At 52.5% G+C, this 70,289-nt stretch overlaps 1 protein-coding gene across 4 annotated transcripts; it reads right to left on the minus strand.

Annotated features, from left to right (window-relative positions):
• Positions 1 to 754: 754 nt before the first annotated feature.
• On the minus strand, positions 755 to 52,841 carry LZTS3 (leucine zipper tumor suppressor family member 3). Of its 4 annotated transcripts, XM_071557069.1 has the most exons (5): positions 24,904 to 27,129; positions 18,010 to 18,082; positions 12,733 to 13,221; positions 10,383 to 11,213; positions 755 to 8,825 (listed from the first exon to the last, which is right to left on the minus strand). In XM_071557069.1, exons 3-5 carry the CDS (start codon positions 13,180 to 13,182, stop codon positions 8,115 to 8,117), a joined length of 1,992 nt encoding a protein of 663 aa, XP_071413170.1. In that variant the 5' UTR covers positions 13,183 to 13,221; positions 18,010 to 18,082; positions 24,904 to 27,129; the 3' UTR covers positions 755 to 8,114. The 4 variants fall into 4 exon arrangements, with proteins under 4 accessions (XP_071413170.1, XP_071413169.1, XP_071413168.1 ...); XM_071557068.1 differs by lacking the exons at positions 18,010 to 18,082; positions 24,904 to 27,129 and adding an exon at positions 52,615 to 52,841; XM_071557067.1 differs by lacking the exon at positions 18,010 to 18,082.
• Positions 52,842 to 70,289: the final 17,448 nt, after the last annotated feature.

Below are 70,289 nucleotides of genomic sequence, written 5' to 3' on the forward strand. Positions count from 1 at the left end.
CCTCCAGGGATGGGGAATCCACCCCCTCTCTGGGCAGCCCATTCCAATGCCTGAGCACTCTCTCTGCAAAGAAGTTTTTTCTGCTCTCCAACTTCAACTTCCCCTGGCAGAGCTTGAGCCCATCGTGCCCCCTTGTCCTATTGCTGAGTGCCTGGGAGAAGAGACCAACCCCCACCTGGCCAGAACTTCCCTTCAGGGAGTTCTAGACAGTGCTGAGGTCACCTCTGAGCCTCCTCTTCTCCAGTCAGTCCCTCAAGGTCCTCACCTGACTTGGGAGCAATTTAGGCCCTGAATATTGGGAGATTTTGGATGTGGGCTGTGGGACTGGTGGGAAACCTGTGTCTGTGTCAGCCCTGGGACCTCCCCAGGGGATCCAGACACATCCCTGGTGGTCTGGGCTGAGGGGAGACCACCAGCACTGATGTATGTGCAGCCCTGTGGCCACCACCAGGGCCTTGGGGCTTGAAGAGACCCTTTCCTTATGCCCTGGGAGAGCAGGACTGTGGAACATCCCACCTGGACATGGACACACACAACATCCTGCTCTGCTCCCACCTCCACCTTTCCCTTCCCACTCCAAACACCATCTCTCCATCCTCCAGGACGGGAACTACAAGGAACCTGTGGACTGGGAGGTGCTGGTATGTCCAGGGTGAGGTTCTCCCCAGCCCAGCTGTGGCTCCATCCCCAAATCCCCCATTTCCCAGCCCTTCTCCCACCCACGACACAATCACACAAACCACACAGTCCTGTTTTTAAAAGGGGGCCTTTCTCCATTTTATTTTGCCCAATAAAAATCCTTCACAGTCAGGTAGAGAGAGGAGAGCTTGGAGATACGTATACATATAGATCTGCGTGTCTATTTATATATATACATACCTCTGTACAGATATATTTATATATTCACCGTAGAAAATGGCAAAGGCAGTAGCTCTTCACATCTGGATAACCCAATGGAGACATACAACAGACCAGCAGGAACTTGGGAAGTGTGGTAGAGTTTTAACAAGAATTTCCCAAACAGATACACCTTTGCTGTACAGAAATCCCAGAATTCTGCTTGTTACCTCTTTTTTCAACCTCTTATGTTTAAACACACTTATAAACCAGAGGCAAAGTCAAGACAACAGTGTTTTGGAAGTGACCAGTGGACAGGAGAGACACCCAACTTTATGGAGTTCTTTTTTAAATATTTTTTATTTTTTTTTAAAGTATATATATATATATAATTTTTAAATTTTTTTTAGATTTATTTAATTTTTTTGCAAAGTTTCATTAAACGCAGTTCGGAGAACCAGCAACAGTCAACGCAGAAACAGAACAGTGACAGAGTCGAGTTCAGAACACTTCTGGTTTGAATTCACAGTCAGAGCAGAGAGAGAACCAACAGGAGGGAAGAAAGCAGGAGGCAGGGATTGAATTTACAGTCGGGAATATCCGGATTGGGACGAGGGGTCTGGTGCAGAAGGTCCTGCACGGACACAGCCCAGTGGGGCTGGAGAGCCCTGGCTGTTATTGCTGGTGAAGTGGGACAGCAGGCTCGCTCAGGCCCCACCTGGGAGCTGGGAATTGGGAATTTGGGAATATGGGGGGGGACAGCTATGGGTCTGCTGGAGGACAGACGCGACTCGGCGACGTGTTTGGGACGAGGGGACCCTCGGAAGGCCGAGAGGGGCTGCCCTCGGCTCACAGCAATTACCAGGTCCCAGGGAGTGCAAACAAAGACACCTCGGGGGAACCCCTGCCCCTGGGGGGGCTCGGGAGGACCCCCTGCCTGGAAAGGGACTGCATAGACACGGTGTGTGTGCAGCATTGTGTGGCACCAGCGCAGGGATGCTCCTGTGCCAGGGCTCTGCCCGCCGGTGTTCGGCTCCTTCCAGTCACCTGCGGAGGGAAAGGGGTTTCTCCTCCAGGAGGGCAGCCTGGCTCGCAGGAATGGCAGAGCCCAGGTCTCCCACTGGTGCCTGGTTGCCACCAGCTCCGTGAGCTCAGACACCCCAGTGGCTCCCACCTGGAGAACACCTGCAGGGACACATGGGATGGGACCAGGAGGGGATGGGTCACACCTCCTGGGGACCCACACTGGTGGCCTGCTGGGTAAGGGCAGCTCTGGGTGAACAGGACCACCAAGCTCGGACTGGTGATTGTTTGGAGCCAGACTGGACCTCACATCCGTTTCCAAAGGAGGAGAGCCCAGGGCCAGAGCTATGAAGGTATTCAAGGGAGTATTGGCTTCCCTGAAGGTCTCAGAGTTGGGAAGAGTCCCTTTGAAAGCTCCCTAGAAAAACCTATTGCTTTGGGACAGAAAGCAGAGACTTCCTGCCAGAGAAAACAGATCTGTGAAAGAGCTGTGAGAACACCTTGTCCCAGGCTCCAGACCTGACACAATCCCCTTCAGTGGGAGAACCAGGGAGGAGGATTATCCTGAAAATATTCTGGTGGAACATCCTATTGGGAAACCAACATCTGCAAACAGCTGGATGAGATCACAACCCCTCGATAGACCGGGGGGGCCCTGTGTGCCCCTACAGACCTCACAGACCCCTCACACCCCTGTTTTTCTGGAGGTGCCCCAGAGCTGTTGTGATGGTGTGAAGCCCTGGGCAATGATCTCATGGGAATGTCTTTCATCAGGAAGCCAGAATGCTCTTGGAGGTAAAGCTGGGCTGGTGGAACTGCAACGGGAATGATGGAGAGGTGAGGATCAGCAGTCTGGAAAGCTCCTCTGAGGGCAGGGTTGGGAGGTGGCACTCTCAATGGGGGCTGTGGTCTTCAGCTCCGTGCTCAGATGTGTCTGGGAGAGTTCTGGGAGAGTCACTGGTAGCTCCAGTGGGATGGGGAAGATCTAAAAGGAGGTGGGAGAGTCTGGAGAGCTGGGGCAGAGGAGCAGGGCACAGGCAGCACATGAGCAGATCTTCAGCAAGGGGTTTTGGTGAACAGTAACTCTCTCAAGGGGCTTCAAGGCATAGGATGAAGGGTTGGGTTAAATTAACAGCGAGTTGGACCCTCTCCCATCACAGGAATGGAGTGGAGAAGACTGAGCACAGCTGGGGAGCAGAGGCACGGTGAAGAGCCACATGCCCAATGCCCAGACCCACCTGAACACCATCCACAGGAGCCCTGACCTCCCACTGGCCTGTGTCTGGCTTGCCAAGGCTGGGACCAGGTCCTGGAGCCTCTGTGAAGCCAAGCTGGGCAGAGGTGTCTTCAGCACCCCAAGCAGGAGAAGCAAAGACTGCCTTAACCTTGGAATTTCATTCCCTGGTAAGGAGGGTGCTGAGGATGCCCTGGGGTGACCTGGGGAGAGGACACTAAGGGGGCAGCCAGCAGGGCTCCCAGCTCTCAGGATACACATTTTCCTGGACAATTCCCACTGAGTCAGAATCAGTCCTTGACTGGACCCTGCAGCAGTGTCTGCTGCTAAACTGGAGGAGACCTGTCACCCTAAAGAGAAGAGAAATGGCTGGGCATGCATCCTTCCTTCTTCCCAAGTAAAAAGGGGAATTGCATCCATCCTCCTCCAGGGAACTGTCCCTGGTCCACACTCTCCCTGGGCAATGCATGGAACTACGTGGTGTGGCCACGGAGGACACTGGTGTGACCAGCTGGGGACAATCAGCTCACCCAGGAACTCCTTTCTCTCCTGTCCTGTCTAGGACAGGAAAGGCCCCTCATGGACCTGCAGACATTCCCAGGTGGGACACAGGGAAATCCACACCCTCTCCTGTCCCCTGCCAGCTCTCATTTGCCTCCTCCAGCCCACACCAGCCTCGTGTCTCCTGAGGAAAGCCAGGACAGAGCTCCAAGCATGCAGTCCAACACCCTCTGGAGATCTTTGGTCATGTTGCTCATGAGCTCACCACCCTGAGCTCTAAAGTGCCACTGAAAGGGGCAGGAGTGGGGCAGGATGGTCCTTTCCATGGGCAGAACTCCAGGGGGACACCACTGGGAGCCACTGTCTGTGTGACACAAGATGGGCAGAGGGGACTTCAGCCTTAATCAGGGGACAGCAGCCAATCCTGGTGCAGGGCGACAGCAACAATCAAAGCAGAACAGAGTGGTGGAGTCAATCCTGATGGGATTGCTCTCCAAGGAGGTGCTGAGCCCCTGATTCTGCTGCCACAGCCTGGGGGTGCTGAGCACCCTCCATGTCAACACAGTGTTGGTGTTGCCAATCCCACTCACCACAAGGGAAACCACAGAGCCTTCTTGTCTCCATTTAATAACTGCACATACAGAGCTGGGCTCTTCTTTACACACAGGTACCCTTCCCTCTATAACTCAGCACCAGTGGGATTCCTCTGTGGAGAGTGGCAATGTGGAGGTGAGGGCTGTGCCCCCAGCACGGTGCCAGCGACAGCAGCAACGGTGTCGTGAGACAGTGGCACAAGCTCAGTGGGACTGTGTGAGGCACAACAACGTGCCATGGCTGTGGGTTCACCCTCGCGGTGAGACAGGAGTGCTGGAAGTGCTGGAGTGAGCCCAACAGGGTCAGTGTCTGGCAGAGACAGCAGCCAACCTGGGAGTGATGGTGGGGCAAAGCAGCTCACCAGGTAAGACCTTCCCTGGCACCAGGACAGCCTGCTCAGCCCATACCCTCAGGGATGGAAGGCTCTGGAGCTGATCACTGTCCTCTATTTGCCATGTCTGGAGCGTGACTCGGCTGTATGTGTGTGGGTGGTGTGACACCACAGCTGCTCCAGGACTCCCCACCATTGACCTGGCTCTCCCAAAGACCTTGAATCATATTGCCCAGCCCCACGTGTCAGGTATTGCAGAGCATCTCTAATGTCTGTAGACCCCACGTGTGGGCAAGTGACCTGAGACCTTCATGGCCACAGCTTGTGGTGGTGGCCAGTGGCAAGTTAGAGGCAATTTTAGGGACAGGACTTACAGGTCCCAGGATGTCCCACTGAATTCCATTAGCTCCAAGGTGGAGGAGACAGCTGGGTTGTTGGTCAAGACCAAACTGTGTGGAGTTTCATGGGAAAGAAACATTTTATCAGCCCTGCCTGAGCCTCCAAGAGACGATGCCAATCTCCTTGGCCACTCACCAAAATGCCACTCTGGCACCCGTTGGCTGTTTTACCCCAAGGCTGAGACCCCAGAGCCCCAACACAGGCCTGGTTTGTGATGGGAGACTTCATTCAGTCACTGTGTGACAGTGTTAGGATGTGGAAGGAGTCAGGTGAGCTCCTCCCTGGGCACAAACCACAGGAATCCAGGTGTCCCACCATCATTTTGCTCCATCTCTGCTGAGCAAAGGGCTGGGAGAGGACGTGATGGGCAGCAGTGCATCCAGCTGTGCATCCAGCTGTTTATCCAGCTGTGGGCAGGAATCCTGACACCCAGGAATACTTTGTGGCAGTTTGGATGGGAAACTTGCCAAAACCAGCTGGATTTTATGTCACTAGAGCACAGGAGTGTGGTTTCTGCAGGACAGCTGAGTGCTTGGGGGGTCTTGGGTGAGTCCCAAGAGAGGGAAAACCACCAGAAGCAGCACAGTGTCTTAAAGGGTGTCTGCAAGGCTCTGCCATCCAGGGAATGTCCACGGCTGAGGTCGCTCAGATCTGGATCAAAACTCTTGATCAAAGTGATGCAGCGAAGAAGAATGTGAAGTGAGCGAACCTTTCCTCCTCCAGGGTGAAAACCTCTCCTTGCCACTCCTGCTCCATGCCAAGCAGTCCCTGATGGATGCACTGTGAGGCTATCAGGCCCGTGGGCAGTCCAGCACCCCCATGTGCCTCCAGGTTTCACTGGATGCACCAAGACACTCATTCCTGATACCACAGCAAAAAAGATCGAGGAAAAGGATGATGGATCAAACCTGACTGCTGCTGGCTGGGCCCAGGAGTGTGGGGAGGCCACACAAGCCCCTGCTTGTCCTGCCCACAGATTGGGAAGCAGCTCTGGTGAGAAGGTGTCCCACAGGGTGATGCCAGTGTTGGTTGCTCCTGAGTGTTAACGCAATAAGGAATTGTCTGCACCTCCCCAACAGCAGATCATGGAAGCTCAGTCACTCAGGGACTCTTCTCCACACCCATCAGGGTTCAGACCTGACCTAATCCACCTTTTATGGCTGGTCCTGGGATAGGGGCTTAGCCTGAGCTGGTGTTTTTCAGACAGATGAATTATGTCTTCCTCCAGCTCCAAAGACATGGGCAGGAGTGGTGGGAAAAGACAGGAACCATCAAGTGGGGTCTTGAAACGCCCTGGTGTTGTTGCACATCCCCATTTTCCACAGCTCCAGGGACCTCTGCCAGCCATCAACAGCTCCTGGCCAGCAGCACTGTGTGATGACCATGGTTGGTGGGACTAACTGCAGTCTTCTCTCTCTTTGCTCAGTCTGGAGCTCACCACAACAATGTTTGTTCCCAAAGTGGAGGTCAGACCTGGTGATCAAGAGGGGAGCTTTTGGGAAAGAGAGCATGGAAAATGTGCAGGTTCAGGGCTTTTGCTTGGAAGGTCTTCAGCCCCTCAACACCCTGAGGTTCTTCTTTCTTATGCACATGGAATGTGAGGGGACCAAACTCTCCCCAGAGTCACCTCTCAGACATTCCAAGATGTCCCAGTGCTAATTCTACCTTTGTTCTCCTTTCTTCTCCCTAGGACAAAGAGCCAAAATTCCCACTCATGTTGATCCTTTGGCCACTGCCCAGCTTGTGCAAACTCCACTTGGCAACATTTTTCTTCCCTTTACTGTGAATCATGGTAAAAAAACTGTCCAGGAAAGGGAGAACTGAGCCCACTTTGCCCATGTTTTCAAGCTGAGAGTTGGGTTTTGCCACCTCAGTGACTGTGCATGTAGGATTTGGTTATTATTCTGCCAGGGCATAAGCACTAGCGTGATCTTAAGCATTTTCCCTTCTAATGACTGCATTCATGCTCAGAATTAGTAGCTGAGTGTTTTCTGAAGCTAGGCCTGTGTTATCTCCATCCCTGGAATATGTGATGCCACGTGGGATGGCTGTGGGTGCTGTTTGGAATGGCTGTACTGAAGGCTGATGTTTGTCCCGTTGGAATCCAGCTGGGATGTGCCCCCTGTGACTCCTGAGTGAGGCTTGGATCCCGTTTTTAAGTAGACCCTGGGCCAAGAGAGTGCCCCAAAGCGTCACTCGTTTGGGGACAGGGTGGCACAACTGCCCAATGTTGGGGCAAATTCCTAAAGCTTCAGGTTGCATAAACATCCCACGGGTTTGGAGGCTTCCCCAAACCTTGATCCCACTGACTTTGGGAAGGAAGAGGGCTCTGGGGAAGGGAAACTAGCTTGGATTTCCAAGCTTTTTTCTTGCTGCAGCCAGCTTGGGTATTGGTAAGACTAAGGGGACCAAGGCAGAGGTGGGAGAGTATTTCTGCTCCCAGGGTTGGTCACAACCCAGGAGAGGAGTGGAACTACAGAAGGAGACCACAAGGAAATGAAAACGCAGCTCTGCTGAGCCTCCAAAGAGGCTCCTGCTGGAAGATCATTCCTTGTTGCCTTCTGTTACCAGGACAGGCTCATCCTGCTCCTCAAGGATGTCCTACCCTCTTGCAACCATGGTAGCCATGGGCTGGCAAGAGGGAGTCGTCTGGTAGAGATATGTCTGGTTTCACTGAGATCAGTGGCCAACCTCACACTGACTTCACTAAGACCATCGTCTAGACAGGATACTTTGATGCAGAACAGTGAGTTTGCTCCTCATCCTGAGAGCTTTGCTCCATTAGCCAATGTGGCTAAAAAGGTCCTGGAAAAAAACCAAAAAACCCACCAACAAACCTGCCACTTTGAACCGTTTTGCTGCACATAAATGCTTGGAAAACCAAAGAAACCGAATACAACCCTCCAAACCAACCAGCCGAGGAGGGGTGAATTGTAGGAGAGGGGGTGGCAGCCTCTAGCCAAGTAACAGTCATGGCAGATTATAGGAGAGCCAACTGACCCTCATCAGCTGTACTGGGAAAAAACCCCAAAGGAGATGTCGCATTATCGAGAGAAAACCAACGCGCATCCACAGTTATTTTACCTACGGAGCACAGAATTAGTGGGAGCGCGTTATCCTTCGGAAGATCACTGGCTGGAGTAGGTAGTACATGCACAGCAATAAAAAATCACGTTGTGTTGTAGTGGTCCCTCCTCAGATCTCAGTGGACTCTATTCTCTCCAGCCTGGAGGGAGTCCATGTTTTCTTCTCCTCAGTGTGCGGGGGGCTGGTGGCCTTGGTGTTCATCTCGTTCACCTTGTGCTCCAGCAGCTGGTTCTTCTGGTACATCTCCACGTAGTTCAGCTGCAGCTGCTTCTGGTACTTGATGACCTTCTCCTTCTCCTCCTGCCACGTGCGCCGCTCCTCCTCGAAGTCCATCACCTGCTGCTCCCGCTGCTGCCGCTCCAGCTTCAGCTCCGTCTGCAGCCGCTCCACCTCCTTCCGCAGGGCGTTCACGCTGTCCTCACTCTGCCGCTGCATCTTGGCCTCGTCGCTCTCGCACGCCAGCGGGTCCCGCAGCTTCTCGCCGAGGTCGCCCCCGAACGGCGCCGGCGGCCCCATGCTGGCAAGTGTCCGCTTCAGGCCGGAGACCTCCAGCTCACAGTGGTTCAGTTTTTCCCTCAGCACCTGTACTTCGCTCATCTTGCGCTGCAGTTCGCCCTCGCAGATCTCCAGGTTGACGCTCTTGGAGCTGTAGGAGTCCTTCAGGGTGAGGATCTGCTCCTCCTTCTCCCGTAGGAAGTTCTTGCCTTCCTTGAGCTGCGAGCGCAGCCCCACGATTTCGTTGAGCTTCTGGGAGACGTCTGCCTGGGAGTCCTTCAGCTGCTGCTTGAGCAGGGAGATCTCACCTGCCTTCTGGCACACCTGTGGGAAGAGCATCCGTGAGGCTGGGGGATGGCAGCAGCAGGGAGCCACCACCCCTGCCAGTGACAAACACCCTGCTCAGGGACTGAGTGCCAGCCTTCACCAGGACCCAGACCGTGCCAAAGACCTAAAGGTTGTCCCCATGTCTGTGGAGGAGATGTGTTTTTTCCTGGCTCTCAGGACCTGATGCTGTTCCCAGCTGGAGTTGTCCAAACAGCTAAGCCAAGTGCTGTGGTTCTCCCCAGCATCGAGACAGCGACACTTCCCTCCTTGGATCTGCCTTACTCACCCAACCACAAGCCTGTGGTGCTCAACCCCAAACCCTCTGCTCTCCGCTGGAGTTTTCCCACTGATCTCAGTGGCATCTGAACCTTGAACAAGCCTGAGACAGAAACAACTCAGACCTAACGACCACCCAGGCTCTCCCTGAGCACTGGGAGAGTAGGACAGGATGATGATGTTACTTAATCACCATATGATGCCTTCCTTCCCAAAGACTCCTAAAAAACCCTGGAAGTGTTCAAGGCTTCAAGGAGGGGGCTTGGAGCAACCTGGTCTACTGGAAAGGTGTCCCTGCCCACAGCAGGAGGCTGGAATGAGATGGTCTTTCAGGTCCCTTAACAGAGCTGGGCAGAGCAGGTGGCCACAGGAGGGACAATGCAGCCTCCCTGTTCTGGGTTGTATTTCAGAGACTTTGCAACAAGCCTCTAATAAGCTCTGCTGAACATCTGCAAATAGCACATTTCAGAGCCCAATTAATCCCAGCTTCATCGACTTCCCATCAGGATTAGCAGAATAGGGTCTTCTTGATTCTAGAGCTACATTTTCCCTCTGCACTCTTAATAAAGTTTCTAGCCAGTCTCATGGAAGGATTAAAATTCTTCACATGATCAAGCTGAAAAAAAGGGTAAGTTAGCACTGGCTATACAAACAGACTTTGATAAAATGTTCTAAAAATAGAAACAGTGGGGAAAAATTATGTAGGACTCAACAGGAGAACTAGAAAGAGGAATTTGCCTTTCAGCCTTTTAAGAGAGATAAACATATTAACAACTGAGAACAGTGTGTTGCAATGGAAAGCATGAGGTAGACTTGGCTATCAATATAGTTTTTAGCTCAGTTGCTTTTTATCTTCAGTGGAAAAAAAAAATCAAATATTTGAAAAGCAGTTTCAAGGTTTCCCCAAACACAGACCTTACAAGAATTTAATTAAAATGGACTTAAACTTGGTTTTGGTAGGCACAAATACCTGTATGGAAAGAGTTGTGTTCCCTGAGACTGCATTTAAGAGTCACAACTTGGAGTGAGAAGACTGTGAAGTCAAATTATTAACCAGCACTGGAGGTGTGCACAGCAAGTTGTGCTTATTTTAGTTTAGTGGAAAACAACAGGTTTGGGACTCAGATAAATGAAGTGACAAATGTCATCTCTTACCTGGAGGCCACCAACCCATAGCCATTATCTGTGGGGCCCACTTAGGGCACGTGGGAGGAACTTTGGGCTACCAGAACCCTTGATGAAAACCTCACCCAAGGTCTGCTACAACAAGGCTCTTACCTCCCACTTGGTCTCTTCAATCTTTGGGAGAAACTCAGCCTGCTCCTTCTTGAAAGCCACAAATTTCCTCTCCAGCTCCTCTCGCTGCTGGAGGAGTTGTCCTATGTCATCTTGGAGTTTTTTTTTCTCCTGCTGGAGCTTGAAAATTTGGAGCTGCAAAGACTGCTGAGCCCGCTGCGCCTTTTTGGAGACCTGCTGCAACTTGTTGGCATAGTTCTGCCTCAGGTCCTCCATCTCCCTCTCCCAGATCTTCTGCTTCTCCTCGAACACCTGGAAGATGGCTGCCTCGCTCTTGTCCAAGTTCCTCCGCATCTGGAGCACCTCCTGCTCCTTCTCCCACAGCCTGTCCTCCAGGTCCTGGATGATGTCGTCCGTGGAAGGCGAGTGGAAAGGCATCGTTTCGTTGAGATGGTTCAGCCTGCTGAAGGAGGAGGTGCTCTTGCTCGAGGACCGCCCGCTGTCTGAGGTAGATATCCCGTTGTATCCCACGATGTTCTTCTCCACGTAGGTGGTGCCGATGCGGTTGATGTGGCTGGTGGAGGCGCTCATGGGCCCCACGTGCTGGCTGTAGCCCGTCCCATAGGTGGGCAGGCTGGTCAGGGAGTTCCGCCCCGAATCCGAGAGCCCCCCACCTTGGTTTGTAGTCCTGTTAAGGCTGCCCTTGTCGAGCCCGCTCTTGGGTGCGGACGGGCTATTGCTGTTGGCGTGGGTCAAGCTCTTCCTGTTCTCTGTCATCCCGTTGCTCTGCGGCGGGCAGAGGTTCTGCATGGAATGGAAGTTTTTAGGAACTACTGGTTTAAAGGCTGAGGGTCTAACTAAGGGCTCATTGCTCTGCAAAAGGAAAAAGGACCACGCATCAAACACAGCAGGAGGCTCGGTAACGACACAACAAAAAAGAGACACAGCGACGCAGGGTGGGGCTGCTGGGGTTATGTCACCTCGGGCTGGCTCCCTATGACATCTCCTCACACTCTGGGCCTTTTGGGGTTGTGCATGAGGGGCCTGTGCTCACTGGTAGGACAACACTTTTGTCTTCCCTTGCACCAAATGAAAAAGAGATACTCTTGACTGACCCCAAATCTGCATGATTTGCCCCCTAGAATGCTCCTTGGGCTGCCACTTGCCTACTCAACCTGATCAAAACAACTCTGACTTCAGCTGATTATATTTTGGAGGACTCTTGGCCTTGAAGGTGCATCACCCTGTTGCTGAATGCTGAATTCAACCCTTGGATAAGCAGCTGTTTTGGCCCAGGAGCATCACGTTTCCCTCCTGCTGGGAGTGATCTCTTCCTGTGTGGACCTCATGCTCTGATAGGAGCAGGAAGGAGCTGCAACCCCAGCAATGACTCCAGGCAAGCAACATGCTGAGGCTGCTCTTCACTTGAATATTTGTGTTTTCTATGGGTCTAAGTGATGCAGGGGGGCAGAATGGACCACAGGAGTTTAAAAAAGGATTTTAAAACCTTGCACGTTCCTGGCCCTGTGAAAGCACCTACAGAAACAAAATTTCCTCAAAATGGGATTGAGTCTCCCCTGCTGCACATTGGATTTTAGGTGAAAATTAAACCAGAGGAATCAAAGATGTTTTGGAAATGTCTTCTGGGAGAAACAGAAGGAGCCCTGGGAGGAAACCAAAACCTTGATGTCTGGCATGTGAGACTGAGATGGACTGTGGGGGCCGGTGGATTAACAATCCAGGAGAAAAGGCCACCAAATGCTGCAGAAATAACAGTGGACACAAATTATGGAAGTCACTGGAGCAGAGCACCAGGTGACATAAAACAACACTGGCTCTGGGGCTCTGGGAGATTTGATCCCTGAAGGAATGTGAGCCACAAGGACTGGGCTGGGCTGGGTGACAACATTTACAGGGGAAGTTTCAAGCCTTGTCAGCTTGTTCCTCACAAGGGATTCAGAGCAGATGCTCAGAGCTGCTTTCAAGCCACAGCTTTAGGTGGCAGTGGGTGGTTGGAGATTGTCTATAAATGGTACAAAACATGAGTGGGACTCACATGCTGGACCTAATGAAACAAAAGCCAACTCCAGCTCCTCCCCATCCCTCAGGGAGGTAGGCACAGCATCATGGAGAGGTTGGAGTAGCCAGTGACTTAAACATTGGTTTGAATGAGCTGGAAACCATTGTGGAATACCTGTGATCCTGATCTTGGCTTCCTCAAGAACTAACAATCCCCCTGAAAACGGTGAGAATTATATTATCTGTACATAAAACATACAAAGTAAGAACTGGACTATCTGCCAGGATGGCCTGTTTGCCCAAGGCTTCCTGGCCTGTGTTTTCAGGGCCGTGCCGTGGTCATCAAGCAGCTCCAGGAGGTGGAGGGTCTCACCTGGTCGAGTTTGCCAGAGATTGGCAATATCTTTGGTGGGTTACCGGACTCTCGGTACTGGGGAGGAGGCGGCAGGTTCTTCTCGTTGTTGGTGGTCACGTTGCCACAGATGTCCATCTTCACCTTCTCGCTCTTGCGCAGGTCGCCGTTGATGTAGAGCGAGTTGGAGACTTTCTCCGACTTGTAGGTCTTCTCCTCGCCGGAGTAGCGGGCAGAGATCTCCCGGGTGGAGTAGCCGTTGCGGGAGCCCTCGGGCTGGCGGCCGCTGCCCTGTGTCCGGGTGCCCACGCTCTTCATGGCAAACTCCTGGTCGTTCGCCACTCCGCTGCCCACGCTCCCCATGGTGCTCTGGGGGGTGCTTCGGGATGGCCGGGGAGCAAAGCCGGGGAGGTTCTCCGGGCTGGGGTAGGTCGGGTCACTCAGGACGGGCAGTGTCTCTAGCGTGGCCATGGCAGCGTAGAGGTGAGGTGGAGGCACAGGTCAGTGGCACTGGGAGGAGGAGGGAGAGGAAAGGGATGTTAAAGAGGTGCCTTTTACCCACCATCCCCTTTGCCCATCGGAATCACGTCCCGGTGTACGGTATGGAGCAGATCTCAGAATCACAGAACATCCTGAGGTGGAAGGGACCCACCAGGGTCAACCAGTCCAACCCCTGGCCATGCCCAGAACACCCCAACAATTCCACCCTGTCCCTGAGAGCCTTGTCCCTCTTTGTAGCATCTTGTGCTGTCCTGGAGCTCTGGCAGCCTTGGGGCCGTGCCCACTGCCCTGGAGGATGGGGTTGTCCTCCCCTCTGGGAACGCCAGACCCCCTTGGAGACCCTGATCCCCCAAATCCCACTCACAATGCTCCAAAAAGCTGCTCCTAAGCCTCTCAGCCCAAGGGTTGGGTGCTCCCAGGGGAGGGGTTTGTGTGGGTTTTGTCTGGCACAGCTTTACAGCATTGGTCAGACATGACCATTTGCAGTTCCCAAGGCTGAATGATTTCGGTCCCTTTTGCCAGGTTTGAACAAGTTTGTGTTACCATGGGGATCTAATTTCTCCATCCCTGGTCCATCAGTAGGCTCAGCCAATTCCTCTCTCCAGCCCATCTTTTAGGGATGACTCAACAAGGCTTAGCAACACATTCCCCATCTCTTCTTTTGGGAATGTTGGTCCCATGGACTTGAGCTTTCAGAAAGATGCTTTTGCCCAGGTGTCATCCTAAATTTTCTTTTAAACCTTTATTCCCCTCCTCCATTGTATTCTTTCTTAGGCTCTGCCTTGGATTGGGCAAAACTAGGCCATGGGAAGTGGGTAACATGCAAATAATGGTTTAACAAGTTGTCTTTTACCAGGTCAAAGGACCTGGTTTGTCCTGGGGTCAACTGTTCTTGGGATCAATCGTGTCATGTCTGGATGCTCATCCTCAGCTATTGCACAAATATGTAAAATCTTACTTAAGGAATAAAAAGACCCACGACAATTTTTTTTTGGTTGCCTCACTGAATAATGAAGAATTTGAACCTGTGGCAGCTCAGGATCTCATTACCTGAGGGAAAGGAGAAGGTGCATTCCAAATTTTGGGTAAGTGAAGTGAATCCTGTGTCTCTGTATTTGGGGAAAGACACTCGTCTCAATTCAGTCACTGGTGGACAAGTGTCCAGTCCCTTGGGGGGTTTCTATGTCCTCCCAGTGATGCTCCAGAAAGGCTGGGTCTCCCTGGAATCCTGCCCCACACCTGCCAGTCTGTGCAGATGTCTGATCCCTTCGGATGGACACAGCTGAACCAATCCCAGAGGAGCAAGTTCAGTGGCACATGGGACGGCTGTGGACACTCAGCTGACCAGTGTTCACCCAACCCTACTGAGTTCATTGGCTTGGGCCACATGGGCCAGAAAGAATGCCTTGTTTTTGGTCACAGTTCCAGGTTTTCCAGGATAAACCATCCTGGCAGTGTGGAGACTAGTGCAGGACTTAAGGGAAGTGGGAGATGCAGGTTTCCCCCTGGATGGGATAACAAAAGTGATGCCCTTCAGAGAGAAGTTCAAGGATGGAGAGGCTCAGGCAGGACCATCCCCATTTCAGTGGGGTTTTCCCTCTCCTTGGGGTAGGGATGTTCATTCAGCAAAGAAGGAGAGCTGGACTGATTTCCCTGGAGAGCAAGCTCAGATCTAGAGCTCAGCTCCCATGAGGTGTCTCAGGGCGTCTTGCTATTTGCACTACTAATGGAATGGAGAAAGAATTGAAAAGGTTAAAGCAGGGTCTGAGCTGCTCAACTTTGCTTTTATTGAACTTGCATTTCTGGAGGCTTCTCCTCCTTCTTTGCAGCATCTTGTGCTGTCCAAAGTACAGCTCCAGTGTCACATCATGGGCAGATGTGCTGTGCCAGAGGGAGAGGACACAGAGCTGATACCTACAGTGAGCTGGCAGAGCTCCTGTGGATGTGGATGTGGTCAGAGGGAAAAGTGGTTTAAGAAGGTGCTGTGGTAAAAGACACTATCCTGTGTGAACCTGCCCCATCGTGGACAGGGGACAAGGCAGTGATGAGGCACAGGAGACTGTGCCCAGTGGTGTAACCTCCATCCCACATCACCCCATCCAAGGAGGTCCTCAGGGCACTTGTCTCGCTGAACCTCCAGCAATATGAGTCTAGTGAGGAACCTGGGATAGTGGAAGGTGTCCCTGCCCATGGCAGGGGGTTGGAACAGGATGATCTCTGAGGTCCCTTCCAACCCAAACCATTCAGGGGTTCTGTGGAGCAATTAGTGAACATTTTGAAGTCCTTGCTAAGGACTTTCCTGCAGTTTGCTCCCCTGTCCCCTCACACAGACGTTTCATGACCCCTGTCCCCCCCCCCCAGACATTTCATGACCCCTGTCCCCCCCCCCCAGACATTTCATGACCCCTGTTCCCCCACACAAATGTTTTATGACACCCTCTGGTTGAGGTCTGAAGTCCAAACAGCAAACAAATGTCACACAGTGCAGTGTGGGGACCCCCTGCAGTCAAACCACAAGTGTTTATTAGTCATGAGTGATAAACCCTCCACCTGCAGTGAGAAGTGTCTGGGTCTGGTCACCCATCCCTGTGTGACACGTCTCTCTCCAATACACTGAGCAGGACTCAAAGGCTAACGACCCCATCACACCCTAAAGGCACTTCCCAAAGATCACCATGACAGTTCATGAGTGCCCAGGGGTTAATCCAGGTGCCTGCTGGGCACCTGGAGACTTGTTTGGGCTACGGAGGGATGGGGAGGGTGTGGACAACACCCACCTGGGGACACACTCAACCCACGGTGCCTTTGGATTTTATTAGTCAAGGGAAGACTTTTTGTTCTGCTAATTTAGGAATAACCTGCTTTTCAGTGACTTTGGGATCTTTGTAGGCTGGGACTTCTTTTTATGGGACACAAGCCACCACGGGAGGGATGTGCTGGAAGGTCTCAACTCCAGACAAGGGGAAGGCAGAGGCTGCATTGTCTCTCCATGCAGAGCTCCCCAGCCAGCAGAGGAGAAATCCAGGTTACCTTTCCCTCACTGGGTAAATTTCACGGTGACATTTGCACATTTACATTGACTCTCTGAGGATAGGATGAGGTCACTGGAAAGTTTGATCCTTAAAAAAAAATAAAAGGCCAACACAACAACGAGAGGTTTCTTGTAACTGGGAATCATCCAAGAAAATAGTCTGAAATAACTTGTTACTAGCTTATGTTTACTGCAAACCCGGGGCCTGATAAACAGACCACATGGACAAGCCTCACAAATGTGTTATTAAGGAGGTGCCAGAAGTGCCAACAGATCCCCAACAGCACAGCTTTGTTTGCCAAAAAGGGCCATTTGTTTGAGAACAACAGCTCTTGGGTTTGTATCCTCTGGCCATCTCCAGCTCCCAGGCAGGTTTTACACCAGTGGTTCCTCAGCTGAGCTGTGGCATCAGGTTTTGAGCACAGGAATAATTCTGCAGAGCATTTTTATTCCTTCCAAGTCTGGAGGAATGCATGATTAAAAACTTCCCAAGGACATTTCTTCTCCTTGAATCTCTTAATCTCAGTAGTCATAGGACAAGGGGAAATGATTTTAAACTGGCAAAGGCAGGGTTAGATTAGATATGAGGAAGAAATTCTTCCCTGTGAGGGTGGGCAGGCCCTGGCACAGGTTGGGCAGAGAAGCTGTAGCTGCCCCATCCCTGGAAGTGTCCAAGGCCAGGCTGGATGAGCTTGGAGCACCCTGGGCTGGTGGGAGGTGTCCCTGCCCATGGCAGGGGGTGGAAATGAGATGAATTGAATGTCCCTTCCAATCAAAACCATTCTGTGATTCTCTGATTCCATGATATCTACCTCCCTCCCATGGGAACATAATCCAAAACTGGGTGATTCCCAGGGAAACTACCAGTCCATGAGCACAGGGAGGCTGAGCAAGCCAAATGGCTTGTCTTCACCAGCACTTCACTCCTAAGTCCATCCTTTATAAGGAGAAAGGAACAATCCTCACCATGGCTGGGCTTGGAAGAAACCCCCAAGCAATGTCACAGTGGCAAAAGTGTCTCCCCCTGCCCCGGGGTGGGGTGGGGAGGCTCCAGACAGGTAGAAAACCAAAACACGAGTTTTAAGCCACCTGCCAGCCACTGCCCTTTCCAGATGTCTTATCTTTCCAGATGTTTTATCTTTCCAGATGTTACATCCCATCTGCGAAAAGGCACCAGGACCACCTTAGTCTTCACCCCCACCAGGCTCTCAGAAGACATCAGGTCCATCTCACCTCCCCCAAGGAGGACTATCCAAATCACTCCCAAGTGACATCAGTCCATCCATCCCTCCATCCATCCATCCATCCCTCCATCCATCCATCCATCCCTCCATCCTTCCCAGCAGCCACTGAGCCACAGAGCCCTTACTGAGCTCTGCCCTCACTCCAGCTCCCCAGAGCCTCGTGGTTACAGCAGGAACCCAAGTGAAGGGACTTTCTGCAGACACAAAAGGAGAGGAAAACCCCTCCACAACACTGACCTGAGTTCACATTTCCCAGAATGACTGTGTTACTAAAAGCTGAAAAGAGTTCCTTTGTCCTCCTGGATTGATTCAAGGCTCCCTTCCTGGTGGACATCTCCATGCCAGCACCTCACCAAGGTGCAGCCAGGGACCCTGGGACTTCACACACTCCATGCTGTCCCACCTCCCCATCCCATCCAACTGCAGTGGCCTCGGCCTCTCCTGCAGCAGCCCTGCCTTAGAGACAGCAATATTTTAATGCCTGATGCTGAAAATTTGAGGTGAAATGTCCTTTTCCCTCACCTGTGGTGGTTAAATCCTTCATGGCCACCTCTTACCAAGGTTTCCCCACCGTGCCTGCAGCTCCAGGGCACTCCTATTGTAAATACAATAAATTGTAAAACAACAACAGTGCCTTCATCCAAACGAGATAAGAAATTACTTCCAGTTAAACGGCAGAAAAATTGCTTTCAGATAAGCAGCTGAATGGTTAACTAAGAGTAAATTATGGGGGCCTGGCTCTGTTTCTGCCTGAGCAGGTTAATTGTTAACACTCTCATAACAAAGGCCTTTGGGAGACAGACATACCTGGGCGCTGTGCCACGGGAGAGGGAGATCAATCACCGCTCCTGGGCACCGAGAGCTCCAGCAAACAGCCCCAGAGCAAGGCAGTGCCTTGGCACACGCACCATCCCAGGCATGTGGTACTGCCAGGACGGGCAACAAAGGCATCTGGAGGTCAAAAATTCCCCCTGCTCACCAACTGTGGTAACAGGTGTGCCCGTGACCTCCATAAGGCAGGTTGTTTGCCTGGGATTTAACGAACAGGCAATTACCGGCACCATAAAAACATGCTTTGTTTTGTTGGGTGGTTTTGGGGTAGGACCTACACCTGCCCTGTGTCTAAGGACTCTGGGCTCTGCCAGTTTGTTGGCAGCAGTGCCAAGGAGCTGGTTTGGCTGGAGCAAAGAAGTCACCATGTCCTGGGGTGGTGGAACAGGTTAGAAATGGAGTAAAAAGCTGGAAAAGAAAAATTGCTGTGATAATTTCAGTTTTTATCAGGAAGATACATGGGGAGGGAAGGGTAGTAATGGAGTAGCAATGAGGAGACAGCAGATCCTGCAGGGAGCAGAACCACCTGTGTCCAGTGAAGCATTGCCAAGCCCTGGAGAAAAACCACCACTGAAACACCAGACCCGTGACTGCACTCGGCCAATATATTGTAGAATCACTGAATTATTCGGGTTGGAAAAGCCCTCTGAGATCATTGAGTTCAACCGCTAACCCAGCACTGCCAAGGCCACCATTAACCCATGTCCCCAAGTGTCACATCCACATGCCTTTGAAATCCCTCCAGGGATGGGGATCCACCCCTGCCCTGGGCAGCTGTGCCAGGGCTGGACAAGCCTTTCCATGAAGAAATTTTCCCTAATATCCAATCTAAACCTCCCTGGTGCCAACTTGAGGCCATTTCTTCTTGTCCTCTTAGTTGCAGTGCAGCTTGAAGTCCCATCCCTCTTCTTCTCTGGGCTGAGAAAACAGCCCTCAGCTGATTCTTGAACATCACAACCTCCAAAAAGACCATTCAGCTACTCCTGTGCCTCCTGTGTGTCCCAGGCCACCACATGTCACCTCCTTATGGCCATGCTGGGCCCAAACCTGGCTCAGAGCACCTGCACTGGGGTTGATTCCAGAGGCAGGGACACCACAGCTCCCCTCCCACCTGGCTCTGGAGCACCAGCACCTCCTTTCCTCCTACACCCATCTCAAGTTGCTCAGTCTCAAGAGGGGAACAGAATGAGCTTTTCTTGTCTCTCACAGGCATTTTTTCCATCTCTCAAGTAATTCTTGTGGCTCTTTTCTGCACCTCCTCCAACTCCTTTCCCCCCACTGCAGCACCCTGGGCTCAGTGGCTGCCAGGTTTTCCTCCACCACTGGAATACAGCACAAACACACAAACCTGCCTCCCAAAAACATGCAAATCTCAGGCTCCTCAACCACAAGCTTCTTCCGCAACCAAAAGCCAAATGGAGCCAGATGAACAACTCCTGCTGCCTCCCTGGGACACAAATCCCTCTTTTCCCATTTATCCTTGCTGGAGGGCACAGGAGCATTGCTATTGGGGATATTTTCCCCCCATTCAGGGCAAAAAGGCAAACTCAGGAAGGCAGGTTGGGGGGTCAAGGAGTGGCAAGTTCTTGTAGCCACTTTCAGACACCTCTTGGGCCATGGGGTTGCTGCGTGTCTGCACATCTTCCAATCCTCTGTGCAAAGGGTTTATGGTTGGATTTACTTTTGGACACAATCCTGAGTAAAGCACTCCCTGCATGAGCAGGGAGGTTGGAGTAGGTGACTTCCAGCGGTCTCTCCAGTCTGAACCACTCAGTGATTCTGTGATTGCTGCTGGGCTACAGATACTGCAGCTCTGGGGTTGCATTTTTGTTGTGAGATTGCTTGTAAAAAGTTAATTTCTGAGCAATCCAAACTGCTTTAGCTCCGTGAGAATCATGCTGATATTTCAGCCTGTAAGGACACACACCTGCTGTTTGTCCGGTAGGCGACGGTCACTCCTTGCAAGTGTTTTCATGAGAACGTCTCAGCTGCCTTCCTGATCTCCGGACATGGACCTCAAAACATCGGGATGAGATAATACAAACACCGGACTTGTGAGAGATAGGCTTTTAACCAATTAGAAGTTCTAGGGTGTTGGGGTGAGACTCTTTTAGCCAATAAGATGTACCTCTAACCCTATATAAACCGTGTGCTGTGTGAAATAAAAGGTCTTCACTATAAACTTTATAAGCTTGTTGGTGAAGTCCTTTCTCTCCGCAAAAGTTTGTTTACTTTACATTTTCAGGTAAAAGCAAGTGGGAAGTTGTTTTCTCATCCCAAGATCCCATGGTCTGGGAGATCCTGCAGGTCTTGCACCTGGGTGGGGGCAAGCCCAAGCACAGGACAGGCTGGGTGGAGAATGGATCGAGATGAGCCCTGGAGAGAAGGGCTTGGGAATGTTTCTGGATTAAATCATCCTGTGCCATGATCAGGGGGAGGAACAGAGCGTGGGCAGAAGCAAAACCCTCCAGAAAAAGGGGTTTTGGAGACCTCAGCAAGCACCAGCTCCTGCCTGCAGCCCGGGGCGCTTTGCAGGGACCTTTGTAGCTCTATTTAGCTGGAAGCAAGGAATGCCTGAGTTCAGAAAGCAAGGCAACACCAAAGCCATCCTACATGCCTTCTCCTGGGAGCAACCTCCATGTATCCTAAGGCTATTTCCATCACACTCTGCTGCAGGCATGCAGCCACGGAAATCCCCCTGAAGCTCTGTGCTGCCATCCCAGCTTGGGAATCCTGCTGAGGAACATCCAATTTGGGAAGCTGAGGAACCATCCTGTCCACTCCTGACCCACCCTCCCTTTACCAGAACACTTGTCCCAGCATCTGAGAGCACTGAGGGATCCTCATCCCAGGGACTTGCAGCATCCTCAGGATAACTGGGTCCAGTTCAAAGCTGTCTGCCCTGCCAGTACAAGCCTATTTCTCGGTCATGAGGACCACCCTCTGCTCTTCCCTCCTAAGAATGTGGCAGCATCAGGTGGGGGTGGCGGTGGCAGGGTTGGGGGCAGGCAGGTCCCGCTTCGGGGGCTGCTCTTCTTCGGGCTGCTGTGGGAAATAAAAGCGAGTGGCTTAGAAACATTTCCTTTTCCTTTCCGCCTGCTAATGAGATAATTACAGCTTTTTGTATTCTGGGAAACTACTTTCTCATTATGGGGGCCGCAGCAGCTATTTACATAATGAGCCTGAAACAAAAGAGATGAGATGAAAAGCCCCAGGCGGCTCTTCGGGGGAGCTCTGGTTGAGCTGCCGAGGGACAGCCCGCGGGATGACAGATTCTTCCATCCCCCAAGTCCCTCTGCCAGGGTCTGGAGTAGGTGGCAGCACTTAGTCCAGGATGTTCCTAGCATGGGATGCTCCTCACTCTCATCTGTGAGGGTCGCTGGGGTCTTCAGAATCAGCCAATGTGCTCCCATAAACCACCTGCTGCGATTCCCGTTGCCAAAGGATTTGGGAGGGGTGGCCGTGAATCGACACCCACCTCAAGGAGTCACGTCAGTGTTTGTGGGGCTTGTGGTGACTCCCTGAGACGAGTCCCAGCACCTCAGAATATGTCTGGTACCAAACTGGCCCATCCCCTGTCCCAGCTCCCATGTCCCAGTTTCCCATAGATGTGGATAAGGAACATTCTGGGTACCAACCTGTCCCATCCCATGTCCCCATTCCTTGTCCCACCTGCTGACCAAGGGACATTCTGGGTATGAAACTGTCCCATCCCATGTCCCATGTCCCCATTCCTTGTCCCACCTGCTGACCAAGGGACATTCTGGGTACCAACCTGTCCCATCCCATGTCCCATGTCCCCATTCCTTGTCCCACCTGCTGGCCAAGGGACATTCTGAGTACCAACCTGTCCCATCCCACATCCCACGACCCACTTTCCTGTTCCCCCATCTGGCCAAGGGACACATTGGATACCAAACTATCCCACCCCATATCCCATGTCCCACTTTCCTGTTCCCCCAGCTGGCCAAGGGACACACTGAATACCAAACTGTCCCACCCCATGCTCCAGTTCCTTGCCCCCACAGCTGACTGGGGGACACTGGGTACCAAACTGCCCCATCCCACATGGCAGTGCCCTGTCCCCCTGCCTGGCCAAGGGACACTCTGTGTACCAAACTGTCCCTGCCAGCAGCCACCTCCTTTCCCCAATAAAGGCCCCATTGTTCTCCCCGACAAAGCCTGAACAGTGCCGCCTGCTCCACCTTCCCTGGCCAATCCTCCCTCTTTGCTATCAGTTTTCCTCCTCAGTTGCTCGCTGTGTTGAAGGGACACAGTCCACTGCCACTCCTCCCTGTTCCCCAGGAAATGGCACGAGGGGAATCATGGCAAAGCACAGCCACAATCTGCACATGGCCTTGGCTCCACATCCTGCTTGTCCTCCTTCCCTCCTTCCCTCCTGGAATAAACACCCCCACCCCAGCTGCTGGAAACCACTCTGTGGACAGCAAAATAACCAGTCAATCAATCTGGGCATTGCCATTGCTCACCCAGAACAAGCTGCTCTGCCTATCCCAAGTCCACCTCCACTGCAGCTCCTCTCAGGGTGCTCCCAGTTTTAACCCAGAGGATTTTCTGGACCCAAAAAAAGCAGGCAAAGGTGTGGAATTAAAAGTTAAGCACTTGGCATGTTGCACTGATCTCAAGCTGCCCCAGTAAGGAAAGAAATAAAAAATCATTCTGGAGGCTGAAGAGAGAAACCTCAGCAGGTGACATGGAGATGTGACAAGATGCTCTGAGGTTTGCACACAGGTGCAGGGACTTTTTAGTCTCCATCCTTGGAATATTTCAGGCCCTGAATGGACCAAGCAGGGTCTGGTGTCACAGCTCAGTCTGCCTTCAGTGGGGAGGTGATCTGGAGACCCCTCAAGGTCCCTTCCACCAGGAATTATCCTGCCATGGAGGTTCTGGCAAGCCACACTGGGGCTGTGGGGCTGTCCACCTGTGTTACCCTGACAAGAGTCCTCATTCTCAGGGGAATTTCCCCCCCTTTTACCTGTCCTCTATCAGAGCCCTGGATTTGGATCCAGTCTGGCATCCCCCAGGATGCACCTGAGGGCGGATAGGAGGGATTTTCCATGCCATGCCATGTCTGTCCCCACCATCCCAAGGACCAGAGTGTCAGTGGGACAGGATGGTTTCAAGCTCAGCCCAAACTGCCATCCCAAATCACAGGTGTCCATCAGGAAGGGTTAGGCCATGGTCTCACCTGTGCCCAACAGCCCTTGTGACTGCCCCCAGGACATGCTCAGAGCTGGTTGTGTCACTGTCCCCAGGGAGGTCCCAATGGCAACCACTGCCCAGAAAACACCAGCTTGGGTGGATGAGGAAAACTCCCTGAACTCACTCAGTCTAGGAAAGGGGAGTTTGTTGGAGCAGCCTCAGTGCTGCCTGGGGAGCTGAGGGTCTGGGATGCTCCATGCCATGGGTTGGACACCTTGAGGTCATCCCAGCCCCGTGTTCCTCAGTTTCCCCTTGTAAAGGGGATTCCACTGGATCCAGGGTGAGCTTTCCCCACCCTGAGCACCTGTCTCTGCTCCAACCCCCCGGCACAAACGCAGCCCAGGGGGTGCATCCCATCCCCGAAATCCACCTGCAAAGTGTCCCACCAGCTCAGCCCTGCACTAATCCATGAAAAACACTTTGGCTGGAGACGAGCTGTTCCCAGCCCATCCCGAGCTGTTCCCAGCCCATCCCGTGGTGCTCCCTGATGCTGGTGAGTGTGGGGCAGCTCCTGCTTCATTGCACGGAGCTGCTGGCCCTGAAGTCCCTCAGCACGGAGCTGCATCCCTTGCCTGAGCATCCCCACATCCCAGATCTCAGGGATCCCGATGGGACCCGCTGCTCCAGACTCACTCCTTGGCCCTGAACGCCTCGGACCCTCCTTGTCACCAGATCCTCTCCCCTGCAGTTTCAGACCCCTGCCCTGGTCGTGGTGTCGCATGGGAAGGGCTGATCCTGCCCTTTGGGATGAGCCATCACCCCCTGAAGGATTCCAAGCAGCCCTTTCCTGCCACTCCCAGAGCTTGCCCAAAGCTCTTTCCCCGCAGGAAGGACCACGAGGGGACCCGGCAGCGCCTCCCACCCGCCAGCCGGGCGGGGATTTATCATTAACTCGCCCTGAGGAATTCGAAGGGCGCGGAGCCAGCCCGGGAAGTGCTCGCTCCTCCCCGGCCGCCACGCGTGAAGCGAGTCCCCGTGGTGGCTTGTCCCCGTGGTGCCTTGTCCCCACGGTGCCTTGTCCCCACCGCCAGCTGAACCGGAGTGGTGCCCCAAAACCCGCTTGTAGCGCAAGGTCCCGGTGCTGGGAGGTGCCAGCTGGATCCAGGGGCACTTAGAGGGGGGGAAACAGCAGCTCGAGCAACCCAGCTCCGTGCCCCCCATCCCTGCTCCGAGCCCAGCCCGGTGGGCACATCCCACCCCAAAAAAACCACCTGGGAAGGGTCCCACCAGCTCAGCCCGCACTTCATCCCCCAAACCCCCTTCGTTCCCCTGCCTGGCCCCAAACAAAGACACGCAGCGAGAGGGGGAAGGAGAGGAAGAATAAAATCCCCGCAAAAAGAGCCGGCACGCACCGGGATTTACCTGGGCAGCCCGCGGGGCGTCCCGCAGCTCCCCATCCTCCTCTGAGCTCCAGATTCATTGTTTCCCTGCATGGTATCCCGGGAAAAACTCCACGGTAATACCTGCCGGGAGCAACCTGCTGCTGGGCCGGGGCCAAGCGCTGCCCTTTGCTCGGTGGGATTGGCCACGGAGCCCGCGGATTTAACTCTTTGTGCCCACCTAGCACGGGGATTTGGGGGAGCGATGGCTCCGTCTCGCTGAATTTTTGGGGATTTGGGGGGACTCATGGCTTGTTTTTTTTGCTCCAATATGGTTTTGGGGGTCTCACAGCTGGGTTTTCCTGAAATAGGGATTGGGGGTGTGACTGCCTTTCTTATTTTCAGGTGGGGATTTGGGGGGTCTGAGTTTTGCACAGAAAGATTTCAGGTCAGACACCTTGTTTTGCTCAAATAGGATTTTGAGGTTGTGACTGCTGGGTGGGTTTGCTTTGGGTTTTCTTCTGTTTTTTGGTTTTTTGTTTGGTTTGGTTTTGTTTTTTGTTTTGTTTTGCTTTGTTTTTGTTTGTTTGTTGTTTTATTTTGTTTTGTTTTTGTTTTGTTTTGTCCTGCTTTTTTTTCCAAATAGGGAATTGTGAGGTCTGAAGGCTTTTAGTTTTGCCCCAATGAGGAATTCGGGGTCCAATTCCTTGGACTTGGTTTTGCTAAAATAGAGACTTGGAGTCTGGCTGCCTTTCTTATTTTCAAACAGGGAATTTGGGGTTTCATGGCTTGTTTTTGCACAGAGAGGAATTTGGGGATCTGAAATCTTGACTTTGCTCCAACAGGGATTTTGGGGTTTGATTGCTTGGTGTTGCTTCAAGGGGGATTTGGAGATCTCTTGACTGCTTGTTCTTCTGTAAATGGGAATTTTGGGATCTCATGGCTTGATTTTGCTCCAATAAAGATTTGAGGGTCCAACAGCTTGTTTGGCTCAACTGGAATTTTGGGCTCTGATTGCTGGTTTCATTATTTTTATTTTCTAATAGGGATTTTTAGGGTCTGAAAATTTAGTTTCGCTCAATTAAGGAATTTGGGGTCCAATGGCTTTGTTTTGTTTAAATGGGGTTTGGGAGTCAGATGACTTGATTTTGCTTAAATGTGGATTTGGGGGCCTCACAGCTGTGTTTTCCTGAAATAGGGATTGGGGGTCTGGCTGCCTTTGTTATTTTCAGGTGGGGATTTTGGGGGTCTGAGTTTTGCACAGATAAAGATTTCAGGTCGGACACCTTGTTTTCCTCAAATAGGATTTTGAGGCTGTGACTGCTGGGTGGGTTTGCTTTTGGTTTTCTTTTTTTTTTTTGTTTCTTTTGGTTTTGTTTGGTTTCTTTTTTTTTTGTTTGTTTGTTTTTGGTTTGTTGGTTTTTTTTGTTTGTTTTATTTTGTTTTGTTTTTGGTTTTGCACAAACAGAGATTTGGGGACCTGAAAGTTTGGGTTTGCTCAAACAGGGATTTTGGGGTTGGACTGCTTGTTTTTTTTTAATGGAAATTTTGGAGTCTGAATTATTGTTTTTGCTCAAATGAGGAATTTAGGAGCTCAAGGCATCCAACATCTAAATTTTGGGGTTTTTTTCAAGTAAGGATTTTTGGGGTCTGGTGACTTCTTATGGCTCAAATGGGTAGTTTTGCATCCAAACATTGGGTTTTCTCAAACAGGGGTCTGGAGTCTCACAGGTTGCTTTTATTCAAACAGGGATTTTGGGGTCTAATGCCTTGATTTTACACAAATTGACAGCTTGTTTTTGCTCTAAAGGGGATTTGGGGGGTCTGGTACCTGGGTTGGTTTTGGTTTGTTTTTCAAATAGGACATTTTGGGGTCTTTTTTGGCCTTTTTTTACACAGATGGAGATTTTGGGGTCTGGTTTATTTTTGCTAAAGGAGGATTTTGGGCTCTGACAATTGAGTTTTCCTCACAGAGGCATTTGGAGTCTGACTGCCTGTTTTGGGAGTTTTTGTGGGTTGTTATTTATTTTTAGTTGGTTGGTTTGGGGTGGTTTATTTTTGTTTTGTTTTGTTTATTTGCTTTCAGAGGGGAATTTTAGGGTCTGGAGGCTTTTTTTTTTGCACAAACAGGGATTTGGGAATCCAACAGCTGGATTTTTTTCAGATGGGAATTTTAGGGTCTGACAGCTTGTTTTTTCCTCAAATTGGAAGTTTGAGGTTGGACAACTTGGCTTTTTCCAAGTGAGGATCACTCAAAACATCCTCTTTCTGCTCAAATAGTTATTTTGGGGTCTTCCTAATGGGAAAAGAGGAGCAGAGAATTGGATGAATAGGATGATGTGTCCATAGAACCCCAGAATGGTTTGGGATTGGAAGGGACCTTAAAGATCATGGAGCTCCATCCAAGCCCTGCCATGGGCAGGGACACCTTCCACCAACCCAGATCACTCCAAGCCCCATCCAGCTGCATCCTGCCCTCCCTGCTTTGCCATCCAGACCCTCCCACCATCCAGAGCACAGCTGGTGATTCAGAAGGATCCAGAGCTCCTTTTCCTACTTTTCCAGTTGCCGGCACCGGGGCAGGAGAGCAACCAGGATTCCCATGGGGGGCTGTCTGGCCTCAGCATTTACAGTGGATTATTTGCAGAGGTGAAGGGAGGGAAATGAAGCTCCACAAAGCTGCCACTAATTTAGACTTATTTGCTCCAGAGACGTTTTCCATGTCTGGATGTCTGTGGATCGAAGGAGCTCCATAAACAGTGTTGGCATCGGAGGGCAAAGAGCAGCAAGAGCAGCAAAACAGCAATAATGCTAAAATAATCAACTATGGGTTATGGAGCATTGAAAGCAGGGCCAAACACACTGCTGGGCTGTGTGGGGAAGGTGTGAGTTGTACCAGGAGCGGTCCCTGGGGAGACTTGAGCTCTGAATTGTGCCCTCCTGAAGCAAAGAATTCCAAGGAACAGGCTGGTTTCTGCACTGCCAGAGGATTCCCAGCAGCAGGATGCATGTGCACCTTGGAAGTAGCCAAGAACTGCTCCAGAGCTGGCCCAGGAGCTTCAGCAGGACGTGGACCCTCCTCACCAGTGGGATTTGGGGAAGCTGCCCAAGCCCAGGAGCCCTTGGATGCACGGCATGGAGCGGAAGCAGGCCCAGGCTGGGAGACAGGGCAGCTTCCTGACACTGCAGCTGGTCTGGGCTGTGCTTGTTCTCCCTTTGGGAGCTGAGTTATGTCTTAGCTCTTCCCACAGATGAATAAATCATGATAGGAGAGGCTCTGGAGAACGCTGGAAGCCCCAGGATAACCCGTGCTCTTGGCGCTCTCGGGCAAGTCATAAACTTTTGAACCTGAACTCCCCTTTCTAACCCAACTCTGTGGTCTCTGAGACATAAAACCTCTCCACCCACCAAAGTCACCTCCCCCAGAGCCTCTCCACCACCCCTGAAAGCCAGCAGAGACCCCCCCCAGGTCTCATCCAGCACCACTTGCTGACACATCCAGACCACCATGTTTCCTTGTCCCCATGGGCAGAACCACCAAGACTTGGTCTCATCCCTTTTTGGGGGGTTAATCCATCTCTGTGCTGCCCTTTTTAGGTGGCCATGGTCAGACTGTGCACCCAGACCCAAGCCCACAAGGTGATCTCCAGCCTAGTGTCACAGGGTTGGGGTTGTCCACCAAAAAAGCCATGATGGACCACCCTCCTTCTGCTTTGAACATCCACCCAAAGCCTTTTTCTTTCCTCTTGAGGAAAGAAATAACAGACTCTACCAAACCCCAACTCTTTGTTCCTCATATCCTTCTGTTTTCCTTTTCCTTGCAGAAGTGGCACACTTTGAGCAGCTCTGCTCAGCAGGTGAGTTCCTTTCTCTTGCAGCCATTTCATTGCATTTCAAGATCCCAAAGATCCCTGAGGTCCCTGGACTTGTATCTGCAGAGCTGGTTAAATATTTTCTCCAGTGGTCACAGAATCACAGGGTCACTGAGGTTGGAAAAAACCTCCAAGACCATCAAGTCCCCCCTGTGCCCAATGCCCACCTCATCAACTAAGCCAGACCACTGAGTGCCACGTCCAGTATTTCCTTAAACACCTCCAGGGGTGGGGACTCCACCACCTCCCTGGGCAGCCCCTTCCATCCAGTGCCTGACCACCCTTTCTGTGAAGAATTTCTGTGAAAAATTTCTTCTTGAGGTCCAGCCTGAACCTCCCCTACTGCAGCATAAGACTCTGAATCAGAGAAAGGAGAAACACCAACTGCAGTGAGGTCTGAAGGAGCATCACTGGCCCAGGACTTTCCCAAGGGAACATGAGCAGAAACCATCAAACTACTCAGGCATGTGGTGAGGTGGAGGAGGAGATGGAAATGGGAGCAGAGACATCGACTCCCTGCGTTGGGATTTCTGCCTTAAAAGCTCTGGGGAGAAAATTCTCAGTGCAAAACATCCTGATGTGAGCAAGAGCCTTATTCCTCTCTCCCTCCAGATTTTCCTTTATTTAGAGGGAAGATCATTTTCAAAGCCTTGAGGAATGGAAAAAATTCCTCAATAAGGGCCATCTGGCTACTGAACAGACTTTGAGGTCGTGAGTGAGGTGGAGGCATCTCCATCCCAGGATGCCTCGGCTGGGAAATGTCAAGGCCAGCCTGGTCTAGTGATGATGACAATCCTGCATGGGCTGTGAAGGTGGGCTGGAGGCCTCCAGAGCTCTCCAACCAGCACCACAACTTGAACCCAGCCTCAGACCTCAGCTGTGAGCTGACCAGCCTGTAAGTGCTTGACATCCAACATCTTGGCTGCTGAACCCTGATCTCCTGCAGCACCTCCTCACCAGACTTTGTTTGGAGCTCTTCCCCACTGTCTGTTACTAGAGCAGAGATTCCCAGCCTGGCCTTTGGAGGAGCGACCTGCCCCTGCTTTCTGTGACAGTCAGTGGGTGTCAAACATCCAAGAGTTTCCCTGGAGAGCTGGTGCTTTGCCTGATTTGATGTGGGTGCCCTGCAGGGATCACAGCCAGGATGTGACTGGTAGGGGAGCATGGCTATGCCATTCCAGAAATTCCAACCTTTGTGCCAGGAAAGCTGATAAAATCGCCACCAGCCTGCACAGCCTGAGCAAGCTCTGGGGCTGAGCTCCCAGGAAAATGTTAGGTGGGCATCCAGAATTTACCTGTGCGAGAGGAAACTGGTTCTGTGATGCACCAAACCTTCTCTTGGCCTGGGGGTTCACCTGCACCAGCACTTGCAAAGGAACATCCCGCACTGCTGCTCTGGAAGGTAAAATCCTGGGAGAGGCTGTTCCTGCTTATTAAATGGAATAATCTGAGCTCATGGGAAACCCCTTCATGCCCACACAGAGCTGGGGATGGGACAGGACCTTCTCCAGGCTGCCACAGGGGATGGCAGGGGGTCCTGAGGCTGGGATGGCACCACAGACCTGGGTTGTTGTCAGCAGCTGTGTGGGGGACCCTTTCTATCTCCAGTCCTTGACATCTGCCTGCTCAGCTTGAGCCAACGGGAACAAGCCAAAAGACTCTGGTTTTGTCATCCAGAGAGATGGATTCCTGTTCTGGAAAAGCCATCCCTGCTGGTATAAGCTGTCTCCTCCTGTACCCACACAGGGCAGACAAAGCCTCTCAGTGCTGGCAAACCCAGCCTGGTGCAGGGCCCAGGTCTGCCCATAAATCAGGAGAGGCTCCTGCATCTCCAGGAGAGGAACAGCTGAAGTGGGAGGTTGTTCACCAGCCCCTCAGACCTCACAGCCTCTGCAGGGTTGGAGGGAGCTTTTTTCTCTCACAGGGGATCAAACCACATTGATGCTGATCAAGACCTTCATCTAAAACTTAGGAATTTAAAAAAAAATGGTGTGTGGAAGGAGTGTTGTCTTTTTTTCCTGCTCTCCCTTCATGCCTTGGCTGCACAACCCCAAGAGAGGCAGTGATGGTGCCCGTGCCAGTGAGGTCTCCAGCAGGCAGTGGGCAACACTTCTTGGCAGTGCCAGGTGTTGCCAGGCTTCCCAGACCAGAGAATTGTGGAATCACAGAATCATAGAATGGTTTGGGTTGGAAGGGACCTTAAAGCCCACCCAGTGCCACCCCCTGCCATGGACAGGGACACCTTCCACTGTCCCAGGCTGTTCCAAGCCCTGTCCAACCTGGCCTTGGACACTTCCAGGGATGGGGCAGCCACAGCTTCTCTGCCCAACCTGTGCCAGGCCAGGGCCTGCCCACCCTCACAGACAAGAACTTTTTCCTAATATCTAATCTAAATCTCTCACCTTTTATTTTAAAACCACTCCTTAAACATCCTTGAGTGCTCATCCAGAGTGAAGGGAATAAACTCCTCACTCACATGTGGTCCCAAAGATCAGACCAGGCCTGGGAAAAATAAACTGGAACAAACCCACTTGCATCCAGGAGGGCTGGATTTCCACTGAAATCACCAGGTGTTCATCCATCCTGCATGGAAGTGCCATTTCTGTCCACACTGGGAATTAGGGATTTGGAACAAGCCCCTTGGCTCAGGGTGGGAAGTGTTTTTCAGGGAGGAACATCAGCTCGATCCTCAGCAGAAAAAAAGTGTCTGTAGTCATGATGTCCCATCCAACTCCACCTCCACTGTGTCCAACTTCTCCTCTGGGCAAGACCTGGTGGCTGAATGGCTTCAGCAAAAGCAGAAGCAAGAGAATTCCCAAGTCCTGGGAAGAAGGAACTTCTGGGGGGGCAATGGAAGACCAAGCAGGAAACCTAAAGTCCCTCTGTGGTGGCTACCAAGTCTTTCTGAGTAGGACCAAGGTCTACACTCCATTTCCACCCCACAAGGACCACAGGGAGGGATTTGGCTGCCTGAAGGTGGGTGTGGGCTGAAATTCCATCTGAATCCATGAGCAGTTGATGGCCCTGGGCTCTGGGAATTTAGTTTGCAGTTAATAAATGATCTGACAGACACATCCCCCAGCTACTGCCTTCCCCATGGCTCCTTTGTCCTCAGAGGAATGTGGGTATTCCCTGCCCGGGAGACAAATTCCTTTGCAGCCACCAGCACTGAACCATGACTGGAAACCAGTTTCCCCAGTGGATGAACCAGTGGTTTTGCCTCCAATCCTGCTCCAGCCACCAGCTCTCTCACTTCCTTTCCTTTAGCCCACACATGGGCAATTCCCCCTTTCCCAGCTCCCTAAACCAAAAGGGTTCAGGCTGTTCATCTCCAGGCTCATCCTCCTCAATCCATGCACTGGAGAAAATGAGAAGGAAAGGTCTTAACCCAGATTTGCAGCTTTGGTGTGTCAGGATGGCCCAGAACTCTGTGTCACTGCTCTCCATTGTGTATTAATCCTTAAACACAGCAAGGAAGGTCCAGGTTTGACCAGGAAGAGGGATGGCAAAGGGTGAGAGCAGAAAGAAAGGTGCTCACCCATAAGTGCTGCAGGTACAGGGTGATGCCTCCAGGATACTTATCAACTCTATTCCTGAATATTTGTGGTCAAGGCAGGATTTGCTGGTGGTGTCAGGGAGTTGTGTCCCCTCTGACCAGTGCTGGTCTCCATGCCCTGGAGATATCCATGGCTCTGACCTCTGTGGGCTGTCCAGCCACAGGAGAAAGGCAACAGGACAGAGGGAATGGAAAAACTCAGAGAGGATCCAGAGGCAAAAGTTAGTCTGGTTTGGAAGGATTTTTGGCTGGAGACCAATCACACTGTGATTCCACCCCGTCAGGAATGGCTTTGTAGGTGACCTGGGAGGACAAGGGGGCACGGGCTCAAGCTCTGCCAGCGGAAATTGAAGTTGGAGAGCAGAAAAAAATTCTTTCCAGAGAGAGTGATCAGGCATTGGAATGGCCTGTCCAGAGGGGTGGTGGATTCCCCATCCCTGGAGGTTTTTCAACTGAGATTGGCTGTGGCACTGAGTGCCATGATCTGGTAAAGGGACTGGAATTGGACCAAGGGTTGGACTTGATGATCTGGGAGGTCTTTTCCAACCCAATCCATTCTATGATCCTCCCACACCCTGGAGCAACATTTGAAGCATCTGTGTCCCACCAAGCCTTCACCCTGCAGTGCCAGCCCAGCTCTCCTCTGTGGTTCCCTGGCAGCCTGGGCATCCCCCAACCCCTCCTGGGGCAGGGACAGGGGCTGTCCATGCAGGGGCTGCTCCAGCAGGAGGATGGAGCAGATGGCTGCCCAGCAGCTGCTGACGTGTGAGCCACCACCACTGCCAGGGGAGACCTGGCTCCAACATGACCCCTTTCTAGTCCATCAGGTGAAGAGGAGCCTTTTCCCAGCCCTACCAAAGCCAACACAGCAGATTCAAAGCCATTAACTTCTTTTGCTCCTTCACTGAGGGATGACGGACAAGGAAACCCCAGATGGGCTTTCCACAGAACTGCCCTTCTGCTTCCTGTCCAGCCTTTGAACCTCAACCCATCACCTTTGGGAAGAACCACAGAGAGCTGTGGGTGAAAAAAAAAAAGAAGGAGTGGAGGGGAGAGCAGGGGACGGGCCAGGGAAGGAAAATTTCCATAGCTGCATAATGAAGCTGATTACATAAGGGCATCTTGCGTCATCTGCATCTCCGGAGCAGTAATTACATGTGCACCACAATCTCAGGAAAACAGGATCATGTGTCCTCCCAAATTCTATCATTAGCTCTCCCAAGATGTGTGCCAGGGGCTTTGGCATTCCGTGTACATTGACTGTAGAGCCAGACAACAGGCACAAGGATTTTTTTTTTCATTTGTCAGCTAGGAAAATATTTGGAGTTCCGTGTGGCAGCTGCCCCGAGTCCCCCTGGAAAAGACAGCTCTGAGCTTTTGAAGTGGAGTGCAAAGAGTGAAATACTTTTTCTCAGTGCCTGCCAGACTGTGGGGGTCCAGCAGGAAGGCAGGAATGGCAAAGCCAGGGCTTGGCTTCCCCTGCTCCTTCAAATGCTCTTTGATTCCTGCCCTGGTGCTCTGAGCTTGGGAAGCCTTTTTTCCCTCGATGAATTAATGACCTGATTTGTAGGGAGTTGTTGCTCTCATGGTTTCCTGGGCTCTCTGCTCCGTCATAACTCTGAAACAAACCCTTTTGCTCGCCCAGCTTTGGATTCCAAACCAGTTTTGGGCTTTGAACGCTTCTGCCATTGCTCCAGATCCTCTGCAAAAGGAAAATGATGCTTTTGAAATACAAGGAGAGGTTGCAAACCCCTTGGTTTGATGGGGGGCTTCTCCTGTGGAGCTGGAGATGGGACAAGGCTCTGCTGTCCAAGTTGGAAGCACAAAGGACACAGCAGCAAGCCCTAGGGCAGGGCTGGAGGGTGAATGAGGCCCAGATTTGGCTTCCTCTCATTTTCCATTTGCTCATCACCACCCTGAGAGCCCTGGAAAGCACCAGCAGCTCTGCTGCAAACAAACCAGCGAGGAGATACATCCACATCTCCTCCAGCAACAACTTCTGCTGGGAACTGGGACTGTGCATGGCCAGGAGTGAAGGACTGAGCACCAACATCCAAGGACTTGGTGAGAAAATGATTCTGGTTGTGTTGTGTCTGTGAGTCTGTGTGTCCAGCTTGGATGAACCATCCTCATGTGGAAAAGAGTTCTCTCCATTCAAGACTTGTAGAGAGAGGTGACAAATCCTCCCTGTTTCTGTTTTGTGTTATTTCCACCTACAAGATACAGAGAACTGGAGGATGAAGAAAGAGGAGGACTACAAAGCTCAACAGAGCTGTAATAAGGGTCAGATCTAATGAACCCTATAATCTCTTTTATGAGATGTGGTGACCAAAAGTCTTGAAACAGTAAAGGAAGGCCATGGAGAAGGTCCTACATACTGGTTCTACGTGGACTTGTGGTATGTGTTGGGTGGGGATGGAAATCCCCCCGTGGCAGTGCTGGCTCTGGATTGGACACTGCACTGCTGGATAATCCCTGCTCCAGGGAGTCACAGCAAGACACCTCTCCTGCCTCCATGCACAGAATCCATCCATTCCTCTGGCCTCCTCATCCTCATTTAGGGAGACCCTGGCCAGAACCCAGGCTGCATATTCTGAATTTAGGCTTTTTTTTCTGTGCTGGTCCAAGCCTTGCAGATGACAAATGACTTCAGGAACAGCTTTCCTGACTTGTGGTTGTGGGGTTGGGAGGGAGAGGTGAAGTGGATGAGGTGTCCTTCAGTTCCCAGCCCTTTCCCCTGAGCACAGACCACACACCAGCCCTTCTTTTCCTCAGTCCCAGCAAGTTTGCTCAGCTTGGAACAACCACCTTGCATGAAGCAAACAGCCAATACACCCTAGATCAGGATGGATCCATCCAGGATCCATCCAGCCCCCACTGCACGGGGACGAGACCTTGGTGACCAGCTCCCACCACTGTGCTTTGTGTGGTGGCAGGATCACAGAATCCTAAAATGGATTGGGTTGGAAAAGACCTCCGAAATCATCAAGTCCAACCCTTGGTCCAACTCCAGTCCCTTTACCAGATCATGGCACTCAGTGCCACGGCCAAGCTCAGCTGAAAAACCTCCAGGGATGGGGAATCCACCCCCTCTCTGGGCAGCCCATTCCAATGCCTGAGCACTCTCTCTGCAAAGAAGTTTTTTCTGCTCTCCAATTTCCCCTGGCAGAGCCCAAATCAGCCCTGCACCCACAGCCTAAACCCAGGCAGAGATTCCTGATGCTTTGTGCTGGTGCAGGGCCAGGATGTGCCAAGGGAGAAGGCACAGCCTGGGCTGAACCAGCACCTGGTCCATCCACTCCTCTGGTTTTCATTCATCCCTCCCCTGAGCTGGGGGAAGCAGGATCCCTCAGGCATGCATGGCAAATAGGAAGCACTTGTGAAACAAGCTCCAGAGGAGCTTGGCACATGTTACAAGCTTGCAGTTCATCTCTTTGGGGCAGGATTCATCCCGGCACAGCATCCTCATTAATTTGTCTGGGCTCTGAGCATTCCCACACTGTTCATCTCACCTGTGCTGCTGACAGGTCCTGCCGTGGGATCTGCCTGTTCCAACACCACGAGTATTTCCAGCCTTTTTCCTCAGGTTTTTAAAGAAATCCATGCTCACAATCACTCAGATGTTCCCAGAAGGCTTCCCAAGAGTGCTGGTGGCTTTGGAGCCAACAGAGGGGGGGAGCAGGACCACAGCCATGGGCAAAGGACACACAGACATGGATCTCTGTCTCCTATTCCATGTGGAAAGGAGGAGCACTTAGGCAAGGAAACATCAGGAAGCAGGTAAAGGCAGAAACCAGGGAGAAATGGAGGAAACTCTGTCCTCACACAGTGGTGGGTGACCTTAGGAGCTCCTCCCGTGGGATGCACTTGATGTTCAGTGGGTGCCTTTGTTCACTGGACAAGTTCATGGACCAGGAATCCACCAAGAGCCAGTGAAAATGCAGACAAGTAAAATTTGGGAGTGTATTGAGGGAATATAAAGCAGGCAGGAAACCAGCCCCTTCCCACCTGTCCTTGCCCATTGCTCATGGAATCATTAAGGTTGGAAAAGATCTTTAAGACCATGAAGTCCTGAAGTTCATATTGATTTTCCCTGCTCTTCATCCCTAAATAATTAAGTGCCCTCATTGTGTCCCAGGAAGGCAACAGGTTGGAGAAAGGTCTGGGAAAAAACTCAAGTGATTATAATCTAGAGGGTCTTGAGTTCATAACACTACAAAAAATAAAACAAAACACCAAAAACCCCATAAAAACCCTCTAAAACAACAACAAAACCAACAAAACCAACAAAAACACCCCACCCAAGAAACAAACAAAACCCCAAAAAGCCCAGAATCAAAACCAAAAAACCAAACTCAAAAGTCAAAACCACCTTAATATTTTGCCAAACTAAATCAAACCAGGAAATTTTCTAAGCTGAGGATGGATTAGCTGTCATGAAGGGACCTAAATCTGCCCAACAGGACAAGGAATTCAGCTCTAGCAGGAGGAATGGTGGGGAAGGGGAGATGGTGGCTGACATTTTGGGAATGCTGTGGGAAGGAAGAGCATCCCTGGGAAAAGGCAGCCTGGGCTTTAAGGAGATGGCAAGGACCTGAATGCCCTGGTGCCACCCAGTGTGGTGGATACCAGGCCACCCAAACCGTGGTTTCCCTGGGGCTTGAGCACCAGGAGAGTTTTTGGCTCAGAGGCAACGCTGCCCCAGGGTCCAGCTGGAAGCTGGACAGGTCCCATGATGCCACGTTTGGAGGTGGATAAGCTGGAGAGGTCAGAGGGTTCTGTTGACTCCCAGAGCAGGAATGCCAAGAAAGGCAGGACCTGTTGGCTCACAGGAACCTGGGAGTGACACCAAGCAGGGCAGTGAGGGGTCACAGGGACATTGAGAGCCAGGGGATGTGGCCACCTGAACACACCTGCCCCATGGCCCTTAGTACCAGGAGAAAAGAAAACTCTGGGAGAGCTCTCCATGATTTGGTGAAGAGCTTTAAAACGCGATCCATGTGCATTTATAGTGGGGGGATCACCCTGGTGCAGACAGACCTAAAGATCTCCAAGCACTTGAGGAGGCAGGTAGAGCTTGGGCAAAATATCTGGAAGGGCTGGAGCATGTTCAGGGCAGGGAATGGAGCTGGGAAGGGGCTGGAGCAGCAGGAGTGGCTGAGGGAGCTGGGGGGGCTCAGCCTGGAGAAAAGGAGGCTCAGGGGGGACCTTCTGGATCCCTAAAATTCCTTGGAAGGAGGGGGAGCCAGGCTCTGCTCCAGGGAACAGGGACAGGAGGAGAGGGAACGACCTCAGGCTGTGCCAGGAGAGGTTTAGGCTGGATATTGGGAAAATTTCTTCATGGAAACGGTGGTCAGGCATTGGGAACAGCCTGTCCGGGCAGTATTTGAGTCCCCATCCCTGGAGGGATTTCAAAGCCCTGTGGATGTGGCACTTGGGGACATGGGTCAGTGGTGGCCTTGGCAGTGCTAGAGGTTGAGCTGAACTCGATCTCAGAGGGTTTTTTTCCAACCTTAATGATGCCTGTCCACAGCTCATGCCTTGTCTTTGTGGCTCTGAGCCTCTTCCTGATCCTGCTTCCTTCATCCCAGGAAGCACCACCTGTGAGGTTCCCACCTGTTTGTCTTGGGAAGGGTCTTTTTTGCCACCTTCTCACCTATCCCTGTCTCTGCAGAGCCACTGCCAAGCTCAGCCTTGCACTGACGACACCTTTGACCCCACTGTGGTGTCTGCACCATGAGCAAGGCCCTGTTGAGATGCTGCTGAGGGAGGAGGGAAAGGGGTTAAACACCCCCAAATGTCAGTGGTCCTAAAAATAGCCCAACTTTTCCCGCTCCCGTTGACTCACCCCTCAGAGACCGCAAATTCCTGAGCCACGTCACGGGCTGTGGGGAACCCTCCTCCCCCTGCACTGCCCCAAACAGACCCTGTGTCTGTCTCCAGAGTGACCCCTGGGCACCCCTTGAGGGACAGCCCTGCCCTCATGGGGGGTGAGGCTTTCACAGTGCCAGGGGTGGTGGGCTGGGAGATGGTGCTGAGATGTGTCACGTCCCAGCACGGATGGGCTTGACAGGACTGGGAGCTGAGTGAGCATCCTCACTCCCTTCTTCTCCTGGGATTTCCTGGGGTCCTTTTTGGGGTTCAGCTCTGCCACTGAGGGTTTCTATACCTACAGGTGCCTCCTCCAATGGAATGAGATGCCCAGAAAAGGTTGGACCTTGTGTGTGTCCTTTCCCACCCAACTGGATTCCAGTTGTCTCTGGTTTGAATCCCACTCCCTCCTCCAGCTCGAGGTCCTCACCCATCTCTTCCTGAGTGCCAGAGCTTTAACCCCACATGGGAATGACTGAAAGGCCCCTCATAAAAAGCCTCACTCAGTGGGCTCTCATTTAGTGGCTCCAGCTAAAGAGTAGAGTTGCAGGAAAAACATAACCCAAATTATTTTGGAGATGTGAGGACCAGGAGTCTGCCCAGCTGCCTCTGGACATCCAGCTGGGATCACACCCAGGAGCAACAAAGCCTCTAAAAGCCACCAGGTGACCCCAGGAGCCCACACAGCCATGTGTTAGCCAGGAAGGTGGTGACCTCAGAGATGGGATAGAGAAGGTGGTCCATGGTCCTTTGGTACCCTTCTCCCTGCAGGAGCCATCCCACCAAGAGATGTCCCCTGCCCAGCACCCCGATCCTCATGGTGCTGCCCCAACCTGCCCAAAACTCTGCCCTGTGGTCACTGGGGCCTTTTCCCACTGAGAGGAAGGTGCAGAAGGATGTGCTCACCTCTGTCCTGCTCGGTGTAGAGACCCCCTAACCCACAGCTGGGCTTAAAGGAAAGGTTGTCATTGATATTTTGGGAGCCACTTCCTTGCCCTCCCATCTTCCAGAATAGCTTTTTGTCTTTGGGTTTATTTTCTTTGTTGCATTATAAAGGTCTGACCCTGACGTGTTTTGAATGGATTCAAATGTGGCATTGAATTCCTCCTGGGATGTGGCTGCTTTGGGTAAGGGAGGGAGGAGGGAATTTCATTGTGTCCAACCTTGCAAACCTTCAGAGAGGAAAAGCAGGGTCTGTTTCTCTCTACTGAGTTCTGTGTCCTGTCCCAGCTCCTCCCTAAGATCAGGTGATCCAACCACCCCCTCTCCTGTCACTTGTCCCTCACAGAGCTGTTCAATGACAGCTCCACCAGCACAACTCCCCCACAGTGGGAAAACTGGGATAATCATCTCCTGGCCAGCTCAGTCCTGGCCAGGACCAACACAGACTTTTTCAAGAGCTGCCTGGGGGTCTTCACACTGCTGCTGAACCAAGGAAAAGTCACCACAAAGTCCCCATGTGCTGCCAAGACCTTGTGGATGGGTCCAGCTGCTCCTTGTGTGTTTGGGGACTCAACCACGAGGTAAAAAGTGCAAACTCAGAGTCTCCCTCAGCATCCACCACTTCCTGGCTCTCCCTGTGCTCCTTGTGTGTTTGGGGACTCAACCACCAGGTAAAAAGTGCAAACCCAGAGTCTCCTTCAGCATCCACCACCTCCTGCCTCTCCCTGTGCCAAGGGCTGGGGAAGCACCAGGGATGGTTACAAGGCACAGTGGGAGCCTTGGGTGATGCCACCCTGCAAACCTGGCTGCACAGGGGGGTTGTACCTCCTACAACAGTGACACCTGGCCCTGGGGGTCCCTGTGGCCCCCCTGTGTGGTTCCAGGGGAGAAGGGACCCACACAGATGACAAGGTGACAGCGTCACAGCCCCCTGGGGCTGATGGCTTCACATGTGGCTGAGACCTGTGGAGGGTGTTTTTTCAGCTGGTGGAAGCCCAGCTAATAACTTCACCCTCTTAAAATAAAGAATCAAAGCTCTGGCAGCAATCTGACCTCTTGGCAGGGACTCAAAGGGTCTTGGAGACCCCATTTCTTTTTGGGCTGTCTCTTCTCTGCCCAAAATACATAGGAACTGTCTACCAGGACAAAAATTGTTGGCATTTTGGCTCAATAAACGTAGAGAATTTACTCTGCAATTCAGTTTGCCATGAATGAATCCCCTTCCCAAGCATTGGCCATATCAGATCTCTCCTGGAGGTTCGTGGCCAACAGGGAGGAAGCGACTTTTAGTTTGATTTTACAAAATGAGGAGCACTGAAATAACTGCAGCAACATTCCCTGTGCTGGAGGTGGAGATCAGAAAATTGCTGATAACAATGGAGAAAGAAGCTCAATAATTTCTGTTCTGGCTTTGGAAAAAGCAGGCTGATGTTCTCATATTGCACAGGGACAACACAGTGCTTTCTAGTTCATTAGTAACCCAGGAAGACACTCAATGGCATGGCCTAAGGATAAACATTTTTAAACAGTGGGTTCAGATTAATTTGCTCCCAAGAGTTCCATGGAGGCAGGATGAGAAGTGGTGTGGCCTGCTGCTCATCCTCTCTGAGAAGTCCTGGGATTTTTCACTGATCGCAGAAGACTGAAAAGAAGATAATTACAGGGCAATATTAAAAAAAAAAAACAAAACAACAAAAACAAACCAAAACAACAGGGGAAAGAAGAAGAGCTGGAAAGATGCAGTTTAGGCTGGCAGAAAGTGCTGCAGGACTGGAGGGATGGAGCGTGGGAAGCTGTCAATATAAATAGATGGCTCATGCAAAGCAGCACTTCACAGATTCATTCAATTTCATCAGGGGCAGGTTGTCTGAGATGACCCAGGCAGCTCCACAGATGGAAATGTGCCCCTGGGAGGTGCTTTGGGTTGGAGGCATGTGGTTATTCTGGTTAAAAAATGAGTTATCAGAGAATCATGGAATGGTTTGGACGGGAAGGGAACTTAAAGATCAGCTTGTTCTAACCCCCTGCCATGGGCAGAGACACCTCCCACCAGCCCAGGCTGCTCCAAGCCCTGTCCAACCTGGCCTTGGACACTCCCAAGGATGGGGCAGCCACAGCTTCTCTGCCCAACCTGTGCCAGGGCTGCCCACCCTCCCGGCCAGCAATTCCTTCCCAATATCCCACCCATCCCTGCCCTCTAGCAGTGAAAAGCCATTCTCCTTGTCCCATCTGCCCTTGTAAAAAATTATTCTCCCTCTTCTGGAGAAGAGGAGGCTCAGAGGTGACCTCAGCACTGTCTAGAACTCCCTGAAGGGAAGTTCTGGCCAGGTGGGGGTTGGTCTCTTCTCCCAGGCACTCAGCAATAGGACAAGGGGGCACGATGGGCTCAAGCTCTGCCAGGGGAAATTGAAGTTGGAGAGCAGAAAAAACTTCTTTGCAGAGAGAGTGCTCAGGCATTGGAATGGGCTGCCCAGAGAGGGGGTGGATTCCCCATCCCTGGAAGTTTTTCTGCTGAGCTTGGCCGTGGCACTGAGTACCATGATCTGGTAAAGGGACTGGAGTTGCACCAAGGGTTGGACTTGATGATCTCGGTGGTCTTTTCCAACCCAATCCATTCTATGGTTCTATGATTCTTTATCATGAAAACTTTAGATGGGGAATGCTGGATCCTCACTGGATGCAAAGGGGCTGGGACAGGGGTGTTTCCAGCTGGGTTTCCTGGAGGTCTTCCCATCCCCCATGTGCAGCTGCTGCTTAGAGAAAAAAGGCCTACAAAGAGGAGAATTTCACTGATCCTTCCCCATTTCCCCCCAGCCTCAAAGCTTTTCAGGATTCCTCCCACCCAAGGTTGTCTTTGGAACCCCCAAATGGTTTGATGCCATCAAAGGAAACTCTCCGTGACAGTGCCTGGTCTCTCCTCACTCAACCTAATGGTGTTTCATCCTCCATAAATTTTTTGGCAGTGAATTTTTACAAGGCAATTATGACCTCTAAGAAAAGCCACTTCATTTGGTTCTTCCTTAACCTATATTTGAGTTATCTCCTGTTTGATTTTGAGTTAGAGTTGCATCCCCTCATCCTGTAAACAGGAACTTTATTAACCCATTTTAGGCTCAATAATACCTGCATATACTTGAAATTTTGGTGCCTCTCAGGCACTCCAGGAGTTAAAAATCACTGTCCCAGGCTGTGGTTCGACTCCTGTAACTCCTCTGCACCTCTGCAAGTCACCAGGATACCCAGGAGAGGTGTCCCTGGAGCACAAACCATCTCACTGCTGCCATTCCCACCTCTTATGTGGGACATTCTGGTCACTGAGCCACCCCCGGAGAGGCAGAATCCCCCAAGGTAATTCATGCCAATTACTGCAATCAGCTAATTAGCAAACGAGATCGATTCAAATGGAGTTACGGTGTCAACAGCTATTATGCAAGCTGGTGTGTGGTGGAGTAAAGCCATCCTGGGGGGATCAAAAATCCCTTGGAGATGGGAAGTGGGGAGAGGTAAAGGGGGTGTGGAGGGTAGCAGGGGAATAAGGGGGGGGAAAAACATCCCTGAGACAAATTAAGGAGGAAAAATGTGGGGAATGGAAAGTGATGCAGGTAATTGCCTGCAGACACAAAGGGGTTGGTGAATAGGAGTGATGCCCACCAGTCCGGCAGGCTGGGATGAGAGGGAGAAGTCAGATCCTCATCTGGGCAATATCCAGGCTCCTCTGCAGGGCATCCCCCCAAAGGTGGGGAGCAGGGGGTGGTTCTCCCTCCTGGAAAATGCCAGGGTGGCACAGCCTGGGAAAAGCTCTGTGCTCCAGATCATCAACCTGCATCAGAACCAGCTCTCCAAGGAAAACTCACTGCCACTTCTGAAAGTGAGTTGCCAGCCTGGGCTTGCTTGGGATGCAACAATCTCCTGATGAGAGTTATTGCCAAGCTTGTTCCCTTTCTGCCTGCCATCACCTCCCTTGGGAAATGCCAGCTTGGAGCAGGATGGGAGCCAAGGCCATGGGGCTGAGGGACAGCTCCCATCCAGAGCAGAGCCTGGTGCAAAGCCTGCAGAGACATCTGCTCATCCTGCCCTAAGCCCCGGGGATGGATTTAAAGGGTGTTTTTGTCACTCACCCTGGCATCAAGATCCTTAGAGGATCAGTGTTCAAAGGAAATGAAGGGATTCCTCTTCCCACAGTGGGGCCTGAAACAGAGACGTGGCCCCTGCTGGGATGCACTGGGGGGTGGTGTGTGCTGGTGGCACCTCCGGGGACAGGGACACCTCTGCAATCTTGGGCTGGATTTTCAGGAGGGGAGTTTTGCTGCTGGCTCTGGAGGTGACAGATGCCCTGGATTTATCACAGCAGCTGGCCCAGGGAAACATTATCCAACAGCCCAAATCTCTGCCTGCCTTTAAAACCCTGGAGAGGCTTTTTCACTCCAAATCCAAGAGTGGAGAGATGAAGAAAAGGGTTTTCCCTGTTTTCTGTCCTGGTCAAAGCCGAGTTTGGGGTTGTAACACCATTGTCCTACCTGTCCTCAACTTCTCTGCTAAGCAGGAGGGGGAAAGACATGGACAGATTGATGGGAAAGATCATTACAGAAGGAAAAATGAAGTTTTCCAGCTTTGAGGAATAACCTGTGAGTGCTGGATGCATCCACACAACCTGGTGCTGAGAGAGCTGAGCTGGCCACGAGGCATTCATGGCACAGGGAGGCTGCTCAGGTGACTTGTCGGACTCGTTTTTAAAATAAACAGATCCCTTTTGTCGCCTGAAATCCCGAACCTCCATCAGGAGGAAACATGTGGAACAAAGCAATGCCACCATTAATCACCTCTGGAGCTTGGGGTTGGCTGAGGGACTTCTTCCCAAAGCCACATACCCACCTCCTACAGTGCTGGGCACAACCCAGCCAGGATTGGAGCCAGGCTGGCCAGTCCTCCTCACCCTGCACGTTTCATCCAGAGGGAAATAATCCCTCCTTTCTTTTCCAGCTATCAGGAATGCACCACACCTGGTGCCCCTTGGGGAGTGTTTGCCATCCTGGCGGGCGCCAGGGCCGGAGTGTTTGCCCAGCGATTTTTATTTTTTTTTAATTAAATATTATTATTAAGAGCTAATTTGGGCCCCTGAGAGTGCAGAGGAGAAGACAAAGCCCTTGGCTGGAACTGAGGAATGTCAACAGGCCCTGGGTTGGTTTGGCTGGTCCTGGTGCTGTCACAAAGCCCTTTGGAGCCACAGAAGATCATAGAATCATAGAATGGATTGGGTTGAAAAAGACCACCGAGATCATCAAGTCCAACCCTTGGTCCAACTCCAGTCCCTTTACCAGATCATGGCACTCAGTGCCACGGCCAAGCTCAGCTGAAAAACCTCAAGGGATGGGGAATCCACCCCCTCTCTGGGCAGCCCATTCCAATGCCTGAGCACTCTCTCTGGAAAGGATTTTTCCTGCTCTCCAACTTCAATTTCCCCTGGCAGAACTTGAGCCCATCGTGCCCCCTTGTCCTATTGCTGAGTGCCTGGGAGAAGAGACCAACCCCCACCTGGCCAGAACTTCCCTTCAGGGAGTTCTAGACAGTGCTGAGGTCACCTCTGAGCCTCCTCTTCTCCAGGCTAAACACCCCCAGCTCCCTCAGCCTCTCCCCACAGCACTTGTGCTCCAGTCCCTTCTCCAGCCTCGTTGCTCTTCTCTGGCCCCGCTCCAGATGAGCTTGTCCAGGCTCTGCTGGAAACCGGACTGGCTGTTGCTTGTGGGGGGATTACCCACCCCAAACACGTGCAGGTGACACAAGATCAGGTTTTTAAATACCCCCTCATAGTCCCCAGATTATTTCCCATTCCATACCATCCCTTGGGGAGCTGGAGCACAGCCTGGCAGAGAGAAACTCAGCTTTGCAGGGTTAAGGAATGTGCCAAGGATTGCACAAAGCACCAGCAGCAGAGCACAAAAAACAGATGAAAAACTTTCCACTCAGGGATCAACAGCACCAAAACCACTCCTGGGTGTTGGGGACACCCTGATCCTCAAAGAGATCAGCGCCTGGGGCTTGGAAAAGCACTGGGAGGGAGGGAGAGTGTAGCAGCCAGGAGGAAGAGCACAGCAGTCCATGGAAAGGATGAAGGAGGAGAGAAAAGTCCTGCTGTGCAACGGCTGGTCAGGGCCCAGCTGGGCAGCAGTGATTTATTATGGACATTATGGAGGAGCTGAAGCCATGGGGAACATCAGGGTCTCCCTGAGTCTGGCATGAGAGCTGAGCTTTATGGGGACATCAGGGTCTCCCTGAGTCTGGCATGAGAGCTGAGCTTCATGGGGACATCAGGGTCTCCCTGAGTCTGGCATGAGAGCTGAGCTTTATGGGGACATCAGGGTCTCCCTGAGTCTGGCATGAGAGCTGACCTTTATGGGGACATCAGGGTCTCCCTGAGCCTGGCATGAGAGCTGAGCTTTATGGGGACATCAGGGTCTCCCTGAAATTGGCTTGAGAGCTGAGCTTTATGGGGACATCAGGGTCTCCCTGAGCCTGGCATGAGAGCTGACCTTTATGGGGACATCAGGGTCTCCCTGAGCCTGGCATGAGAGCTGAGCTTTATGGGGAAATCAGGGTCTCCCTGAGCTGAGCTCTGTGGGGGCATCAGGGTCTCTCTGAGCCTGGCACGAGATTTCAGCTTTATAGGGACATCAAGGTCTCCCTGAGCCTGAGCTGAGCTTTATGGGCTGTGCTCAGCCTGCTCCTGCAGACAGGTATTTATGCCCTTGCTGAGCTCAGATCAGGTGGAGATGTGGATTCTCCTAACAGAGGCCTTTTGAGAACTGTATTTATTTGAGGAGGGAGGAATTTGAGCCAAGAACAGGTCCTGCTCTTTTGCAGAGAGCCCTGCCCTGGGCAGTGACCACAGTGCCTGGGGGAGGAGAGCAGTGAGGTGCAGGGGATGTTTTTTCATCCTCTAAGCCACCTCAGCTGATCCCCATAGCAGGGATGGCCCTCCCTGGCTTTCCACCCCACAGTTTGGAAGGCAAGATATATAGTCTGGCCAAAACAAACCACCATGTCCCTGTCCCCTGTCCCTTGTTCCCCTGCACTTCCAGGCATTGCTGGAGGCAGAAGCCTCCACTGCAGGGCAATGTCTGAGTCCTTCCATCCAAACATCTCCATTGGGATGGCTTGGCTGTTCCTCCAAGTGCTTGCCAAGGGCAGAGCTGGGGATGTAATGAAGGCAACAGTCCATGGGGAGTGGAACGAGCTCGTACTAGATCAGCTGATATATTTAGAAAGCAGGGACAAGGAGATGAGCTCCTTTGCCCAAAAGCTGGGCTGTTTTTTCCAGCTCCAGCAGCTGGGCTAATAAAAGCTCCGACCTCCCCTTGTGCATCATCTCCAGCTCCTGCCTGCAGGGCACTGCCATGCCTGTGAGCTCAGGAGGAGCTCCATCCATGGATGTTTCCAGGGATAGGGCATCTACAGCCTCTCTGGGCAGCATCCACCACCAGCACTTTGCCCAGTCTGGCTCTTCTTGCCCCCTTGCCCTGGGTCCAGGGGGTCTGGGCAGTGTTGGACCCCCCCAAACCAGTGGGGGATGCTCACCCAGTTGATTTTGCCTACCAGGTTGTCTCTCCTCATGTTTTGGTTCAGGCAAGAAACCCAAAATGGCCCCAAAGTGAAAACTCTCTTGCAAAACCCTCTCTGGTGAAAATGGGGAGGAGATGGTGGATTTGTGTGGGAACATCCCCACCAAATGAGACGACAGGCTGGGAGAGCTGGGGGTGTTCAGCCTGGACAGAAGGCGGCTCCAAGGAGATCTTCCAGCACCTTCCAGCACCTAAAAGGGCCCCAAGAGAGCTGAAGAGGGACTTTGGAAAAGAGCCTGGAGTGACAGAAAAGGGGGAATGACTTCCCACTGCCAGAGGGCAGGGATAGATCAAAGATTAGGAAGAAATTCTTGGCTGAGGGTGGGCAGGCCCTGGCACAGGTTGGGCAGAGAAGACGTGGCTGCCCCATCCCTGGGAGTGTCCAAGGCCAGGTTGGATGGGACGTGGAGCAACCTGGGATAGTGGAAGGTGTCCCTGCCCATGGCAGGAGATTGGAACAAATTGAGCTTTAAGGTCCCTTCTCAACCCAAACCTTTCCATGATTCTATGATTCCACAAGCCAGAGTTTCCCTATGGAAGAAGAACAGGGGTAAATCTCGGCTCATCTACAAACCCACCTTGTCTCCTCTGGCAGGTCTCACTCCCCACCAAACCCACCTTGTCTTCTCTGGCAGGTCTCATTCCCCTCTCAACCCCCAAAACTTGCAAAGTGGCCTCACAACAAGGATTTAGCAGGATTTAGTGTCAGGAAAACCCTGGCCATCTGGAGAGTGCAGAACAAGCCCAGGCAGGCTGGGGCAAACAATGTTCCTTTATGGGACACAGACACCTGGTTTGGAAAGAAAGAGGTCCTTTCAGTCCTACAATGTGGCCTTGGGGCTGGAGGAAAGGAAACATGGAAATCTCCTGAGCCATACAGGGTCCACAACAAGGGATCCTGAAATCCTGAGCCTACAGAAAAGAAGAGGCACATGAATGCAGAAGAGGCACATGAATGCAGAAGAGGCACATGAATGCAGGATGAGACCCAACCAAGTGCACTGGGCTTGTTCTCACCTCCCCTGCAAAATAACCCCCCCCATCCCAACCCCCTCCTGGTTTTTCCCTGCCAGGCATGGAGCTGTTGGGCATCACTGCACAGACATTCCCAGCAGGGAACCAATTTCCCCCAGTATTGGACACACAGGCAGTCATTGCTTATCCCAGGTTTTGTTCCTGGCTTGGATCCTTATTTTTATTACTGGTGCTGGGCTTCCAGAGAAAAACAGATCTTTGGGCCTCATCCCAAGGGATTTGGTTCATTTGCCACCCGCAGACGCACATATATTTATTTAAAAGCGCCTCTTGTTATGTTACTTGGCAACTTCCAAGCCCGTGTGTTTCTCCAGCTGATAAATATTTGGGAAGTTGGTTGTGTGAAGAGCAGCATGTGTTAATGAGATGATTGCCTTTTTCCTGGGCTTCCTACAAGGAGAACAGGCTCCATTACCCATTGGAAAAGGACCTGGGGATGCTGGGCCACAGCAGCTGAATGTGAGCCCAGGTGGGCAAAAAGGCCAATGGCACCTGGTTTGTACCAGTCCTGGTGTGTCACAGCCCAGGGCAGTGCCCTCCCTGTGCTGGCACTGCTGGGGCACCTCCAACCCTGGGGCAGTTCTGGGACCTTCAGACAGGAGAGACACTGAGGGGCCGGAGTGTGTGCAGGGCAGGGAGTGGAGCTGGGAAGGGGCTGGAGCAGCAGGAGCGGCTGAGGGAGCTGGAGAAAAGCAGGTTCAGAGCTGCTGTAGGTGAAGCCATCCCAGATCCTTCTGCCCACAAGGGCTGCCCATGGTCTGCAACCTCCAGTGAGGCTCCATCTGGTGAAGTCATGTTATCCCATGAGCCCTCCTACTTTAATCCAAAGGAAAACCCAAGTGCTTCCAGCCCCTGTGACCACTCCCAAACTCAAAGCACATGTGTGAGAAGGAAGATGCCAGCCATGGGGAGGAGGTGGAAGGCAAACGTGGCCACCAAGTCTCGTGGTGGGTCAAATTCCAGCAAGAATCAGACAAAACTCATCCTTGTGACTCAGGAACCAGATAAAGCCAACAGGATCCACATATTCATGGCAAAACTCCAATTTTGTGAGGGAAACTCAGCTAAGATCCCTGTGAGCCTGATGAGAATGGAGTGGGAGCTCCTGCAGCTCCTCCGGTGGCTCAAGGAGACCTTCAGTTCTGTCTGCCCGGAGAGCTCCTGGCTCCAGCCAAACCTGGATTACAAGGAATAAGCCATTCCTCTTTCCTCATAGCTGCCTTAACACTGGGTTTGCTTTCCTTGCTATTTAAGGAGCTACATGGACCTTCTTGTTCCCCACGGGGGTGCCAGCGTGGTCCTTCCCCCCACGGTGGTTCCTGGGGCCAGGGAGTGATGGGAGAGCTGAGTTTTGGCTGCATGTTGGGAACCACCCAGCTTATTGCAGGGCCTCAAAGTGCTTGGTCCACCACCACCTCCAGGATGGAACATCACAGCCTACCCCGAGGGCTCCTGGTGCCACCGTGTCCTGCAAAAATCACAGAATCCTGGAATGGTTTAGGATGGACAGGACCTTAACAACCATCCAGGGATGCCACTCACTAGACCAGGTTTCATGAAAATGAGTCCCAGGTTGTGGAAAGCACAACCAGAGGATGAATCCAGTGGCTCAGTACAAAGGCTTTCCCCATGGAACAGAGGTGGGATGAGCTGGAGGAGCTGGGGGGTCCCTGTCTGCTCCCCCATCCTGACGGAGTTTCTGGGCTCCGGGCCTCGTGCCTCCATTTCACTTTCAGATCCCTCAAATAATAACCATGTTTACCAGCTCCTGTGACAGGAATGACTAATGGGAAAGATCCTCTGTGAAGGGAAACAACAAAACTCCTTGTTTCACCCTTTCTTTGCTGGAATTCCCCCGACAGCCCCAGGCATGGCTGGGCTCAGTTCCCCTTCACCACAAAGCAGATTTAAAGTCCTACAACAACTCCAGCAACACCCTCTTAACTCATAACCTTCCCAGCTGGGACACAACTCCCTTCAGAAACTTTTTGGAGCCCGGTTTATCCACATTCCTGCTCCACACGGAGTTATCACGCAGCGAGTGCCTCTGACTGCTGATGCAACGTGGTTTTCACAGAGCATTTGGAAAACACCCTCCCCATCTGCCTGTTTTTTGCAAGTCAGGGGACCGTCGTTCTTCCTATTTCCTGTTTTTCCTCGGGATGGGCAATCAGAGGTGCCCTTATCATGGGCCACGATGTGGTGATGCCCCTGTGTTGGATGCAGCAGCGGGTGCCCAGGGATGCTGCTGGGGGGGCTGCGGCTGTCCCAGTCCCGTCTCCTGTAGGACAAGCTGCTGCTGTCTCCCAAATATCTACAACCAAATGTTGGACTTTCAGGTGATTTTCCCTCCTCTTTTTGGATCTAGGAGCTGGTTCCTTAGGACTTCAGCCCAGTGACCCACCAAAGAAGAGTCTGAGGAGGAGGGAATCTCTTCCCTATATAGAGACATGGAGATCCGCAGCCACGCAGGGCCCTGCACCGCTTTTTAAATGCCCACCCCTGCCCCAGGGAGCCAAGGGGGGAAATTTCAGCCTCTCCACACATTCCTCGTCCTCTCTGTTTGTCATCACAAGGCCACCACTCCGGACAACGTGTCCTCCTGCCTTGCGTGAGCCCGGACAGCGCAGACAGGGAATCACACCGCTCTGGCATTTCCACGCCTGTTTCCAGCCCATTCGCCTCCCAGCCTTTGCAGAAAATAAATTCCCCAGCCAGGCTGAACTCGGATGACAGCATCGCTGCTATATATAGCCACGGCAGATCGCCGCTGCTCCAACCAGGGCCACACATAAACAAACCGCCCGGCGCACGCATCGCTGCCCGGGGAGCGACGGGCAGGGAACCTCCCCGGCCCTGCCCGCTCCCAACTGGGGGTGCTCGGAGGTTCCGCACTCGCGTTCCATGCCAGCACCTCCCGGGAGGGCTCGGCTGCCGGCATAATCCGCCGCCGGAGCGGGTTTGAGGATGAAGGATGCGCTGGAGGGTGTTGAAAGCGGAGGAGTTGCCAAAGGTTATCCCGTGGGGCAAGTGGCATCCCCCGGCCTGGATTGCACCCGCTGACTTCCAGCTTGAATTAAAGGAGCTATTGGGATCCCCCCTCCCTTGTACGGTGTTGTGGGGCAGAAAATGACTCTCTGCAGCCATGCCCAGCCCTCCTCCCTCCTCTCCACATCTCCCTCCAGCCTTCCTGTTTGCATCTGCTTGCTCCTCTCCCTGCCCGACCCTCTGCTGTGGTGCACGGGGATCCGTGGAGCAGCACGGGGATTCACGGAGCTGCACGGGGATCCGTGGAGCTGCACGGGGATCCAGGGAACTGCACGGGCATCCGTGGAGCTGCACGGGGATTCACGGAGCTGCACGGGGCTGCATGGGGTGTGGAGCAGACGAAAGAGCTTGATGTGCAGCGGTGTCCGTGCATGGCTCACCGGCAGGCCTTGCCTTCCTCTCCCAGCTCCCCAGGTGAGGAAGAGGACTGGGATGGTCAGGGGGAATCTTAGCGGGTGCTCAGGGAATGCTCAGGGAATGCTCAGGGATGCTCAGGCAGATGCCAGGAGGGTGTGGAGCATCCAGCTGCCCAACACCCTCTAGAGCAGAGGGATCATCCGGCCTGGCGGGGGTGCCGCTGGCATCCACAGGTCCCCAGGCTCTTACCTTGGCTCCGAGGAGTGGAGGGGGTGGCAGAGGGGTCCCTGAGCCCCTCGGGCACACCCACAGCCCCAGATGGGGCTCTGTGCTGCAGTGCAGCAGCTCCAGACCCTCTCTCTTCCGGGGAGCTGGCAGAGGGGGTGCCCACCTTCGTCCTTCCTTCCCCACGGCATCCCCTCCACCTGCTTCCAGCCCGGCTGCCGGGCCAGCGGGCAGGACGAGCCATCGGGAGGAGCAACAACCCGCTGCTCTCCTGCTTGGGGATGGAGCCCGTGGATCTGGGCCCCCCGCCAGTAGCAGAGGGCAGTGGGGTGGGTGTGCACCCACAGCCCTGCCAGCGTGCGCCCATGGCTTGGGGGCTGCGATGGGTATGCGGACACACTGGATGCCCACGTCCTTGCAGAGACAGGGAGGCATCGGTGCCTCCTTGGGTGCTGTCCCAAGTGGGGAACCCCGTGTTGGGGTGGGGAGGAACACTGGACGCCCAAGTTCTCACAGAGACAGGGAGGCATCGGAGCCTCCTTGGGTGAAGCCCCAGGCGGGGAGCCCCGTGTCATGACGTCCCCCCACATCCTCCCTCCCTCCCCACCGCCGCTCCTGGGCGAGGGCCACCCAGCACCGAGGCAGATGACATAATTCCCAGCAACTGCACGTTAATCACTCGGCCGCCAGCAACCTCCTTCCCGTGAATCCAACCCCCAGCCAGCCCCAGCCATCGCTCCCCTCCCTGACATCACTGCCAACGAAATAAAGAAATAAATAAAAGAAGATGAGGAAGGGGTGAGGAGGGAAAATAACCTGGCCCTGGCACTGGCACACAGGTCTGCCCCCCGCTCCTCCCCGCCTCGCACTCTATTTTTGGGTGCTGTCACATCCCGACGGCCCCGCGGGGCCAAATCCAGGCAGCTGCGACTTTAGGCACAAACAAGGCTCCCTCCCCTCCATCACACCCGAAATCGGCGCTGGCAGCCCTTCCTCCACCCCCACCCCCTCCCCAAAATCTTCCCCTCCCCCCCTCCCCAAATTACATATGGGCGGGTGGTTCAGGCGAGCGAAGCTCCAGCATCAGGTTCCCCACCTCGCTCTCTGTGCACCCCAAATCTCCCCCACCCCCAAGAGAACCTCCTCCTCGTCACCCTCCACCCCTTCCCACTCTCCCCACTCCCAGTCCCTCTTCCCAGTTCCTCCCAGTTCCTCCCCACCCCGAGCCTTACTCTTGGCGGGGATGCTGGGGCTGTGCCGGTCCCCGGCAGCGATCGCAAGGATGAGCAGGAGCGGGCAGGGATCGGGCAGGGATCAGGGCTCGCAGCCGGGCGGCCGCTCGCGTCCGAGGGGTCTCATCTCATTTTGTCCTGTGTCACCAACACACACACACACACACACACAGACACAGACACACACACACACACACACACATTCGCAGCCACGTTTCCCCCCCCTTCTTGCGGCAAACGGCGGCCAGCCCCGACCCCACCCCCTGTCAGAGCAGCAGCCTAACAGCGAGGACCGGGAGGATGGAGGAGGATCTGCTCGCCTTCCCTTTAACTCTTCCCTCGCCACCCCCCCCGGACAGGGCTCTGTCCCCACGGACCTGGCTGGGGGTCCTGGGATGCTCCGCGGAGGCCGTCCCATCCGTGTCCCCTTCCCCTGCAGGACTCCGGGGCAGGGGATATTTGGGTTGGGCAGGGGATATTTGAGGTCTGGCAGTATCTCAACTCAGTGCCCCGCAGCCTCACCGTGTTTCATCACCCTCGTGCCCCCCCCAAAAAGAGCCCCCCAATACATCTGAGCCCCGACATTTCCCCATGCAGTGGGTCGAGGGGTGTCTCAGGGGCACGGCTGGGTTTTAAGGGGCACAGGCAGCCCCCTCGGTGACAGACAACGCTGAGGGGTGAGATCCAAGCCTGTATTCCACCACAAGAATCCCATTTTGGTCCCTGTTTTCCTCCATCTCCAGGAACAGAGCCCTTTGAGGGGCACAGCCTGAACCCCTGGGGGTCTGCAGTGGGGATGGGATGGAGAAGTGAAGTCAGTGTGAGAGATGAAACAACTTTTCCCACCCCATGGAGAGGCCAAAGAGGACCTGAGCTCACAGGGCAAACCCCCCAGACTCCCTCTTACACAGATTAACTAAAAATGGGACATTCAAATGGCCAAGAACTCCAAATGAAGGCAGGGCAGCTCCTGACACAGACATAACATGGAGTTGTCTTCTCCAAGGAGAAGTGAGAGGTGCCAGAGGGACAAGGAAAAGCTCCTGAGGTTGGTTGTACATGTTCCTGCTTCCAACCTCACCCCAGCTCTGGAGTTGCTGCTGCAGGTTTAGGTCCTGCAACACACACACACAGTTAGGCTGTGCTTCCCTTGGCCTTTCCATGGATTTGTGAAGGTTACACCACTCCTGCTCACCTGTTGGAAGCCCCAGGAGAGAGGAAAGAAGCAGGAATTGCTGCCACTTCATTCTGCTGCTTTCCAGTGAAATGGCGGGGCAGGTAATTAATTATTTCTGCTAATAGTGCCGGACAGGCACTCAGCTGCTCCCACAGAACTGCAGGCTGGGAGTGTCTCCCTGCACAGGTTGTTGCTGACAGAGATCCAGGGGCTGTGTGTGATCCTCCTTGGACGGAAAGGGCAACTGAGGCTCTCTGGTTTACTTAATCAGTCACCTTTGAGGACTGGGATTAGAGCCTGGGACAAAGCCACTTCTCCTGTGGGTGGGATTCTGCTGCTTCCCACCAGCACTGCGAAGCAATGGAGCAGTTCAGGTCCTGCATGGACAACTGGGGGGTCCTTTGCTGTGACATCTGGCCAGGCCAAGGCAGAGAGCAGAGCTGTCAATGGGGAATGAAGAAGGTCAAGTCAGACGTATTCTGGGACTGTCCCACCAGAGATGAAGATGTGCCCAAGACCAAATAGGATTATCCCTGTCCATGCAAAGCAGTTCTCAGGCCAGAAATGTTCACAGACAGCCTGGTCTCCTCTGAGCCTGGTGGGGCAGCCTCTTTCAGGGGTCATGGAGGGGTAGGGGGTGTCATACAGGAAGCTTGTGGAGCTTCCTGTGCCACTGCCAAGACTCAGATGAACTCCTTTCTGATCTTCACCCAGTCACACATCTCCAGGGTGGAGCACCAATGTGGAGAAAGCTGCACCTGAGGGAAGATGACCTCCAGCTGCCCTCTGCAGGGGCCACTGGGGTGCTCCTGGATACCCTGAGGGGATGAAGAGGGAATCTGCATGTGTTCCCCCATCTAGTGATGGGTCATTCCTAGGCTGGGGCAGGACCAGTTTAATCACAGTGGATAATCAGAATCACAGAATCATTTAGGTTGGAAAAGACCTCTGAGATCACTGAGTCCAAGCACTGCTAACACGAGGATGTTCTGATGATGTTGCAGCTCCATTAGGTCAGTCCAGCATCCTTTTCCCAGCTGCAGCTGTGCATGGACACTCAAAGAAAAGCAAACCCAGGACAATATTTCCCCCTAACCTCCTCCAGCCCCTCCAAAGGAGAGGTTTTATGCCAGGTCCAGACCTCCATGGGAGCTGGGAACCCTCAGTGTGCTGTGTGTCCCCACTGAGCTCACCCCCAGTGCAAGTCATCATGGGTTGAAGCCCAGACCTGTAGGAGACCTCACATGGTTTGGGTTCATTCTCCTTTTCCATGGCTTGGTCTTTTTATAGGGATTATCCTGGCACCAGCATCAGGGCAGCAGATTTTCTGCTCTCCTCTTCTACCCTGCCCTTGATCCCTTTCCAAGAAGTGCTTGCAGATGCCATCGCTCTCTCCATCAGGCTGGGATGAGCTCTCTCTCCAGAGGACAGTGCTCTGCCCCTGCTCCTTGTCCTCATCCCAACCCCTCCAACATCCCGAGTGGACTTTGTTTTCCCTCATTTGCTGAGTGTTTTGTGTATCTTGATGTGGTTATCATGCTCCAGCCGTCAGATTGCAGCGAGTCCCAGGGAGAAGGTGCCAACTTTAACATATGCCTGAGCAGTTCTTTTCAGACATATACAAACTGGAACAATGCCTCGCTGAGAATATGCTTGTTGGTGCAATTTGCCAACTGTGGTTTCAGATCTGCTCTTTTCAGCACACACCAAGTATTTGTAGACAGTGCAAAAGCTGGGAGAGCCACAGGCTGAGGGGGTCTCTGGAAGGCTCTCTCCAGGAAGGGAGGAACCAGCAGGGAAGGCAACCTGAGGCTGAGAAAAGCCATCTGTGTATCACAAATAATGTTCAGATCAAACACCTGGCCTCCAAGAACATTAGTCCTTTCTCCCGTTGCTTTAGGAAGTGGCCAGCACTGGGCAGTCACTGGTTTCTTTACAACATGAACCATGGACATGTTCTTACCTTGTGTAAGCAGGACTGCTCAGGATCTCCTGGGTTCAAACTCCTTCCAGTGCTTACTCCATCACTGCTGTTCACCTTTCAGGTAGGACGTCATCAAGCTATGACTTCACTGCACCTGGACTTAAAGGGACAGAGCCAGCCAGGGTGTCCCTACCCTGTCATGTCCTTAGAAATAGGACTGACAAACCTTGGCTGGACATTCCCTAATGTCTTCCCATGGGTTTGCAGACACCATGGGAATGTTTGAAGGAAGGGCAGGAAGATGATAACAAAGTAGGGTTGGGGCTGTGTCCAAGGAGATGGTCAAGCTTTCCCAGAAAGCAGTGAAGACCTCTGGATCTGTAAGACAGAGGAGTTTTCTCACCATCATTGATTTGGATGTGGCTGTTCCCTTGCCCACGTGCCTGTCCTCATCTTGCAAACTCCCTGGGCAGGGATCACGTCCCGTTCCTCGCTGCTGAAACACCCCCTGAGCTGCCAGTGCTGGATGTGGAGATGCCAACAGGTTGGCCCAAGAGCGGGAGGGTCAGTGCTTGAACTGCCTGTTCCCTGTGGAGAACTGCCAAAGGCATATGTGTTTGAGATAGCAACTAATCAAGAGCCCATTGTTCATAGCAACCTCAGTGGAAATATTTTGTGTGTGTGTGTGTGTATGTGCTGGCATCCAATTTGGCAATGGTTACTCAGCACAAGTGGGCGGCCTGTCCCTTTCTCTCAGCTGGAGTCTCCTCCTCCTCACAGGGACCCAGAAGAGGGATGGAACTGGAGCAGATGGTTTGGGGGTGCTTAGAAATACCAGTGCCAAGGGCTGTCTCATCACCAGCTAGAGCTTCATGGCAGGCTGAACATGCTCAAGACCAACGAGGTCCCTCCAAGTAAGGGGGGATGCAGGAGGATGAGAGAATGGGAATATTGGTGGTTTCAGTTTTGGGTTGGGTTTTGAGGAGAAGGAGCAGAAATTGAAGTTCTTGGGGTGTTGTGCAACATATGGGGTTCTAAATCAAATATTCTCTTTCCAAGTCTAAAGGAATTTGAAGAACTGATGCTGGAGAGGGACTTTGGACAAGAGCATGGAGTGACAGGACACAGGGAGTGGTTTCCTACTACCAAAGGGCAGGGATAGATGGGATATTGGGAAGGAATTGTTGGCTGTGAGGGTGGGGAGGCCCTGGCACAGGTTGGGCAGAGAAACTGTGGCTGCCCCATCCCTGGAAGTGTCCAAGGCCAGGCTGGACAGGGCTTGGAGCACCCTGGGCTGGTGGGAGGTGTCCCTGCCCATGGCTGGGGGAGTTGGACTAAATAACCTTTAAAGGTCTCTTCCAACCCAAACCGTTCTAATTCTCTGCTGAAGGGTCACTGCTGGCTTTGCTAGGAAGAAGTCTCAGGGCTTTCTCCATGTGAGAATCCAAGGATGCAAAGTCCAGAGAGCTGGCCAAGACAGCTTATCTCCTCCAGATTCTCTCCTCTCTCACTAGATCTGTCACAGTTCTTTCATGGAGAAACTCCCAGGCTCCCATTGAAAGCTTTGCTGCCTCTCTCATCCCTGCAGCAGTGAATGGAGGGATTTGTCCTGACCTCCATCCCCCTCCACAGCTCCTGGCATTTCGTTCTCTCCAAAGCAATACTCTGCTGTTGGAATCAGCTGAGATGAAGCCGAGTTGGCTCCTACACACCTTGGAGCTCAGGCAGGGTTGCTTCCCACACAGTGTCTTTCACCCAAATGAAACAGCTCCCAGCTGAGCCCTGCCATCCATCAAACCAAGCCTCAGGCAGAGCTGAGTTTTGGCAGCTTTATACCTCTTTGGGTTCACGTTTAGCTGGGAAAGAGCAGGGACCTTTTATTTGTGAGGCTGTTTCAAGGGATGCACAGCTGTGGGGGATGCAGGGCCATCCTTGGGATCATGCTGAGATCAGTGCGAGGCTGAGAGTTGTTCATTGTAGCAGAGATCTGGGCATCAAGTGCTGTTCTATTAGGTAAAAATTCCTCCCTCTGAGGGTGGGCAGGCCCTGGCACAGATTGGGCAGAGAAGCTGTGGCTGCCCCATCCCTGGAAGTGTCCAAGTCCAGGTTGGACAGGGCTTGGAGCAACGTGGTCTGGAGGAAGGTGTCCCTGCCCATGGGAGGGGGGATTGGAACTGTGTGATCTTCAGGGTCCCTTCCCAACCAAACCAATCCATGGCTCTGTTCTGTGATTCTGTGGTTTTCAGACAGCATGTTTGATATTCCAGAGGGCACAGGTGGGTGCAGTCTCCCTGCTCCCCAGGGCTGTGTCACTCCACAGGGAGCTATCCCTGAGATTCCAGGTTGGAGGCTGGTGTCATTCTGGTGACCACACCTTGGTGTCTGCTCTCCAGTCTGCCCTGGCTGTGTTATCTGAGCTCAATTTAGTTGCCCATACCCATGTCTAAGAGCACTGTAGGTGTCCCAGAGTATGTGAGGCACCTGCACAGGGCAGGTAGACACAGCACAGAGTCTCCATCAGCACTCTCTGGGGTGGGGACCCTCAGTGGGGACAATACTGCCTGTTTTCCCTTGCTACTAAGATATCAGCCCATAGGAGTCGAGGTCTTGGTTGGATATTAGGAAAAATTTCTTCATTAATCATTGGAACAGGGAGTGGTGGAGTCACCATCTTTGGAAGTGTTCAAAAAATGAGTAGATGTGGCACTTGGGTAAGTAGAAGTTTCAGTGGGCATGGTAGTATTCAGTCAAAGGTTGCACCTGATCTTGGAGGCCTTTGCCAAATTTAACGATTCTGTAATTCCAGTGTTTAGATCCAGTTATTTGAGGTGGGAAACTGAGAAGTTTGGGCCATCTCAGCTCCCTGTGCTGGGCACATCTAGCTGGCTTTGCTAGGAAGAAGTCTCAGCGCTCCTTCCCCTGTACTCAGCGCTGGTGAGGCCACACCTTGAGTGTTGTGTTCAGGTCTGGGCCCCTCAGTTGAGGAAAGAGATTGAGGGGCTGGAGCGGGGACAGAGAAGAGCAACAAGGCTGGAGAAGGGACTGGATGTGGCACTGAGTGTCCTCTTAAACACCTCCAGGGACAGAGAATCCACCATGTCTTGATCCAACCCCACTGTGATCACCAGCCCAGGGCACTGTGTGCCCTGGGCTGGTGATCACAGTGGGGTTGGATCAAGGGTTGGACTTGATGATCTCAGAGGTCTCTTCCAACCCAACTGAGAAGAGAAGAACAACAAAACTGGAGAAGGGACTGGAGCACAAGTGCTGTGGGGAGAGGCTGAGGGAGCTGGGGTTGTTTAGCCTGGAGAAGAGGAGGCTCAGAGGGGACCTCAGCACTGTCTGGAACTCCCTGAAGGGAAGTTCTGGCCAGGTGGGGGTTGGTCTCTTCTCCCAGGCACTCAGCAATAGGACAAGGGGGCACGATGGGCTCAAGCTCTGCCAGGGGAAATTGAAGTGGAGAGCAGAAAAAACTTCTTTGCAGAGAGAGTGCTCAGGCATTGGAATGGGCTGCCCAGAGAGGGGGTGGATTCCCCATCCCTGGAGGTTTTTCAGCTGAGCTTGGCCGTGGCACTGAGTGCCATGATCTGGTAAAGGGACTGGAGTTGGCCCAAGGGTTGGACTTGATGATCTCAGAGGTCTTTTCCAACCCAATCCATTCTATGATTCTTTCCACGTGAAAATCCAAGGATGCAAAGCCCAGAGAGCTGGCCAAGGCAGTTTATCTCCTCCAGATTATCTCCTCTTTCACCACCACACCAGATCTGTCACAGTCCTTTCATGGAGAAACTCCCAGGCTCTCGCTGAAAGCTTTGCTGCCTCTCTCATCCCTGCAGCAGTGAATGGAGGGATTTGTCCTGACCTCCATCCCCCTCCACAGCTCCTGGTTTGTGCCTATGTGCACACTGGTGTCAGAAGGCCACAGCCAGCTGTTTTATTGACTGATTTCTGGGGTGATTTTAGCACTTCTCCACCACTCCTCTGGGTGGTAAATGAACACCTTCCAGCTCTGCTTTGTGTGGGATTCTCCTTGGGCTCACCAGATCAGCCACTTCAGCAGGTTGCAAACCTCTGGCTCTTTGCCACAGAAAGGCTGTGGGTAGAAAACATCATTCCCTTGTGTCAGATCTACTCTGAGGGAGAGCAGCCTTGGCCAGCAGCTCCTCCAGCCCCTCTCTGCTCTGCCAGAACAGCCTCAAACTGCCTCAGGAAAGGTCCTGGTTAAACCAGGCTGCTCCCAGAGCCATGAGTTGTTGGAGTCCTTGGCAACCACCCTGGGTTTTTCCAGTCCTCCAGGGAGAAGCACAGTCCTCACAAATCAGTAACTGAATTCTTTTGAAAGTCAGCAGGACTTTGGCATGATCTAAGCTGTGCCCTTCAGTGATTTCACCCTGCTGAAAGCAAACAGGGGCCCCTAAATGAGAGCCCTGGCCTGGAGCAGCCTGAAAGGGACCAGCCCTGCCCCTCTGTCCCTGCCCAAGGGGATAGTTTGTTTGATGCTCTCTGCTCACACCTGTGTCCCATCCTCCTGGTCTGCCTGTGTCCCATCCTCCTGGTCCACCTGTGTCCCATCCTCCCGGTCCACCTGTGTCCCATCCTCCTGGTCCACCTGTGTCCCATCCTCCTGGTCCACCTGTATCCCATCCTCCCGGTCCACCTGTGTCCCATCCTCCTGATCCACCTGTATCCCATCCTCCTGGTCCACCTGTGTCCCATCCTCCTGGTCCACCTCCCCCCAACACAGAGCCAGAGACAAGCAGGTTTTGAGTGAAAACACCTCAATTTTTTTTGTGAAAACAGCATCCTGAGGTTCTGCTGCAACAGGGAGGGTCAATCCCTCTTCTCACATAGGGCTCAGCCCCCACAACTCATTTCATCTTCAGATATTCTCTTTCAAACCACAATTTCTTTCCTGACTACAAAGGCTCCTTATTGAGCATCCAATAAACACCCCAGCCCCTCCCACTGCCTATATTTTCCCCTCTCCAAAACATCCAAAATAGCAGACACAGCTTGCTTAATATTAATTTTATATTAGTTCATCTCCCAGCAGTGCTTTTTCTGTGTGTCTGGACTACAAGGCTTCTCCACAAGCTTCGATTAATGAATTGGAAGGTGTTGGTCTCCTGCCTCCTGCACATCCTGCATGTCCCTAAGGAAAGAAAATGCCATAAACCAGCAGCAACTGAGGACACCCTGCTGTAATCTCCCCTCCCAAAATATCTGCTGTAAAGCCCATCAGGAGTCCCTTCTGGTGTTGAGGCACCACATAGACAAAACTAAGGCTGGTAAGTTCTCCTGCCCAAGGACAGAATCACAGAATCACAGAATCACAGACTATTCTGAGTTGGAAGGGACCCACAAGGATCATCAAGTCCAACTCTGAAGTCAACGGCCCACACAGGGGATTGAACCCATGACCTTGGCATTATTATAACCAAGTTTTAACCAACTGAGCTGGGTTTGGAGCCCAGATTAGAAGAGAAGATGCCTAAAGCTCACTAATGTGATGAATTAATATATGACTGTGTGGAATATGCTTTTTGGAGGAAACTGAGAGGCTGAGGGATGCACCAACCCAAGAGCTCCACACTCTACCAAGGGTCAACCCTGCAGTTCAAAGGGAACAAAGAAAAACTGAAGGAAGCTCAAGAACCACATTTACAGTGGCCTGAGAAACCTGACTCGTGGCCAGAGATGCAGAGAGGTCAGCTGGGTTTGTGCAAGAGGAGATGGAGAAGCGAGTGGGTCATGCACTGACCCTGTTTGTGCTGTGAAGACCTTTTGGAGGGTTCATGGCTCATCAGAATAGCTGGGAAAAGAGACAGTGGAAGGCAATGATGGGAAGATGTAGTTGCCTGAATTCCCAAGTTCACCCATTTTTTAACAGTGAGGGTGTTTTACCAGCTGGACAACTTACAATTGGATCCTCTCCCAGTCTTTAAACTGAGCCCATCTGTGTTTTTAAATACAAAGTTTAACCCCAGAAATGATGATACAGACAGAAAAAAATGAAGCCATTAGCCACTTTCTGCAAAGGCTCAGAGTCCTTGCACTTCATGACCCCTTGGAAAACATAAGGAGCCTCTGCACCTTTCAGAAACAAACTCCAGGATGTTTTAAAATATGTTTGTGCTACGTCTAAAGTGATGTAGCAACAGCTGAAGGTCACAAGCACTGTATAAATAGAAAGGAGATTTTATTGTGACATGTCCATCCGGAGCCATTGCTCCTGGGAATGCCATCTGGGATGGGAACAGGAGCCTGTGCATCCCTGCTATGGGGAAAAAGAGAAATCCGTGTCCTTGCAAGGAACATAAGATGATACCATGGGAGGAGGGATAATGATGAGGTTGTAACTTGGCTCCTGATTTTACCGATTTTGAAGTAAAATCACACATGTGATGGTGACCTTTGGAATGCAAAGTCCCCCTGTGGGGTTTCAGTCACATACCCAAGCAGAGAGAGGGAATGTTTTCACTCAGAAAAGAGCATTTTCTATCCGCTGGAGAGTGGTTTGTAATGGCAGTGCTTCTAATTTGGGGACCATCAGTTGGGGTAAGATGTCCTTGAGCATGTGCTGGTAGGACTTTATCCCAGGGTCTGACAACGTGCTACCAAAGACCTTTACAGGCCCAAATCCTGCTTCATGCAACTTCCCTGTGCAATCCATCAGCTCCCTGCTCCCTCTATTTGTATTCCTCATGTATTTGGGTGATAAACTCTTCAGGATCTGCCTTTGGTCTGTGCCAGAACAACAACACTGTGGGGTTGGCTGAAACAACTGGTCATGAGCAGGTCCAGAGAAGAGCAATGAGGCTGAAGAAGGGACTGGAGCACAAGTGCTGTGGGGAGAGGCTGAGGGAGCTGGGGGTGTTTAGCCTGGAGAAGAGGAGGCTCAGAGATGACCTCAGCACTGTCTGGAACTCCCTGAAGGGAACTTCTGACCAGGTGGGGGTTGGTCTCTTCTCCCAGGCACTCAGCAATAGGACAAGGGGGCACGATGGGCTCAAGCTCTGCCAGGGGAAATTGAAGTTGGAGAGCAGAAAAAATTTCTTTGCAGAGAGAGTGCTCAGGCATTGGAATGGGCTGCCCAGAGAGGGGGTGGATTCCCCATCCCTGGAGGTTTTTCAGCTGAGCTTGGCCGTGGCACTGAGTGCCATGATCTGGTAAAGGGACTGGAGTTGGACCAAGGGTTGGACTTGATGATCTCGGAGGTCTTTTCCAACCCAATCCATTCTACAGTTCTATGATCACCCCAGGAAAAACTGTGGATGTCCCAAAAGAAGGGGAGAGACATGGGGGAGAAAACACTGAAATATGAGTAAAAACAGTGGGAATGAAACACTGGGATGGAAAATAGTGACCAAGGAACACGGCTGGGTGGGTGGAGGTCTTTGCTGGAGCAGTCACTGCAGTGGCTGCTGCTCCTGAAGCAACGAGTGAAGAGCAGATGAAACCTTCACTTTCATCACTTGGCATCAAAGATAACTCTTGGTGTTTACTTAAGGAAAGCACTTGAGAGGGACAGAGGCTGTAAATCTTCAGACATCACGGCTGGACAGGAGCCAGAGAGTCTCTCAGCTCTGTCTGCATGAGGTTCATCTAATCAGGGAATCTGCTTTCCTGATGGAGGGAACAATGTCCTGTCCCATGATGAGGTGAATGTCCTGTCCCTGTCCCCAGTGAGACTGGGCTGGGGACCAGAGAGCTCTGTGTGCTGGGTGAGGACCCTCTTTTTGGAAACCTGACCCTGTCCTGGGAGCAGGGCCTCTCACAGCTGCTCAGGGCTGCCTCCTCCTCCTCCTCTGTGATCCCACTCTGGGGAGGTCTCTTTTCACCATGGATAGGGATCAGGAGCAGCCCCCTAACACATCCCTTTTACAAGATGAGCAGGAAAGTGTGGATAACTCCCCAAATTACTGTCACCTGCTACTGCTGTCTGGAAGGAACTTGCTGATCCAGGTGGCACACCAAGGAAGAGCTGGGGGTGAGGAATGGATGCCAAAACCACGTCAGGGTAATCAGGAGCTTCAGCAGCACAGGTAGTCTGAGATGTACTCCAGCTGGATCTTGCTTCTCCCACTTCAATACAGACTTGCTGGGTTCATAATTCTTCCATAGGATTATTTTTAGCAGGTGGGAAGGGCGGGAACTGCAAGTCTATTGAAGCACTTAGAGGTGGAAACCCATGGGAGGAGTGTCCCAGCTTTTCTCTGCAGCTTGGAGGCAGAGACTGCATCTTCCCCTCCTTGAAGGACAACTGGGTGTGTGGCACTGTGACCACAGAGAGGAAAATCTCTTGTCTCCTGCTCTGCCTGCTGACATGGTATTGGATTGTGTGATGGGTCACACCTATTGATCACAGCAGGCTGAAAAAGAAACAACCCATAAATAACTCCTGACGTCCCCAGCTGTGCCACAAACCCTGAGCAAAGGGCTCCTGGGACAGCTGTTGGGGATATTTCTGTGTCCCTCCCCTCTGGAAAACACTGGGACAGTTTTGGGTTAAGGCACATGACTGGGACTCACTAAATGTTTTTGCAGGTGTTTTCTTAGCAGGGCTAGGTTATCTCATTCCTTCATCCAGCCCTTCCTGGAAGAAGCCACATTGGAAGGGGACATTGGAATGGTCAGCCCTGTGCTATTCCCATGCCAGCTCTCACTCACAGCAAAACTATTGTGTGGGCAGATGGTTAAGACATGAAGGCAAAGGTGACTCTCCTGTTCCTTCCCCGAGGCAAGTCACTCCTTGTGCTCAATCTGTCCTTTGAATTCATGAAACTGCATGATTTGGGCAAAAAGAACTGTAAGAAATGCATGGCAGGGAGGCTAAAGGGGAAATAGAATCAATCATAGAATCACAGAGTGGAGTGGGTTGGAAAAGACCTCTGAGATCATCACGTCCAACCCTTGGTCCAACTCCAGTCCCTTTACCAGATCATGGCACTCAGTGCCACGGCCAATCTCAGCTGAAAAACCTCCAGGGATGGGGAATCCACCCCCTCTCTGGGCAGCCCATTCCAATGCCTGAGCACTCTCTCTGCAAAGAAGTTTTTTCTGCTCTCCAACTTCAATTTCCCCTGGCAGAGCTTGAGCCCATCGTGCCCCCTTGTCCTGTTGCTGAGTGCCTGGGAGAAGAGCATGTTGGGATTGTGCTTTCTTAAGGAAACTCAGTCCCAGATGGGTCTGGGGTGCAGAAGCAAAGCCTGGTGGTCCCTGCAGAGCACCAGGGACCCTCCCAGTATCCAGGTCAGCTCCCACCCAGCCCCACTCACTGCTGGGCAGGGCCAGGGCACCAGGGGCAGCAGGAAATCCCCTTCATAAAGCACTGACTGATGCTCTACCAGATCCCACAGGCTCTGTGCGCTCGAGAGGTACACCTGAGGAGAGGAGAGGTGCAGGCACCACAGCCCTCCTCCTCCTTCCCTCCCGTCATCTCCTTGTTTTCACACAGCTGAAACAAATGTTCCCCACATCATGATGACTCGGCCAACAGGTGAAGTGAAGCATGACAGATTCCATTCTCCCGCCGGGGGCGGCTGGGAAATCGCCCTAATGCAGCTGGCACAGGGTGAGTGGGGTGCCCCCTGCACTGTGTGGCTGCTCCCACCTCCAAAACCTCAGGCTTTTGGGGGCCTGGGGCATCCAGGCATGGCAAAAGAGCCTTTGAGAGCAGCTCCATGGTTGAAACTCACAGCCTGGGGGCATTTCGTGCTTTATCAGAGGCTGTGGCAACACATTTGTTTAATTTGTGAGTTATCTGTGCTGCCAGCACAGCATGGGGCACACTCTGCCCTGCACAGCCTTGGCAGGAGGGAGGAACAGGCTGGAAATTACTCTGCTGGAGCAAGAGAGGTCCCAAGAGAATGAGGAGTTGCAGGTTCCTCCCAGGGAGCAAGGGCTGGTGTTGAGAGAGCTCCAGAGGACACCCTGGTACGAACCCAGGGAAAAAAATCTATCCCATTGCAGAGAGATGGAGAGTCAGCCAGGGAGGGGAAGGTTTATTTAGAGAAACAGCCGTGGGCTGCCTGCCCACACCAGGCTTTTAGCTGATGATCTGCACGTGCCAGAGGTGGGGGCGGCTGGGGGAAGGAGTCCACTATTATAAGCCTGACAGCATATCTGCTGAATCCTGCTGGAGCTTGGGAAGGGCCTGATCCAGCAGGATCCCACCTCCAGCATCACCTCATCTGACCTTGGCCAAATCAGAGACAACTCCATGGCAGGTTGTCCTTTCTTCTTCCACTGGTGTGGCCTGAGAGCATCCAGCCTGAGATCAGCTCAGTTGGTTAAAACTTGGTTGTAATAATGCCAAGGTCATGGGTTCAGTCCCCTGTGTGGGCCATTGATTTAAGAGCTGGACTCGATCCTTGTTGGTCCTTTCCAATTCAGAATAGTCTGTGATTAGTCTGTGATTAGCACCAGTGGGAAGCACGAGCCATTCCTAAGAAAATGGAAAATTTGAAGGATTATCCAAGATTTATAATGTACCCCAGGGATCCACATAAGCCCTGAGCATCTTGTGGGAAAAAGTGAGTAAAGGCTGAAGGGAGGGATGCTCTGGAGAGGGTGGAGATGTGCAGATTCCCCTTCTCCTGAGCAGAATGAAGTCTGAACCATCAATGATCCTTGGGATTAATGGTGATCTGGGCACTGAATCCATCCCCTTTACACTTCTCATCCCTCCAGTCGTGGCCAACACCTACCAGTAACGGGAATCAGCACAGGATAATCCATCTCTTTCCCTCTCCATTTCTGCCTCCGTTAAACACGCCCGCGCCGGGGCCGGCTCCGTCCTCAGTAATGAAAGGGGATATTTCTCCTGCAGCAAAGGGCACTTCCCGGCTCATTAACACGCCGAGGACTCAGCGAGAGCAGCTCTTCCCTGCCCCGAGGGAGGACACGGGAAAACAGTGCTGGGTGTAGCCGGGGGTGCTGCTGCTGTGGGGTGCCAGGCATTCCAGTGCGGGGATGGGACATGGAGATTTTGGGGTCCTGGGCTTGGGTCACCCACAACTTTTTGCATTGAGCAGAGGGGAATCATCACAGAATCCTAGAATGGATTGGGTTGGAAAAGGCCTTCCAGATCATCAAGTCCAACCCTTGGTCCAACTCCAGTCCCTTTACCAGATCATGGCACTCAGTGCCACAGCCAAGCTCAGTTGAAAAACCTCCAGGGATGGGGAATCCACCCCCTCTCTGGGCAGCCCATTCCAATGCCTGAGCACTCTCTCTGCAAAGAAGTTTTTTCTGCTCTCCAACTTCAATTTCCCCTGGCAGAGCTTGAGCCCATCGTGCCCCCTTGTCCTATTGCTGAGTGCCTGGGAGAAGAGACCAACCTCCACCTGGTCAGAACTTCCCTTCAGGGAGTTCTAGACAGTGCTGAGGTCATGGATTGATTTGGGTTGGGAGGGACCTTAAAGATCAACCAGTCCCACTCCCTGATATGGGCAGGGACACCTTCCAGTAGCCCAGATTGCTTCAAGCCCCATCCAACCCGGCCTTGGGAAGCAAGATGAGATGGTGGCTGAGTGGCCCCCAGGGCCAGAAGATGTGCTGTGGGACCATGAGCCCACCAGAGCTCATCAACCTCCGCTGGACAAATCAGTTTTGCCACAGCTCAGGAGGCAATGGCTGTTTCTTGTCCCATGCACACACCTGCAAAACCCATCCCAGGTCATGCAGAACCAGCGAGTCCTGCTGGCAGAAGGATTGGCAGGTCCAGTGCTTTGGCTTCATGGCTCTGGGAGCAGCTCCTCCTTTCTCCTCTCAGCCTCACAGCTCTTGGAGCTGGAGGAAAGAAGCTGAAAGACCTGCAAGCCTCACCCCACCAGGCTGTCTTGAACCCAGCTAGAAAACCTGGAAAATTCATTTAAGGCTAATTTGGCACAGCATTTCCTTCTCATATGAGTAGAGATGCTTTTCATACCCACAGTTTGGCTGCAGAAGGTGGCAAAAAGGAAAGAACCCCTCCTTTGCAGTGTTTTCCCCCAAAACACGTTCTGGTGCAAACCCACCCACAGACCAGGCAGGGCTGGTGCTGGATGGTCCTTCCTGAGTTCCCCCAGGACAACCAAACAGTGGAGCTAATTGGCCAATATGCTGGTCCTCCATCACCATGGAATCAATCACAGAATCACAGACTTGCTTGGGGTGGAAGGGACCTTAAATCCCACCCAGTTCCCATCCCCTGCCAGGGGCAGGGACCCTCCCTCTCCTCCCGCCTCTCCCTGCAAGGATGCACCGTGACATGCCCTGAGTGAACCTCCCAGCAGCCACCTGGGGTGGAGGAGGGGGAGATCAGGGTCGTTAGTGCAGAGAGGAATGAGGCCAAGAGGGCTTTCATGCCTCAGCATCTTAATTGGCCTGGGTTTCCCACCCTCTCCCTGCTCCCAGGCCACCTCATCCAGGCTCCATCAAGGGCACCCAGCTCGAAGCTCTCCTGGCCCGGTGCTGTGCACTCTCATCCTCCATGAACCACTCACATCTCTTTAATTAAATGTCAAGATATGCAGGTTTTTATTATTTTTTTTTCAGAGTCCTCTGCTTGGAAAGCTTTGTGGAGAGTTCAATTACCGTGTGGTGAAGAGGGGATAGGAAAATTGTGGAGAAAACAGGGAGCACAGCCAGAGATCCTTTGGGTGGTTTATTTGCAGGGATGGGTATTAGGGAAAGGTTCTGCCCCCAGAGGGTGTTGGGCACTGAACAGGGTCCCCAGGGCAGTGGGCACGGCCCCAAGGCTGCCAGAGCTCAAGGAGCATTTGGACAATGGGGCAGGGACAGGGTGGGATTGTTGGGGTGTCTGTGCAGGGCCAGGAGTTGGACTGGATGGTCCTTGTGGGTCCTTCTCAGCTTGGGATATTCCATGATTCCATGTCCTACTAAAGCTGACCACCCCCATGCTTGAGGCTCCTGCATCTCCAAAGTGGAGGCCAGTCCTGGTGCATCCCCCCCAGGGGAAAATCCCTGTCCAGCATCAGCATGGGCTGTCCTGAAGGACCAAAACTGCTTTCCTGCAGCAAAGGGCAGCATGGCATGACCCTCCAGAGGTCTGGAGAGATCATGAAATCACAGAATCACAGATTGGTTTGGGTTGGAAGGGACGTTAAAGATCATCTCATACCACCACCCTGCCATGGGCAGGGACACCTCCCACCAGGTTGCTCCAAGCCCCATCCAGCCTCGCCTTGGACACTTCCAGGGATGAGGAGGCCACAACCCAGATGCCATAAGCCTTTGCTGCTTCTTTATACCAAGCCCTCTGAAGGCTCCTCCTTCCTGGAGTGTTTCCCTGTGCAGGATGCCCTGTGAAAGGCACAGTGTCCGACATGGAGAGGTGCCAGATGTTCTTCCTTGCAGCTGAGGGAGGGCTGGATGCCAAGTGCTGGCACTCCCAGGAGACATTTGGATCTTACTGTACAATTTGTCCTCCCAAGGAGACTTGGAGATGAAGTAGGAGAGGAGGCAGCAGGGCAGGAAGCAACAGGCAGGACACGTCCATCACCTCCATCCTCCCATGGTCCAGTGCCAGCTGAAAATACCCATGGCTCCTGTCCCAGGCCATCACCTTGGACCAGCTCCACCTGCTCTGGGTCACTGTTTCAGCCCCAGACCTGGCCAGGGTTGGTGTTGCACCTGGGAAAAGCCTTTATGAATCTTGATAAACTCTTAAATCTCAGTGTAAATCTTGCAGTGAGACAGTGGGATTTTGGAGTTGTCCTGGTAGGATGAGATGGACTTTCACCAGCTCCTGAGGAGCATGAACCAGCTTGGAAGAGAGAAATGTAGGGCTCCAAAATAACCATCATTTCTCCTGGAAAGCACTTGGCAGGGTGTCTCAGGTGGCAACATGAACAGCCCCAGACTTCCCTCCATCTCCACAGGCTGCAGAAGGAGCTGACACATTCCATGTGCACATGGACCAAAATTCAGGTGAGGAGAACTGAAATTCAGGTGGAGTGATGCAGGAGGCAGGAGAATGGTGGGGTAGTGGTTATTTTGGTCATTCCATGCACTAAAATAAGGAGAACAAATGGTGCTTCTGTCTGGGTAGAAGTCCCACAGCACAGGGATGAGGAGGCTGGAGAGAATCATGTCCAAGCTTTGGTGAAACCCTTCAAAATTTCTGATTGCTTTCAGATAAAAAAAATCAGATTTTCCTGCTTGAGTAGGATGCCAGAAGGACATGGGCAGCTGTTTGGACTCCCAGCACCAGCGTGTTGATCTCACTCACGTGGAAAGCCATGAGCTCTCCCAGCTCACCTTCCCCCTCCTGGGATGCTCAGCCTGGATGGAGCTGCTCCTTCTCCCCCAGATTTGGGGACCTTGGCTGTCTGGGAGGCATCACAGCAGAGTTCCTCTGGTGGGATCTCATTATGTGATGAGCTGAACATCTGGATTAAAATAGATCAAATAGTCACTAAATCCTAAATAAGCCTGAGAGCTCAGTGGCAGCCATATGCTTCCTACTGACAGGCTCAAAAAAATCTCTCCTTGCCATTACCTCACACTGCAGCACTGCTTGATCCTCCTCCAGCCCAGCCTGGAGAGCAAACCCTCCTGCTCTTCCCT

Source organism: Pithys albifrons, chromosome 5, assembly GCF_047495875.1.
Source record: "Pithys albifrons albifrons isolate INPA30051 chromosome 5, PitAlb_v1, whole genome shotgun sequence".
Taxonomy (NCBI): domain Eukaryota; kingdom Metazoa; phylum Chordata; class Aves; order Passeriformes; family Thamnophilidae; genus Pithys; species Pithys albifrons.

Excerpts from the sequence above, each read along its gene's own strand:
- LZTS3 (XM_071557068.1), bottom strand. The coding sequence starts at position 13,182 with ATGGCCACGCTAGAGACACTGCCCGTCCTGAGTGACCCGACCTACCCC. Across the intron at positions 11,214-12,732 it reads TCTCTGGCAAACTCGACCAG|AGCAATGAGCCCTTAGTTAG; the intron begins GTGAGACCCTCC and ends TTCCTTTTGCAG. Across the intron at positions 8,826-10,382 it reads TTGAAGAGACCAAGTGGGAG|GTGTGCCAGAAGGCAGGTGA; the intron begins GTAAGAGCCTTG and ends CTCTTCCCACAG.